Below are 72,089 nucleotides of genomic sequence, written 5' to 3'. Positions count from 1 at the left end.
TCTTTCTAGAAAAGAATGTTATTAATATATTATCCTCTCTAGAGCTAGGCATTTTGGATAACAGCCCTCAGAAATTCCCACCCTTCTCTTTGTTGTTAGAGCTCTGAATTTGTGGGTCCATCCTGATCCCAGATGTCAATCATGATGAATTTAAGTGACAGTCTCAATCACACTACTAGGGAATGGTTTAGGCTTGAATTCTGGCTAATGAGATCTGAGGTATCCTACATGGAGAGTCTGTGAAAGATTTTCCTCACTGAAGAAAACTGTGGAGGAAAAACACTTTTAGTCTTGACTAGATGTTGCTGTTGCTGGATTAGTGTGTGACATCTGGAACATCTGCAGCCATCTTGTGGCCCAGAGGAGAGACTTCACTCTCATGCCTGTGAAATGCAAGGCCCCTGACTTTTGAGGACATCATGGATTTACCTAGAAACATCTCCCCTCTCCCTCTCCAGACTTACTGTAAAATAGTAAATCCCTATTTTAACTTCTATCAGTTGGGTCTACTATTTCTTATAGTCCAAAATATCATAATTGACACAGCTCACAATCCAATTTTAGTATATGTGCTGCCGAAGCGAGCACTCACAATCCTTCTATAGTATTTTTCTTGTGGAATGTGCTGGATAGCTTCCCTTTGCCCTTTCAGGTAAACTTTCAACTCCTGCTTTCCATCCCGCTTTCTGCTCTGAAAGTGAAAGGAAAGTGAAGTCTCTCAGTCGTGTCCGACTCTTTGCGACCTCATGGACTGTAACCTACCAGGCTCCTGCGTCCATGGGATGTGCTGGATAGCTTCCCTTTGCCCTTCCAGGTACACTTTCAACTCTTTTCCATCCTGCTTTCTGCTCTGAAAGTGAAAGTGTTAGTCATTCAGTCATGTCCAACTCTTTATAACCTCATGGACTGTAGCCCATCAGGCTCTGCTGTCCATGGGATTTTCCAGGCAAGAATACTGGAGTGGGTTGCCATTTTCTTCTCCAGGGGATCTTCCCGACCCAGGGATCGAATCTGGGTTTCCTGTATTGCAGGCAGATTCTTACTGTCTGAGCCACCAGGGAAGCCCAGGCTGACCTCTATCTACTGTCTCTGTCCTCTCATCTTATCAACAAGGATAATAACCAGCATCTTTTTGAGTTTGCAAATTATATCAACATATTATTTCTTCCAAAAAACTTCTCATCAAATATCGTGTTACCTACAGTTTTCTTTTTAATTTTGTCCAAGGTTGAATCCGAACTCTGTGACTTATAATTTGATTCCATGTGCCAGTCAGGGTCCTAACAAGACACAGATGGTTTACTCAGATTTGGGTAATTTGGGGAAGTTTATTTTACAAAGGTGTGGGTGGGTGGTGGCAACCATAAGGCTAGTCAGAGTTAGTCAGCCACATTCTGTGCCTGAATCCACTCAAGCAGATTTAATCCAAAATCAGTTAGAAGCCTAATTCTTTGCAGAAGAACATTTGTTGGATCAAATGTTGCCTTCTCCATCAACACCTCCTCTCAGCCAAATTTTCTTTTTCTTCTAGAAGGATTTCAGGTTACACTTTTTTGGGAAAGCTTCCCTGTTCTTGACTAAGCAACACTTCCTGAGCCTTTACTTAGAATTACATCCCATTGTTATTAATGTTTAGAATATATATTGGAGTTCCTTGAGAACAGAGAACACACCTAATGCTTATAAAACCTATCTCTAAACTGAGTAATACCACTGTGACACATTTCACACTTTATGATTGCTTTTATTTTGGTAAAATACATGCAGCATAAAATTTACCATTTTTACCAGTTTTATGTGTGCATTAGGTGGCTCAAGTAGTTAAGAATCTGCCTGTCAATGCAGGAGGCTCAAGAGAGACAGGTTTGATCCCTGGGTTGGGAAGATCTCCTGAGAAGGACATAGCAGCCTGCTCCAGGATTCTTGGCTGAAGAACCCCATGGACAGAGGAGCCTGGCAGGCTAAAGTCCATGGAGTCACAAAGAGCTGGACGTGACTGAGCACGTGGGCATGCAGCAGCATTAAGTACATTCACTTCGTTGGGCCACTGTCACCACTGTTCATCTCAAGAACTTTTTATCATCCTCAACTGAAACTCTTTGCCCGTTAAACAATAACTCCCATCCCGCTCCAGCCTCAGCTGGAGCCTCAGCCTCCTGCTTTCTGTAGTCCATACTTTATTCACATTTCCTCAGTTTTTATCTAATGATATTTTTCCTGCTCTAGAATTACATCTAGGGTACCACAGTATATTTATTTGTCATGTCTCTTTAGGTGCCTCTTGGTTGTGATGTTTAGACTCTTCTTCTTTTTGATGACCTTGACAGTTTGGAAGAGTACTGGCATTTTGGAGGATGCCCTTTTATTGGAATTTGTGAAACACCAGTGTAATTTTTATAATTGTTTTTTGTTTTGATTTTTTTTGTCACAGACTTTAAGGAGTTAGTAGAGTTATAAGTTATAAAGACATTATTTATAAGTTACAAAAATAGGTCTTTTTTTTTTCCTCTAGTAAACTAAGAAAAGGGCTATGATGAAATGATTAGTCTATGCATGTAAATAGAACAAATGCATTTGTTAAAAAATGCAAAACTTATTTTTTTGTGTGTGATTATTCTCTTCTGATATTATTTCGATCTCCAAGGAATGTTTTTAGATAATTTTTGTTTGCCTTCCCAAAGATGGTCTTTAAGCTAGAGATATGAGGAAAACTGCTGTATGAAATTTTAAAACTTCAAGTATTCTTGCAATAGTGATGAAATGAGCACATCTTTTTAGCCTGGATGGAACAAAGCCACATGACCATTGATTTATACTACGCACTGCCATAACCATCGAGAGCTCTGGAAGCACTCCTGGTGTTGAAGGATGCGGCAGATGGGGTGTCCTAAAGAACAACTAGAGAGTTTATTTTGGCCTCAAAGCTGGTTACTATTATAAGAGACAGCAAACTGGGCAATAGCAAGCTGCAGCAGAAGGGCCTCAACAGATGAGCCTGATATATTATTTTAAGAACTTTCCTCCAAAGTCATAACACCTTATTGCTTTATTTGCAATAGAAAACATGTTTTTTATTATAGGACTTGCTTTCCTTGAAAATGGCAAAAGTAAATTGCAAAAACTTAGATCTTATATAAAAATGGTGGAGCTCTTGATTCAATGATATGATGAAACATTACATCTTCGTTGTGTACCCTGTTGGTACAGCCATCTCTCTACACAAGTGTCATTCCTTAACTGGTCCCTGGTTCATTTTATACATTCAGTTGTATGGCGAGCCAGCAGTATTCAACAGATAATTCCATGGCCACCGCTAATTCTCAACCCCCCTTATAACTGAGTTGGGACCAGGTGCCTAGATTAAGGCCAGTGGGTCATGAGCTAAAGGGACTTTGGTCACTTTTGGTCAAGGGAGTTAAAGAAGTCTAGGTTTTCATAATCTTCTTCCTTTTGGTGGTGAGTATTTTGACATGGAGGAGTCACAGAGGGAGGTGGTCTCTATTACTGAGTCACCATGTCAGGACAGCAGCTCTATTAGACATTTTGTAAATAGGAAAGAAACTTTGGATTTGAGAAGTCACTAAAATTTTGGCATCTGTTTGTTACTGTAGTTCAGTCTAGTGTGATGCTGATTCTTTTAAGTCCTGCAACCATGAGAGAATTGGGAACTACTAACCCATTCACTGGAGAAGGCGATGGCACCTCACTCCAGTACTCTTGCCTGGAAAATCCCATGGATGGAGGAGCCTGGTGGGTTGCAGTCCATGGGGTCGCTAAGAGTCGGACACGACTGGGTGACTTCATTTTCACTTTTCACTTTCATGCCTTGGAGAAGGAAATGGCAACCCACTCCAGTGTTCTTGCCTGGAGAATCCCAGGGACGGGGGAGCCTGGTGGGCTGCCGTCTATGGGGTCGCACAGAGTCGGACACGACTGAAGTGACTTAGCAGCACCAGCAGCAACCCATTCACCACTTGCAGTGTTGAGATAATCCCAGAGGTGGGAAGGTTGATATCTGACGTGGACCTGGGCACATGGTGGAGTTCCTGGGGGCCCTCTTTAGGGTTTGCTCATTTGCTGCCACACTCTTACTGCACGAGGAACTTTGACAACAGAAACAACAACAACATGATCTTAGCCATGAATCAGTTAAGTCCAAGGATGAGTAACACACACGTTTTCCCCCCAGTAAACTTGCAGCCTGGTAGGAGAGCTTTAGAACAGATACCAAGTAATTAAAATCCAAGGTAGAGTGATAACGTTTTCTAGACTTGGGGAGATTATAAATTGTACATTATAACTTAGCTAGTGAAGACATGTCACCCACCTTAACTCAATGGAAGAAAACAGCATGCAGTCCTATGTATTCATGCATGTGTTTGCATGTGCTAGGACATAGTCGCAGTATGGGAATTTGGAGAGTAAAGATAGTGTTATGGGGTTGAGTCTATTTGAAGGGTAATTTGTATTTTTTATGTACAGAAAAGTTCAGTTCAGTTCAGTCGCTCGGTCGTGTCCGACTCTTTGTGACCCCATGAATCGCAGCACGCCAGGTCTCCCTGTCCATCACCAACTCCCGGAGTTCACTCAGACTCACGTCCATCGAGTCAGTGATGCCATCCAGCCATCTCATCCTCCGTCGTCCCCTTCTCCTCCTGCCCCCAATCCCTGCTAGCATCAGAGTCTTCTCCAATGAGTCAACTCTTCGCATGAGGTGGCCAAAGTACTGGAGTTTCAGCTTTAGCATCATTCCTTCCAAAGAAATCCCAGGGCTGATCTCCTTTAGAATGGACTGGTTGGATCTCCTTGCAGTCCAAGGGACTCTCAAGAGTCTTCTCCAACACCACAGTTCAAAAGCATCAATTCTTCAGCGCTCAGCTTTATTCACAGAAAAGTTAACATTGTGCTTTTATCCCAGTTTGGTGGTAAAATCTTTAGCCCTTCCCTTTCCATCTTGGCAATGAGAGCCACAGATAATTTTTGGACCTGTGATATTGCCTCACAGTGATGGCAGATCTCCACGTATCCGTCATCATAACTGGTCCTGAAAGCTTCCACCAGCTTAGCCAGAGCTCCTCTGTCTTCTAGGTTAACCTGTGCAAAGTGTCTTTCTTTAGACGTGACATCCTAGTCTGGTTTATCCCTTGAGAATGAACTTGGGAACTCCTCTTTTAAGGCCCAAGGCAGGCAGGCCACTAAGGGTGGTGGCGTGCATCTGTGTGCCATTTCCACCAGCTGAGCCTTCTTGTTCTTCAGAAGGTGGGGACAGTGTTAACACCTGCTTGATGGACCGGCAGGCTCAGTGGGGTCTTCCCCTTTGTGCGCAGCTTTCTTCTCGCTGGGACAACAGCTTCTGCTTTTGTTTTGACTCTGGGCTGGGACTGTGGGTAGCTGAAGCAGTTGAATAGCTCTTTGGCTTCCCCAAGGCCTGGGTGAACTGGTGGGGAGCCTTTCAGATAATCACAGAGGCGAGCCTTTGCCCCTGACGATGCAGATGGCATGGGTGGTTAAGTGCCCTATTTTGCAGGAAATGATAATTGCCTTTTGATTTAGACACTTTAAGATTTTGATAGTGTTTAAAGATTCCGTCAACATAATACATGGACATGTTTTATTTTATTTTTATTGGAATATAGTTGCCCATGTACATGTTTTAAATCAGCAAGCCCTATGTCAGGCCTTTGGCCACCCTGAATCACATGATGGTTTACACTTGTACAGGGATTTTTCAGATTATTCCTAGAGCAATAAATCTGACCAGTCAAGGGCAGGCTAAGTCTGTACTTCTTGAATTCAACATTTGTAATAAATGACTGCAATATTGAGTGTTTCCGCCATAGTAAATTTTTTTCTTAGAAGGAATAGATCAATTTTTATCATTTTTTTTTGCTGAGAAAAAATGAATTTTTCATGTGCTCTAAAGACAGCACCAGCCCATTTGTCCCTTCTTGACTAAAGGTATGATGTTAGCTATATTATGAAATTTATCCTCAGGATTCTGTAAATAATTATAGTAAAAGACTGGTCTTTTGCCTCTGTTTCATTTAGCTCTATTGCTATCTCTTACCCCAAATTTTATTACTCTACTAATGAAGAGATAGAAAAGAATAAAAATTGGGTTACTAGACCGTATGTATGTAATATAAATATACATATATATAATCTACCTATCTATTTATATGTGTGTATATAAATATTTATCTACATAATATATATGTATATATAAAAATCTGTCTAATATGCTTTTCATAAAAATTGTTGTTATAGGATTGTTTTAAGTGTCCATTATATACCCTTTGAACCAAATTCTCTAGTTTTTATTATATTTTCTCCTGGAAAGATAGATGAGGCACTGCATAGTGGAATAAAAAACAGATTTGGCTTTTGGGAGTTGGGAAAGTTCTGGTGAAATGCCAAGTGCTGAGCTGCAGGTTTTCAAAATTGTTTATTTTCAAATCTACAGATGTAGGAAAATATCACATAGAGCCTCATGTCATTGCTGCTGACAGGGAAATAGGTCAGCTGCCCAGGTGGCATCTAAGGGAAAAAACCCATGGAAATAGGTAATGTGTAAATCTTGTTTTCAGCTCAGGCTCTTTTTGCTTTGTAAGAGGCTCTGTAGGATTGAAAATCATCCGTACCATTCCCTGTTTATTGTCTCTTAGTCTTGTGGTCTGACTTTTATGATTGTGGTCATAGTTCTTTGAAAGATTTTTTTTTTTTAACTTTGGACATTCTAAATTAATTTAGTCCTGATATATTCATGGAAGCCTGTAAAAGTAACTCTTGTTCCCAAGGGGCACAGGCCTAGATTCTTTCTAATAGGAAATCAGTGTGGAATTCTAAATGCCATTATTCCAGCTTCAGTTCATATGAATGAACTGAGTGCCCATCATGTGGGAAGCGGTAGCGGTACACCCATAGGGAGGGATGAAGATTTTTAGATCTAAAAGATGCTGAGTAGAAAAGCATGGGAGGAACTCTGGGAAGCATGAATCCCCCACACTTCCCCAGAGATGGAGGAAAAGCTACCTTGGTTGTTTTTTCCCCAGTAGGGAAAACGCATTTCATTAGCAGAACTGGTGGTAGCTAAATGTTCTTTTATCTTGTAGATGGATGATGTGCTGTGAGGTGAATTTGCTAGAGATGGGAAATGACACTGATTTTGGAACCACTCTAATTCATAATAAGTAGTCATGGGGGAAGTCACTGTAGTCAGGAGGTGCCCCAACCATCAGGTATCTGGAGGAGAACGAGGTCAGAGAGGCAGTGGGGGTAGATTCTAAAGGAGATTCTGGGGTCAAAGAACATCTAGGGTTGACCCTGAAAAGGTAAGTCCTCAGTACATAGGGAAAGGGTTTCTGCAGACAAGTCTCTTGCCCCATCTACAAAGCTACCTAAAGTGCCCTGATAAGCTACAGTTTGGAGTTCGATATGTCTGTTTGGAACTCCATTCAAACACACATTTTACTCCAGGGGAGGCAAAGCTTGAGAGCCTAGTATCTTAGTGATTTAAACTAAAGTGTCAGAAACTTCTTAGACTTTATGTTTCAGAATACAGTCTATATTCAAAATATAGAAGTTAAAAAAGGGGAAATGTTCACAATGAAAGAAATCTCATTAATTATAAAGGAATCTACCAACACAATTAGTGCATAGGCTAGCCTAGGCTAGAATGCTACATCACATATTCTAAATATTCCTCACAACATCCAAATGTTTTTGAATGCTAGCAGGATTTTGTTCACAAATTCTTATGGCTCAGATGAGGCACAGAAAATTCTCATTCTTTTTACAAGTCAACTAACTACAGCTCAGAAGGATCTGCAGAAGAAAAGACTGTCCCATGTTATAAGATAAAATGAAAAATAAAAGATTAAAAATAGATTTAACTGCATTATGCTTTGCATAACATTTAAAAATGGCCAACTGTTTTTGTTTTAGAAATGTGTCCCCATTGAGTATATCAGGTAATTCTCCAAACTAAAGATGCTTCAAGGGAAAAGAGATAAGAGAGAAAATCAAGCAGATTTTATCTTAAATTTTTGTCTGATTTCAATTTTTTTAAAAAGCTTACTGGTACTAATATTAATAATTTTTTGTTTTTTAAATTGAGGCGTAACTTATATAACACCAAAGAATACAAATCTTAAGTGATTAGCTCAGTGAATTTTATACACCTATGTAACCACCACCTAGATTAAGTTGGGACTATTTCCGGCATACTAGACAGCTTTCTGTCTTTGTGTCAGTCAGCTATCGCTGCCTAACAACCTCAAAATCTCAATGTCACACAGCGATAAACATTTATTTCTTGCTCATGAATTTGAGGCAGCTGAGTCAACTGTTTTATGTTCCAGCTCAGTGAGGATATCTCTGCACCAAATGGCTCTCATCCTTCTGAGATCAGCCAAGGCCCGTTACCTATCAGTGATGGAAGAATAGAGAACAGGCTTCAATAGGTAACCACATGTCTAGTTCCTACTAATATCTCTTTAGCTAAAGCAAGTCACATGGTCACATAGAATGTCAAGGGGTGGGGAAGTTCACACCACCTTTTGTGTAGCAGTAACTTCAAAATCACATGACAAAGGGCATAGATATAGGGATGAAGGAAGAGTTAGGACCAATAGTTTTATCCACTGCATTCTTGTACGCTAAGCCTTTTGGTTGTCATGCATATATGGTATGTACCAGAATCCATCTAGATTATATAAGGTTCCAGCAAAAGGTATAGTGTAGTCTTTTTCTGTTTCTTCAGAATAAATTACTTTTCATAAGTATAGTAGGGTCACAAATTCTGCTCACACTATTCTCAGATGTTTCTTAATTTTCTTCTATAGCTATCTAGTCTTTCTCATAAATATCACCACATTAAGGAGGAGAGGAAAAACATGGTCTAATCTAGTAAATGTAAACAGGTTCTTTAGTAAGTCAGTGTTTTAGAGTGTGTAGCAAGTTGGTGTTGCTTGTGTTTTTGCTGTTGTTTATTTCAGTGCTGTTCTCTGCCATCTAAGATGGCTTCTGGATACATGGAGCATGGATAGTGACTAATACAGCTTGCTCAGGTGTAAGTTTCCCTGGTGGCTCTGGTTGCCACACACCCTCCTGGCATCTGCATCTACAGTCTTGGTGGGAACTAATGTGTTAAGTTGTTCTCACAAATAACATAGAGCCTAGTAGCCCTCCCCTGTGACCTGGCCTTGGTTCTTACTGGTGTTCTAAGCTCTGCTTTATTGACTATGCCAAAGCCTTTGACTATGTGGATCACAATAAACTGTGGAAAATTCTGAAAGAGATGGGAATATCAGACCACCTGACCTGCCTCTTGAGAAACCTATATGCAGGTCAGGAAGCAACAGTTAGAACTGTATGTGGAACAACAGACTGGTTCCAAATAGGAAAAGGAGTATGTCAAGGCTATATATTGTCACCCTGCTTATTTAACTTATATGCAGAGTACATCATGAGAAACGCTGGGCTGGAAGAAGCACAAGCTGGAATCAAGATTGCCAGGAGAAATATCAATAACCTCAGATATGCAGATGACACCATCCTTATGGCAGGAAGTGAAGAGGAACTAAAAAGCCTCTTGATAAAAGTGAAAGAGGAGAATGAAAAAGTTGGCTTAAAGCTCAACATTCAGAAAACGAAGATCATGGCATCTGGTCCCATCACTTCATGGGAAATAGATGCGGAAACAGTGGAAACAGTGTCAGACTTTATTTTTGGGGGTCCAAAATCACTGCAGATGGTGATTGCAGCCATGAAATTAAAAGACGCTTACTCCTTGGAAGGAAAGTTATGTCCAACCTAGATAGCATATTCAAAAGCAGAGACATTACTTTGCCAACAAAGGTCCTTCTAGTCAAGGCTATGGTTTTTCCAGTGCTCATGTATGGCTGTGAGAGTTGGACTGTGAAGAAAGCTGAGTGCCGAAGAATTGATACTTTTGAACTGTGGTGTTGGAGAAGACCCTTGAGAGTCCCCTGGCCTGCAAGGAGATCCAACCAGTCCATTCTGAAGGAGATCAGCCCTGGGTGTTCTTTGGAAGGAATGATGCTAAAGCTGAAACTCCAGTACTTTGGCCACCTCATGCGAAGAGTTGACTCATTGGAAAAGATTCTGATGCTGGGAGGGATTGAGGGCAGGAGGAGAAGGGAATGACAGAGGATGAGACAGCTGGATGGCATCATCGACTCGATGGACATGAGTTTGAGTGAACTCTGGGAGTTGGTAATGGACAGGGTGGCCTGGCGTGCTGCAATTCACGGGGTCTCAAAGAGTCGGACACAACTGAGCGACTGAACTGAACTGAACTGAAGCACACTGCATCTCTGCATTGGCTCCCTGGTCGGGAGTCCACCCCAGGCCTCTGTTTCTCATTGTTCCTCTTCTTACCATGGCAGGCCCATGGCTGCTTTTAACTCAGCTGCCTTTTGAGTCCTCAACGTAGGGACTGTAGGAACTTCTTGGTTCTACCTACGCCCCTGGAAGCCACAAGAAGCTTGGGGAAGCAAAGTACCAGGGTGCTATTTTGGTGAACCATTCTATCAGCCAGGGTTCTCCAGAGAAACTGAACCAAGAGGAGACAATCCTCATGTACAAAGGGAGATTCATTACAAGGAACTGGCTCACAGGCTTGCTGCCGGCAAGCTGGAGGCTCAGGAAAGCTAGTGGTATAACTCAGCTAAGTCTGAAGATCTGAGAGCCATGGTGTAAACCCCAAGTCCAAGAGTGGAATAAGATTAGATGAAGGGTCCCAGTTCAAGCAGTGAGGCAGGAAAAAAAGCGGGGGGGGGGGGGGCTATTCTTCTTTTCCAACTTTTTGTTCTCTTCAGGACCTCAGTGGATTTGATGATGGCCACGTGCATTGGGAAGGATGATCTGTGTCACCGAGTCCACGGATTCAAACACTCATCTCATTTGGAGATAGCCCACAGACACATCAGAACTGCTTTTAATCTCCAGGGAAGATCCCCTGGAGCAGGGCATGGCAACCCACTCAGGAGCCTGGCGGGCTACAGTCCATGGGGTCGCAAAGAGTCAGACATGACTGAGTGACTAAGCACCCCATGACCAGTGAAGTTGACATTAACCATCGCAACCATGTTGTTCTTCCAGTTTCACTCTTGTGTCCACACCCCAGGCTAATGCAGGACAACTTGTTCAGTGGCCACTTTTCACTGTTCAGAATGAAGTAAAGGGGTAACCTTCGCCCTACCCTGCCTCCTGCGACCTCTACAGGAGACCTCAGTGAGTCATCCCCAGAATGGAGGGGGGACTCCCATTCTCCCCGTGCCCTGGGGGGACGTGTGTGGCAGCCCTGGTCAGCAGTTCTAGGCAAAGGCAACTGGAGACTCCATTCAGGCCTCTGGGATGTGCTTCAGCTAATTTAGTTTTCCCCAGAGAGCCTTGCCTTTGGGACGTTGCTGGGCATTGTCCAAGACATTCATAAAGCTGATATTTTGACGGTTGGTTCTTTCTGTGATTTAGGTTGGATCACTCAAATGCTGACATTCAACCATTTTTTTGAGCTAAGAATAACAGCAATTCCATATGGTTCAAGCCACGCGTCAACGGATGGAATCCCCTGAAGAGATGGAGAGTGACGCTTAGGGCCCCCAATGTCCCCTGACCCTGTCACATTTCACATTCAGAAGGTCTGGGAAATTGCTGGGAAAGGATGTTTTAACAGAGCCTGGAGGAAAATGGAACAAGCCGAATGCTGTCAGAATTGCTGATGCGAGCAGCGCAGGGTCTGTAAGAGAGTTGGTGCATTGACCCTCGGCTCCATGAGCCGCAAGACCTCCCTGCATGTGCCCCGTGGCCTGGGGGTATTCAGGTGGGAAGAAGGCCCTCCAGCGCCATCCAGGAGGCCTGGCTTCCCCTCGGGGTGGAGGTTGACACACTGCTTTTCAAGTTTGGAGGGTGCAGACCATGGCGTGTGGTGTGCCAGTGCGCATGCGCACGTAGGGTAGATGGTGGGCCGTCCTGAAAAGCAAAAGCCCCCTGCTCCCCGACTCCCTGCCCACAGACCTTAGTGCCTGCTTGATTCGCTCCAAGGTTTTGAGGACTCAAGGCCCCAGCGCAAACCCAGTTTCAAAGATAGCTCCGGGCGGTCAGGGGGAGGGAAGGTGGGTCAGGGCACGTCTGTCCTCCAAGGAGGAGCTGAAATATCTCCCATCCCTGCCCGGTGATGACGTAAGAGAGAGAAGCGGAGCAGACACGCTCCTTTTTTTAGTTCTTTCTCAGAGGGTTTTCAGGTCTGGGAATTACAGTTTCTAAGAGAAACAGTGCCGTGGCTTGTTGCCATCCAATACAGCTGCTGAGGTGTCTCTATGTAGTGTCCAACAGCGCTTGATCTGCAGCTCACAGTGACAGAGGGCAGGAACACCTAGCTCAGCGGGGGCGTGGAGAGGCCAGGGAGACCTTGTCTTCATTCTGAACAACAGACTGTCTTATAGGAGGTGCAGTGTGTAGTGGTTTGTTTTTCAGGGTTACAGAGAGACTTGGGCTGTGCCCAGAGCCACTGTGAGTAGAGGGCTTGTTGCACCTTCTCCCCACTTCCCTGCTGTGAAAACTGCTCTGGCACTGAGGGTGGGACGGTGGGCCACAGGTCCACCCTTCACCCATGGCACCACCTGGATTCCCTTGACTGGTGGCTGCTGGTGGAGGCCAGCAGGGAGAGAGGGAGGGAGAGAGCCATGGGGGAGGGAGAGGGGGAGGGGAGGGGAGATGGAGGGAGGGAAGGGGTAGAGAGGAGGGGAGGAGGAGGTGCAGGGAGGGGTGGAAGGGAGGGGAAATGGAGGGAGGGAAGGAGGGAGGGGGAGATGAAGAGAGTAGGGGAGGGAGGGAGGGATGGGGAGATGGAGGGAGGGGGAGGAAAGGGGGAAGAAGGAGGAGGTGCAGGGAGAGGTGGAGGGAGGGGGAGATGGAGAGAGGCCGGAGGGGAGAGGAAAAAGGAGGGAGGGAGAAGGCAATTGTACCCCACTCCAGTGCTCTTGCCTGGAAAATCCCTTGGGTGGAGGAGCCTGGTGGGCTGCAGTCCATGGGTCACTAAGAGTCAGACACAAGTGACTCCACTTTCACTTTTTACTTTCATGCATTGGAGAAGGAAATGGCAACCCACTCCAGTGTTCTTGCCTGGAGAGTCCCAGGGACAGGGGAGCCTGGTGGGCTGCCGTCTATGGGGTCACACAGAGTCGGACACGACTGAAGTGACTTAGCAGCAGCAGCATGCATACAGGGAAGGTGGAGAGAGATGGAGGTGGGGAGAGGGGAGTGGGGAGGTCCAGAGGCTGTGGGCAGAGGGAGGACGGACAGGGGAGAGTCAGCAGCAGTTCCGCCCCATCTGGCCGTCTCTGAAGGGCTGTGCCTTCTCTCCCAAGGCCCCACGTGGACGGGCCCCTCTTCCAGTCTTTGTCCCCGGGCCCTGGAGAACCTGATCCCCCTTTTCCAGTATGCCCAAGGGTGGTAGTGGCTTCCTGCTGTTTCAGTGCCAGGTTCTTCACCTTGGCCACTTTCCTGTAAGTCTGCCCCCAGCCTTCCACATAGTCTCTATGAAGCTCTCTTTGGATCTGCCATCCGTTTCTGCTGGAACCCTGACCCTGGAACCCAAGGGCCTCCTAATCTTCTAATCACCGGGACATATTTCCATTCTGATCTTCAGCACCAGGAGGTGGACATCTCTGCATGTCCTCTCACCAGGGCCCCACCTCCTGGCAGCTGGCGGTCCCCATGATGGGTGTCATCTGTGGGCACCACCTCATTCACCTGCCCATCCCTGCATGCCTGCACGGCTCTTTTTCTGTTTTTAGGCCACACCGAGCAGCTTGCAGGACTTCAGTGAAAGTGCCTAACCACTGGACCACCAGGGAATTCCCTCTTTTCACTGTCTGTTCTCCCCTTGGATGACCTCAATCACACCTATGCTTCAACTTAGAGGAGGAAATCAGCTTTACTGAGTAGTCTGTGCATGAATACCAGGTGCTTTATTGTCTCCAGTGTGGCAGGACTTGTCTGGGGTTCAGCTTGTGTTATCTCTGACTTTTCACAACCAAGTCGCTACTACTGTTTCTCTTCTATAGATGATGATTCTGAGCTGCAGGCAGGTTAAGTAACGCACCCACCTGAGACAGAGCTGGGACTAAAGTCTGCTCCCCTGCCTCCAAAGCTGGAGTTCTTCCTCCTGTATCGCAGTGACAATCGAACGCCTCTTCTTTATACCATTGAACTCGAGTTGAACTTAGCAGAACCCTTATAGATTCTAAAAACAGCAGAGTCTGACTTTGGGGTTTGAATTGAACTAGAACAAAATTTTTTTTGCTAACTCATTCATCAGAGACACATGCCTTACTCTGACTTTGAGGCTCTGCATGCTCTGTAATTCACTGTGATTCTAAAAATTACCTCTGGCTCCCCAGGGGCTCTATTTTAGAATCTGGTGTCCTGACAATACAGGATGACTTTAAAGTCAGAGCGGGAGGATTTATTTGAGAGATCTCTGCTCATAATAGAAATTAGAAATAGGCATAATTGTTGGCATTTTCTTCTGCCCTGAAAGATGACAGTTACAGCTCAATCTTTTCTGTGTTTAGGCTCTGGGACACTCTAGACTGCCGCTGTAACATGGGAATAATGGAGCTGAGAAAATAGAATGTGGACAGTTGGCAGTGCTTGGTGATTTGGGTCCTAAAACTTTGGCGAGCCTTTGGTAGAGACTGCAAATACTACTTTGCAGATCTGAATTACTGGGGCTGAGGGGGGAGCCCACAGGGAGAATGCCTCCATCAGTCTCCCATCACATACTCTGTTGGAAAGCAGAGTGCTCGATGGCTCTTCAACACCCGCATACAGAGCACTGGACCTTCTAAGAGAGCAGGGAACCAAGACCCTAACCTCTTGTCCCAAAGAATCGAGGTTCAGAACACTCTTCTGAAAGGTCCAGGGGGACTCCAAGCAGAGACAGGCTGATGAAGATGCTAAAGTAAAATTACCACTAAGGTAGAAAGACGTGTGACCCCGAGGGTGGTGGCCAGCCTGCAGCCCTGAGCTGGTGAACAGCACAGAGTCCAGGTGTCTCTTGGTCCCCCAAGAAGCCAACCTGCATGCTACCTTCCCCTACCTGGCCCTCCCGAGGGCAGAGTTAGACCTTAGAAAAAGCAGCTCAGAAGAATAATCTAAAAGGGAGTTCCGTCCAGTTTGGGGTAAAGTTTTTTACTGATGGTTTTAGCCTGAGAGGATGGAGTCAGTGGGACTACCTGGAAGCCCCCTGCACCCCCCCCCCCCGCAGAGTGGGGATCCGGTTGGGGAGCACTTTGCTGGTGGGAGGGGTTGGGGTGGGGCGCTGGACTTCCTGCTGGGCAGGGTAATTGGGCTGACAGCATTCCAATTCGGAATAACACTACTGTCACATCAGTAACCGGTTACAAATACGAAGCTCTAAGCACAGTGCCTGGCACATAGTAGGCTGTAAAGAAATGGTCGGTAGTTATGAGCATCATTATATTATTACTGGAGAGATCCTGATGAGGAAAAGAATGAGCCATCTGAGCTGAGGGGATGAGGGCGTCGGGGGTGGGAGGATGCTACTGCATCCCGTGACATAACCTTCTTGGTGTCCCGCCTCCAGTGGCTGTCACCCTGGGCAGGGGTGGAAGTGGCCTGTAGAGTTCCCTCTGTACTTTACCTCTAGGGGCTGTCACCCTGTTTCATCACCCAGAAGCGTGGCTGAGAGAGATTTAGGTATTGCTCAACTCTTGAAAGGAATATATATCTAAGAATCTTGGAAGGAACCCAGAAGCCACCTATTGGTGGTTATCAAACATTTGAAAGCAGTAAAGCCTGTTTTCCTTTTATATGACACACTGATCTACAAAACCAGTCAAATGAAATTTGGCTATTAAGACGCCTTTCTAAGTTGAAAGGTATTGTGTTGACTTATGTTAGCCTCAATCAACAAGAAGAGTAAAGCAATTCCTGTGTGCGTGTGTGCTCAGTTGTGTCGGACTCTTTGCAACCCTGTGGACTGTAGTCCGCCAGGCTCCTCTGTCCATGGGGTCTCCAGGCAAGAATACTGCAGTGGGTTACCATTTCCTCCTCCAGAGGATCTTCCCAACCCAGGGATTGAACCCACGTCTCTTGCACCTCCTGCACTGCAGGCAGATTCTTTCCCACTGAGCCACCACAGGAGCCCAAGCAATTTGGAAGAATCCAAAACTCATATTTGGTGATTTCTGGTTTTGCAGTCTTCTGTGAGATTTAGTTAACATGCATACAGTTCAAATCAAAATGCAAATGAAATCTTGGGAGTGTCCCATGATACTCAGTATACCTCTAATCTAGCATTTTATCAGCCACAGCCCCAACAGGAAGCAGTTGGCACTCTCAAATTAGGGTGCTTCCAGGAGACTTTGATTTTATTAAAGCATTTACGAGAGCGGAGGCAGGCTTAGGGAGCCACACAAGGTGGTGGGATGCCTCAGGGCTGCTGACAGTGGAGTTGTAAGCACCAGTAGACCTGAGGGTGAGCTGAGCGAGCGCTTGGAACCTGGAGGATGACTGTGTAGGTGGTGCTGTCTTGAGAGGGCAGAGACTTTCAGGAGAGGGGCTCCACCACTCCCAAGAGACCCTCCAGGAAAAAAACGAGTATATACCCAGTCTCACTCTCCTTTCTCCTACTGCCTTCCAGTGAGGCATGAGATAGATGGGCCCCAGACTAGGCATTTACAACTGGCCTCCTGTTTTTATTTATTGAGGCAAGAAAAAAATATGGGCTTCAGGTCTGACACTTAAAACTAGCCTCCTGTTTGCATTTCCTGAAACAGGAGATGGGTGGGCTCCAGGCTCCAGGTTAGATATTTACAACTGTGCAAGTAACAACTGAAACAGGAAATCGTCAGGCTTTGTCTCCTGTGGACGCTTTAAGATAACAACAGTCTTGGCAAGAACAGAGAAGGGCTAAACCTTTTCTGAGTAAGGGATCCGAAGGTCATATATTTCCCATCCTTGGGGCAAAGGGAGACAGTGCACAGAAAAGCTCCTTGGGGGTGAGAAGGGAGGGGGGCACCACCCCATTATATATGAGGCTAATATGTGATCCTGTACACCTCTGGGCTGGAGTCCATCTTGGAAAAAGTTGTGCATGCATGTTGGGGAGGGTCCTAGGATAGATCAGGTGTGGACAACAGATAATTGGCTGCTGCTGCTGCTGCTAACTCGCTTCAGTCGTGTCCAACTCTGTGCGACCCCATAGACACCAGCCCTCCAGGCTCCGCCGTCCCTGGGATTCTCCAGGCAAGAACACTGGAGTGGGTTGCCATTTCCTTCTCCAATGCATGAAAGTGAAAAGTGAAAGTGAAGTCGCTCAGTCGTGTCCGACTCTTAGCGACCCCATGGACTGCAGCCTACCAGGCTCCTCTGTCCATGGGATTTTCCAGGCAAGAGTACTGGAGTGGGTTGCCATTGCATTCTCCAGATAATTGGCTAAAGGTCAACAAAGACCCAGAAAAACTACCCTATATAATGACTTACCCGCTTCTTCACTGTGTTCCTCACTAGGGGGTGGACGCCCATGCCCTTCCTCTCTGGGTGTGCAGCTTTGCTTCTATCTTGTTAAGCTGTTTCTCTGTGTGCTCGCCCACTTATGGTTATCTCTAATAATAAGCTGGGTATGCGCATTTACAGTTTTGGCCTCCATGAGAAACACATTTTTCAGGGGGCAAAGATAAAAAGCTTCCAGCCTCTAGCCCTTGCTGGTCTGGTGGCTAGGATCCCAGGCTGCGCTGTGCTGTGCTTAGTCGCTCAGTCGTGTCCAATACCCCATTGACTGTATGTAGCCCGCCAGGCTCCTCTGTCCATGGGGATTCTCAAGGCAAGAATACTGGAGTGGGTTGCCATGCCCTCCTCCAGGGAGGATTCCAGGCTCCCCAGGTTCAATTCCTGGACAGGGAATTAAGATCTTGCTTCACATCGCCGCTCACTGCTGCCTCATTGAGATCACCAAGAGCACCCGTTGGCAAATTCCCAGCCAGAATCTAGAGAGTGAAAGACGCTTTGTTGTCATTCCTACAGGTCAGCCTCTCAAGGTAGACAGCAAGTTGGAGCAGGGTGCAGAGTGAAGCCAGAGGAGCCAGTGAACACCCCGTTCCTGTTTCTAAAGACAGCGAGAATGAAGGCTTCGAGTTCAATTGACTTGCCCAAGGTTAAGGACAATGATAAGAAACTAAGTCCTCCAGTCCCGCTTCAGCCCTCTTTCCATCGTGCTTTTTCATCGTTCTAGTCCGAGGACAGTTCTTGATTCAGAAATGCTAAGGTTTTTGTGTGTGGCTGAGTCCCTTCACCTGAAACTGTCACAACATGGTTAATTGGCTATATGCTCAGTTGCTTTAGCTGTGTCTGACTCATTGCGACCCTGTGGACTATAGCCCATCAGGATCCTTGTCCATTGGATTCTCCAGGCAAGAATACTAGAGTGGGTTGCCATGCCCTCCTCCAGGGGATCTTCCCGACCCAGGGGTCAAATCCATGTCTCTTAAATCTCCTGCATTGGCAGGCAGGTTCTTTACCACTAGTGACACCTGGGAAACCCCCAATACAAAATGCTTTTGGTGTTGAAAAAATTAAATGGTAAGGTCATCCATTGGACTTTGGATTCTGGTTAAAGGGGCAGGCTTAGCTTTGACCAGTAATTTCCTCTGTTAGGGTCATCTGTGATCCACTGTTGCTGTGTGGCTCTTCACAGGTCTAAAGACAGACCACAGCTATTTAGGGGAATAGGAGAGCGTGGAACTCTTTGGAACTTTTTACCCTACCGTCTCAGGTCAGCTACTTTCTCAGAAAGGGCAGGAAGAATGTCAGCCGAACGGCATAAGGGAGCTAGCTCACAGAACATGGGTGCTAATTCTGGCCCAGAAATATCCAAGAGGATTCATGTCTTTGAAAGCTGAACAGCTGCAAGCCAGCTCTTGGATCCCTGGATCCCTCTTGGATCACAAATATAGACATTTGTGCTATATTCGGCTGGCCTCCCAAAGGTTCCACGCTTGGCCTGCTTCTCATAGAACGTTCTCTTCAATGAGGTGGATAACAGTTGTTGCCTAGCACTCCTTGATATGGTTTGGGGGTAATGGTGAGTATCCCTTGACCCATTTGCAATTTAAAATAGGTCATGTGTGGTGGATATCTTGTAATTTCTTTCATTTATTTAGACACTGTGGATAAGCAAGTTTTATGATGAGGTGAGGGCTATTTACTTATTATTGGTTTAGAGTAGTGGTCCCCAACCTTTCTGGCACCAGGGACAAATTTCATGGAAGACAGTATTTTTTTTTCCCCAGGGGTTGGGGAGATGGTTTCAGGATGATTCAAGTGTATTACATTTATTGTGCACTTTATTTCAAACCTCATGCCACCACCGATTGGACAGAGATAATGGTCCACGGCCCAGAGGTTGGGCACCCCTCGTTTAGAGTGTAGCAGTCAGCTTACAAAGAAACCACGTGACCCTGAGCGTCTTGGGTATTCCTCACCACAGGTAACTCACGTGGCTGCTGCAGCCAGCTTTACTCGACTTGCCTGGGGTGTGTATGTTCTCATCTCGTCTGCCAATTACATCCCTCAGCATGGTTGTCACCCCTCTCATGTTGTTGGTTGACTCCTTCAGTTTATTGACGTCCTATCCATCTTTTAAAATGGTATTTGTGGGTGACCAAGGTATGTAGACATAAACTTTCATGGAGTTGGGTCCCAGTGCAGTGTTATATGGAAGCATTCTGATTCACCACCCTGGAAGCTCTCCAAACCCCCTCCTTTGGGGTTTTTACAAAGGCTTGGTTTCATAGGCACAGTTGATTAGGTCCATGGCCATTGGTGATTGATTCAACCTTCACCCCCTCTCACCTCCCCAGAAACCAGGGGGTATGACTGAAAGTTTCACCCTTCTATTCATGGTTGGTTCCCTTGCTGCTTTCCAAAAGTCACTTCGCAAAGATACGTGCACCCCTATGTTCATAGCAGTATTATTTACAATAGCTAAGACTTAGAAAAACCTATGTCCATCAACAGATGAATGAATAAAGAGGATGTGGTACATATATACAGTGGAATATTACTCAGCTGTAAAAAGAATGAAATAATGCCATTTGCAGCAACATAGATACAACTAGAGATTATCATACTAAGTGAAGTAAGTCAGAAGCAGAGAGACAAATACCGTATGATACCACTTCTATGTGGAATCTAAAATGTGGAAGAAATAAACCTGTCTACAAAACAGACTTGCAGACAGAGCACAGACTTGTGTCTCCCAAGGGATGGGCAGGGAGAGGGACAGACTTGGAGTTTAGGGTTGGGAGATGCAAACTGTTACATGTAGAATGGATAAACAATGAAGTCCTGCTGTATAGGGAACAACTCCCAATCTCCTGGAACTGTAATGGAAAAGAAATAGAAGGGAATGTGTATATATGTATTATGTATGTATGAATAACTGAGTCACTTTGTTTGCCCATCAGAAATTATCTGTACATTGTAAATCAACTATACTTCAACTAAAAAAACAGAGACTAAACAAAAGTCATCTCATTAACCTCAGTAAGCCCATCTCATTAAGCCCAGTTGTGGTGGAAAGGAGTTATCAGAAATAACAATATACCCAGTTCACCTTTTTGGCTCTGAAGCTTTTTAGGAGTTGGGAACTAGAGACCAAACATTGTAATAAGAGACACTACCGTTGTCTTTTCACTCAGAAAATTCCAAGGGTTTGAGGCGCTATGGGCCAGGAACCATAAATAAAGACCAAACACAAACAAGAAATATAGCTGGCTCATCTGAATGACCATATCTGTATTTCTTATAAATTACAATATTGTGGACTTACCTGGTGGTATAGTAGATCAGAATCTTGCCTTGCCAGTGCAGGGGTTCAATCCCTGGTCTGGGAAGATTTCACATGCTGTGAGGCAGCTAAGTCTGAGCACTGCAACTACTGAAGCCAGTGTGCCCTAGAGGCAGCAAGTCACAGTTCCTGAGCCTGCCTGCTGCAGCTGCTGAAGCCCGGGCATCGAGAGCCTGTGCTCTGCAGTAAGAAAGTCGCTTAGTCGTATCCGACTCTTTGCAACCCCCTGGACTATACAGTCCATGGAATTCTCCAGGCCAGAATACTGGAGTTGGGTAGCTTTCCCTTCTCCAGGGGATCTTCCCAACCCAGGGATCGAACCCAGGTCTCCCGCGTTGCAGGCGGATTCTTTACCAGCTGAGCGACGGGGGAAGCCCACTGCAATAAGCTCATGCGCTGCAACGAGGAGTAGCCCCCATTTGCCATAACTAGAGAAAGCCCGAGCACAGCAACAAAGACCCAGCACAGCTAAAAATAAATTTAAAAGATTACAAAATCATACCACTGTCCAACACTGTCCTCTTTCTTGCCCCTTTTCTTTTTATTTGATACTACACCACCATACTTCTCTTGTTAAACCTGCACTTCCTGCTCATGTTGGGAAAGTCAGACGACTGGCAAAGTTTTGCCACTACAAGTATATCATCTCCAACCACATCCGAACTTTTTTTTCTCTTTGTATATTTATTTTTATTTATTTGGCTGCACTGGGTCTTAATGCAACATGCAGGATCTTCAGTCTTCCTTGCGGGATGTGGAATCTTTCATTGGGGCAAGTGGAGTCTAATTTCCTGACCAGGGATTGAACCTGGCACCCCTGCATTGGGCGTGTGGGGTCTTAACCACTGGACCACTGGGGAAGTCCCCTGCGTCCATACTTTAACACGTGCTCAGCCACCCACCTGAACCACTGCACAGGTTTGTCTCTTCTTTTCTGCCACAAATGTTATCAAAACATCTTTACTCCCCTCAAGGCCCCGTGTGCCCTCCTGACTCCCAGCCATGCCCTTGCCCTCGGCATGTACCATGCACTGGTCAAGTCGGCTATGACACACCTCCAGAAATCTTCTGTATCTGTTCATGTCCAAGGCATTTGAGATAATGTAGCAACGTCTCGGAACAGTGATTTTTCAAAGCATGGTTCGCTGGACCCGCAGCATCAGGTGTCACCTCGTTGGAAATGCAGTTCTCATGGCCCACCCCAGATGCATGAAACCAGGAACTCTGGGAGTGGGCACGCTCCTCCTGTTTAACAAGCCCTCCACGTGGTTCTGCTGTCACTAAATGAGTGCGAGAACCATTGCCTTCAAATAAGACACAACTTCTGCTTCCTTTTTCAGCCTCGTGTCTTGCCAGTGTTGCCAACTTCTCCATTGTATTGTGCCCTCTGACCAAGGGGCACTGTGCTGCTGAGTTCCCTTACCCGAGCAAGGTTCCTCTTGGTTCTGAGGCTTGCAGAGCTGCTACCTCGGCTTGGCAGTCCCCCTGCTATTTATTCCCCATCACCCTTCATCTCTCAACCTTCCAAACTTTAGGGACTTCCCCCTATCCTGCAGCTAATGTCTGCGTAGACAGAATGGGACATGTCTCTCACATAATCAGCAGGGACCTTCCAAGATTTTCAGATTAGGCACCCCATATATATGTGGGGTGTCAGCTCTAGGTGTGCTGACTTACCTGTCTAACAGGTGACTGGAAGGTGAAGCCGCTATTAATATGAACTGTGTCTTTTCATTATCGTTTTGCAACCAAGGAAGGATAAGTTACAACCCAGTCTGTTTCCAGTGTCCTGTTCAACTTGCACATCTTGCTCTTGTTGTGTGAATGGGTTATCAGCTTGGTTCAGAGAGCTTCAGGCTTCCCTGGTGGCTCAGCTGGTAAAGAATCTGCCTGCAATGTGGGAGACCTGGGTTCGATCCCTGGGTTGGGAAGATCCTCTGGAGAAGGGAAAGGCTACCCACTCCAGTATACTGGCCTGGAGAATTCCACGGACTGTATAGTCCATGGAGTTGCAAAGAGTGGGAAACGACGGAGTGACTTGCACTCACTCACTCAGAGAACTTCAGATCGGGTTGGGGGAGGGGGCAGGGCAAGCTTTGTCTGGGTGACCTAGCTGCCCCTGTGTCCCCCCTTTGTAATTTCACAGAAACAGCTCTCCCCAGTGTACTGGGCCTTCCTGAGCTACAGGGCACCTTGTGTCATTAGAGTTAATTCTGATAGGAAGAGGTCTGAAGGTAGAAATTAATTTGAGGTGGCTCACCCCCATGGGGTAATTTATCCTTTTCATGTAGCCAAGCAATCAGCCAGAGCTAAGAAAATGACTTCCAAGTGTATGCTTGAATTTGAAATAATGACTCCGCTTATGTGGGGAATGTATTTAACTCAACCTGGCCATGCTGTAGAACCAGGCCCATCAACTTTCAATGGTCACTCACCGGGGATTTTCAATTTGATTCATTCCCAGTGGTTTCTACTCAACTCTAAGCAAGGCCAAGGTTTTGTTGTCTCTTGAACATTGTTTTTGGTTCTCTCTAAGTGTGAAACATACCTGTGTTAGAACCTGCCGCATTCCTCAGTATTTCCTGTACTGTTTTTAGATCTAGTGAGGAGGTAACCTGAGACCTGGCCGCCAAGAAGAACCAACATTCATCACAGCCACTCTGACCCATTACTTGGAGCTGAACTCATGATTTTTCAGTTGTTCTAGTTTCTGACATCACATGATCTTTCAACATTGATATTTCCTGTAATAGCATGAATATTTCAGAAGTTTTATGATAGCATTATCTATAAACTGTAGAAAAGGAACAATGGGATTTTATGTTTTGACTTCATAACTGGGTGCAGGCTTTCTCTAGTTGTGGTGAGCGAGAGCTATTCTCTAGTCACGGTGCGGGGGCTTCTCATTGCAATGGTTTCTCTTGCTGCAGAGCATGGTCTTTAGAGCACGTGGGTTCACTAGCTGCAAAGCCCAGCAGCATGTGAAATCTTCCTGGACCCATGATCGAACCCATGTCCCCTGCACTGTCAGGCAGGTTCTTAGCCACTGGACCAGGGAAGTCCTCCAATTTTCCTTAAAATGTTACTTTTGTATCATGATACTTCCTCGGATTACTTTAAGCCTAATCTTATAATTTTCTTCTGTTTAATGCTAAAGCAGAATAAAGTTCAATAGGTTCTGCCTTCACTGTGAAAGTTGGAATTACATGTTTAGATTTTCTGTTCCTTAACTACTCTTTCTTAATCTGTCAGTTATTGAGAAGTTATTTGTTAAGTTTAATTCCTCCTAGTAATTCCTACTTTTGCCATGCATATCTTAAGGCAATGTTATTCAAGCACATACAAATTCAGAATTGTTATAACTTTGGGATTAGGTGTTAACCAGTTTATCCTTTATTTAGTTGTTTAGTTGGGCTTTCCAGGTGGTACAGTGGTAAAGAATCTGCCTGCTAATTCAGGAGACACAGGAGATCGGGTTTGATCCCTGGATCGGGAATATCCCCTGGAGGAGGAAATGGCAACCCACTCCAGTATTCTTGCCTGAAAAGTTCCATGGACAGAGGGGCCTGGTGGCCTACAGTCCACGGGGTTGCAAAGAGTCAGACACGACTGAGTGACTGAGCATGCAGGCAGGTGTTTATTTTGTTCAGTTGGGTATAAAGTATTTTTAGAGTAATACAGTGGTATTAGATTTATGCTTCCCTTATAGCTCAGTTGGTAAAGAATCTGCCTGCAATGTAGGAGATGCCGGTTTGATTCCTGGGTTGGGAAGATCCCCTGGAGAAGGGATAGCCTACCCAGTCCACTTTCTTGGGCTTCCCTTGTGGCTTAGCTGGTAAAGAATCCACCTGCAATGCGGGAGACCTGGGTTGGGATTTGTAGTACTACTGCAACAAATTGTTACAAATTTAATGGTTTAAAACAACTTCTCTCACACTTCTGTGTATTATTAGAAATCTGACATGGGTCTCATGAGGCTAAAAGTCAGCTTTTATAGGACTGTGTCCCATTTTGGAGGCTCTGGAGGTGAGTCTCTTTTCTTGCCTCTTCTGGCTTCTAAAGGGCTTGCCAGGTGGCACTAGTGATAACCCTGTTGCAGTGCTAGAGACATAGAAGACCCAGATTTGATCTCTGGGTAGGGAAGATCCCCTGGAGCAGGAAATGGCAACCCACTCCAGTATTATTGCCTGGAGAATTCCATGGACAGAGGAGCCTGGCGGGCTACAGTCTACAGGGTCGCAAAGAGTCATGACTTAGTGACTAAAGGGAAAGTCGCTCAGTTGTGTCTGACTCTTTACGACCCCATGGACTGTATAGTCCGTGAAATTCTCCAGGCCAGAACACTGGAGTGGGAAGCCTTTCCCTTCTCCAGGGGGTCTTCCCAACCCAGGGATGGAACCCAGGTCTCCTGCAGGTGTTGTGTTCAGTGACTAAACAACAGCGCAGAAACCCTACACGAAGCCCCTCCCCGTGCAGATTTTGTAGACCTGAAAGATTTTGGTTCAAGGAATTTGCCCAATTTTTCCTTGGCTTGTCTTAGTAAGCCAGGTTGGAAACTCATTTGCAAAACTTAATGGTAAATTTTACGGTGAATCAATTGTAGTATCCCATAGTTCATCTATAGTAATATGAATTAATTATTAAAGGAAGACTACTGCTCCAAAATCTGTCAGATTAGAGTGTTGGGGAAAGGACCAGGGTACTTCCAATCCTTCCATTTAGTGTCTGTGTAACAGTTGAACTCTTTAAGCCTCAGTTTGGTGCAATGACTTCCCCTCTTGGGGTTGACATATGTGATTTCTAGAACATGCTATGACAGAACAAAACAAAAAATCAAGGCAAGTTAGAGTTCCCTCAAGACAAGATGAAGCATTATATGGTACTATGATACTTTTCTTTCATCTGCAGTTATGCTGTTGATTTAAATCAGATTGATTATGAAATCAGTCTTTAGCAAGAGCCACCAAGGATCTGGACCTTTTAGGAAACTCAACAAAGCTTTTTTGGATGGATTCGCTGTGGCTGTCATTTGCATGTGAAATTGCGGCACTGATACCCCCTCCCTTGGACTCTCTGGTAGCAGAAGCAGACTGCTGCAACTCTCAGCCAGCGTCTCTGTAACATACGACTTGTACAAACAGATGCTAAGACTTAGGGGCCCAGCCTGGGGTCACGGGCTGGAATAACTTCAGCGGGGAGTCAGCCGCCCACCTGCTGGCCTTTTCCTCATTAGCATTACTGCTCTCGTCTCATCTGGACTAAACAGTGCCCATGAGCTAGTTTTCATGCTAGAATCCATAGAGCTGCTGGACCCACCACAGGCGATTATAAACAAGGTTTATTTTTCTTTGGGTAGAATTCTAGCAAGACTGACCAATTAAAAAAACAAAAACAAAAAAACTCCCGCAGCTCAGTTAAATCAAACCAAGGATTAAGTGAAAATGCCAGCCAACAAAATCAATAAATCATCAACTGGAAGAGACCGGTAGAGGCCTGTTGCCTGGCCTGCTTTGCCACGTGACAGGAGGTTCAGTGACTTGTGATATAGGAGGAGAGTCGGTAGTGACTTCCCGGAGTGTGAACTCGTGTCTCTTCCTCGAGCTCTGAGAGCGAAGGGCTGGTAGCGATGCTCTGTCACCACCTAGTGATGCATTCACGCACATCACCTCCGAGGCTCAGCCAGCTCGAGACCGACCTGGCGTTTCCCGGAACAAAATCGGGTGCATTGTGGTGAAAACCAACTGCAACAAATCACACGTGACAGATACCTAACTACAGCGTTTCCCTGCCCTCTGATTTCCATGCCTTGATTGTGCTTATCTGGGGAAGGAAGTGAAGATATTTGGGAAATTTGTAATTTACTTGGGGAAGTTAGGATTTACCTGCTCAGGAGATCACAGGTGGCCTTCCCAGGTGGCGCTAGTGGTAAAGAACCCACCTGCCCATGCAGGAGGTATGAGTTGGCAAGATCCCCTGGAGGAGGGCGTGGCAACCCACTGCAATATTCTTGCCTGGAGAATCCCCATAAACTGAGGAGCCTGGCAACAGTTGGACACGACCACTCCAGTATTCTTGCCTGGAGAATCCCAGGGATGGAGGAGCCTGGTGGGCTGCCATCTATGGGGTAGCACAGAGTTGGACACGACGGAAGCTACTTAGCAGCAGCAGCAGCAGCAGAAGCAACTTAGCACTCACACACAAGGTGAAGGGAAGTGAGCCAGGGGAGGGAAGATCGGAGAAGCAGGGGGATGGTGCTCAGGAACCATTTCCGAAAGCCCTCTTGATGTTTGGTTTTTGGAGAGAGACAACAATGAGAGACTTAAGGGAGATGGGGGGGTTAATAGGCGTATTTAGAATACTTTGCTATTTTCTCATCGTGGCTTTTTGTTTTTCTACTTGTAATGGGTCTCAGACCTAGATCTCAACTCAGTAGCAAGCAGGTTACATTGCTTTTGGGTTACACACAAAAATACCACACCTCATATAATTATTTTGACATTTTAGGCAGTGACTCCGTGGACTGTAGCCCACCATGTTAAGGATTAGAGGGAATTAAGCTATTCTATGGAGAAGGCAATGGCACCCCACTCCAGTACTCTTGCCTGGAAAATCCCATGGATGGAGGAGCCTGGTAGGCTGCAGTCCATGGGGTCGCTAGGGGTCAGACACGACTGAGCGACTTTACTTTCACTTTTCATTTTCATGCATTGGAGAAGGAAATGGCAACCCACTCCAGTGTTCTTGCCTGGAGAATCCCAGGGACAGGGAGCCTGTTGGGCTGCTGTCTATGGGGTCGCACAGAGTCAGACACGACTGACGTGACTTAGCAGCAGCAAGCTATTCTAAGGATGCTGAGATGCTATTGATAAGTACTGACAAATATCTATCAGGCTTTCCTTATGTATCAGGCTCCCTTCTATTAATAAACTGCACTCTGATGGAAGAGAAAGGTGCGACATTGTGAAAGGCTGGGGAGAAGGGGGAGCGAAATGAGGTGGAAAGGGATAGGTTGAGGTCACAAAGCAGCTGAAGGAGACCCTGAAGGAAGTAGAAAGTTATGAGCCAGGAGCCCTTGTCATGGACCACTGGCCAGCATCTGCCTCCTCACTGCTCCCCTCGGCCCTGCTGGTATCACAGTCGGAAGGGTAGGAACACTTTCTGTAAAGCAGTATGAAGTTCTTTTCCTGGGACTTACAAATATATGTCCTGTGTAAGATGAATAAGCTGTTGTTTTTGTCTGTAGAATTATATTGCTATTAAATAGGCCCACCATCCTTCCCACCTATGGGCTCATTGTCCATCCATCCATCCATCTGTTCACCCATCCACTCATGTATTCATCGTTCATTCAAGTATTTAGGTCTGAGTCAGTCAGACAGTGTGTGAAGTATTAAATATTCACTGATGCTCAGTATTCCAGGGAGTTCTTCCCGTGCCAACCACACTCTTCTAAGCTCCAGAGAAGATGTTTCCATCTGTACTGGGAGGGGCCGTAGCCTTGCAGAGCATGGGGCCGCTGGTGGCCCATGTCACTCATAGAAAGAGCAGATGGCTCCTCTTTCATTATTTCTCACTCTCATGCCTTTTGCTCATTACCTCCGGGATTTCCTCATCATGGCTGAGGCAAAAAAACCTTCAGGACTTTGCATGGGCTTCCCCAGTGGCTCAGCGTTAAAGAATCCGCCTGCCAGTGCAGGAGACCTGGGTTCCCGATCCCTGGGTTGGGAAGATCCCCTGGAGAAGGGAATGGCTATCCACTCCAGTATTCTTGTCTGGAGAATTCCATGGACAGAGGAGCCTGGTGGGCTACAGTCCATGGGGTCGCAAAGAGTAGAACAAGACTGAGCCATTAACACACACATATTTTTGTATTATACATTTTTCTAAGGATAGAATTATACTGGGCCACTCGGATTATTATTCTGCCTATGCCCGTGCTCAGTTAAGAGGTCAAATGAGTGGACCCCAAGTGTATTAAGTCTGGAAAACCTTAAACTGAGGGGCTTTCAGCGGGAGCATCACTGTTGAAGCCTCTTATGTCCGATGCCTAGTCCAGGGAATTTTATGAAACGGCAAGGAAATGGGGCTAGAAGAGTCAGCCACTCTCTCAGTCGTTTCTGTAATTACTTAGGGAAGGAGAACCTGCATCCTCACGGAGAGCCACGTGTGCTTTCTGCTGTTGGGGGACTTCGCTGTGCTTTCTTTGGTACCAACTTGAGGGTCCCCGAAGGACGTGGGGTCTTCCTCGTCTGCCATCCATGGAGGACAGAGTGCATGGCTGTCATTCCAGCGGGCCCAGCCCTACTCCTCTGTCTCCTGGGCAGGCACACAGACCCTTCCTTTGGGGGAACAACCCTTCTTTTGTTCTCAGTTCGTAGTTCATGAGGGACTCACCCCACCTGCTGAAACTCACCTGTCCCTGGCCGGTAAGGGTGTCCTGTCCATCCCACGGGCGCTGTAATCAGTTCAAAGATGGACGTATGAAAGTCTTGCCCAGGAATCTGGAAAGAGACACTCTCTTTCTACCTGTGTGGCTAATGGGTGTGTGTAAGCCTCCTGTAGCTGGGACCCTACTGTGAATAAGTCCTGCCCTTGAATGAAGTCAGAGAAAGTCGGTGCTGGGACATTAGAGGGTGAGGCACCTGCCCTGACATTCTGTGTGGAGCCAGTGAATTCAGGCCCTCAGACTGAATAGCTATCCCAAGAGCTCGTCAGTTCTCTGTTTTGAACTGTTTAAAAAACAGTTCTCTCCGAGCCAGTTTAACTGGGTGTCTGTTGATGGCACCTGTGAGAAGAGTGTCCAAAATAGAAAGTGTCTTGATTTGGTAACTCAGGTTATTAGCATGGTACCAATGTGACCTCAGTGATGAATTTAGTTACTGCATTGTTCGGGTAGCATTGCTGAGAGAAAGCTACGCTCCCTGAACATCATTGGCAAAGACAAGATTTTGAGAGAGCAAAAATGCCTAATTACAGACCCTTCTTCACAGCGAGCAGAATAATTCAGTGCATTTCCTACTGATGATGGATCAGCATTGCCAACCGAATATACACAGAATTGAATGTTCTGGAAAGAATCTCAGGGGCACATCTGAAATGATAATAACGTATGTTTTCAAAGGAAAAAAAATTTTGACACTTTAGCCAACATCTGTCCTGAATTGTATTAGAATAATTGGTGTCACGAAACTGCTAAGAATACTTAAAAGTGATTGAATTGTAAATATCAAATTGATTATGGACTAAATATATTTTGCAAAATCATAATGAGCTTTTAAAGGGAGGAGGGATCCAAATCTTTCAAAAGGAAGTGAGATTAACACAGAAAAATCATACCTGATAGTAGTTTATTTTCCTGTAAAGTAATTGCAACAATAAATGGAAATCTTTCATCAACATCTTTTGGTATGAATAGTGCCCAGTACTAATCCAATTTTAGAATTTGTCATTTTTAAACAGTTTATAACAGAACCAATTTCAGTGATGCATTTTGATACAATATGTTGTAAGAAGAAGATGAAACTTACGACACAGAGGAGGTGTGAAATGTGCTGTATGAATAAACTGGAAGCGTATCTGCTTAATCCGAAGACAGATTGGGACATCCATCAATAACATGAGAGAAACGCTCCTCCCTGGCCTCATCTTCAAGCCAAATTGTCTAATTTATGTTTCCAGGATGTGAGGGCTGTCAATTCTGACAGATTTTTAAAAATCAGTATTTCACGTAGAGTTTGAATTGGGGTCCTGAAACAATTGTGTTTTTTGAGAACCATTAGGATTCTGATAGCATTAACAGTGGAATGCCACATAACTTAAACATGTGTTGAAGGGAGATTACATTTACATATAAAATATTCTCAAAGAGCCAAGCATCTCTTTGATCATGATACATAAATTGCTCATCTCACACCAACAACCTTTTTTATCCTTCAGCAACTGAAAAGTAACTCATTCCTTTCTTTAATATCATATAATCATTGTGTAGTGAAACGCATTTAAACTAGGAGCCCCTCAAGGACTTTGATGACAGGTATACATAAAGTTTATGATCCCAGAAGTTGCAATTCAAGTGGTGTTAATGACGTTGTTTGAATAAAACACCCAGGCAATTAAACATTATTTGGTCTGACTTTGCTTTGGAGTGCCTTAAGAGAAAACTTTTGTTGTAGTTTATCTCATTAATTATGCTTAATTTAGGCGGGCATAAACACCAAGATCATTTTCCTTCTTAAAATTTTTGTAGGGTGGACGCTGAGTTCCACATGGTCTTGGTGTTTTTGGGCACACTACCTACATTTTTCCAACTCTTGGGTAAATTGGGTACATTTCTTGTAGACCACTATTTCTATTACTGTTTCTCAGCTCACATAGTTACTAGGTACAATTTCATTTACTTACTTAATAAACACTTATTGGGCACCCATGGAGCATGACATTATTTGAGATCTCAAGGACCTCACAATCTAGTGGGCGTTTAGATAAATGAACTTCCAATGATAGCTCAGTTTCAACAGTGTTTCATTGCACAGGCAAGTCATATCTATTTAGAGGACAGAAGGAGGAGAAAAATAGAGACAAAGAGGGGGTGATAGGGAGGGAAAAAAAGGGGGAAAGAGATAGTAGAGAATGGAAAGGGAGGAAGAAAGGGAGAATGAAATTTATTAGAGACCACACCCTAGAAAAGACACATCTTTTACAGAAATGAGCTGATCTAGAGAAAACTTAGATCTAACTTCCTTTTGGCCAACACATATCTTGCAAAAAAAAAAAAAAAAAAAAGAATCCCTAAGACTTTCTATCTACAATGGCTCTTTTATACCTAAAATTCTTAGTAACATATTACAATATCATTGAGATATAGGAACACGAATCCCTAAGCCTGAAACCTTGCCAAGATGATGGGATTGGTGGATTTCCAATCTCTTTCTGTTCTGGGTGTTGGAGTCCAGGCAGATGGAAGAGTAGGAGTGGGTGTAAGGGATGATGAGACAGAGGAAGACTTCATATTTTCTGAGTCTTTTTGTAACATTTTATGCTTTATAGCCCAAAGAACTTAATACTTCCTAGTCAGACATGACTGAAGCGACCTAGCAGCAGCAGCAGCAGCAGTGAATAAACAATTGTGTGTATAGCACAATGTTTGGTAAAATTTCCTTTATTTTTAACTTTGCTTTATTTCTATTATAATATATATTTGGTTTGGTATATGAGAAATTAGCAGGCCTACATGATAGTGAAAATAAGAGCAGAAAAGTGAAAAAGGATACACATTCAACTATTTGTTTACCCCATGTGGTAACAGTAACGGTATGACTGCTCTTTGGAATCAGCTGATTTTTGAATGAACTATTATTAGTTATACCCATAATAAAGCCACAGTCTAACACTCTCCTCACCTTGACTAACTCTTGTGGTTTTTAAGTGCATAGATTCTTGCTCTAACTGTACTGTCTAGCATTTTAAATCTTGAGTCTGGTAGGAAAACTGATGAGAAGTCTCAAACCATTAGCCTTTGGCTAGGACTGCCTTCTCAAAAGTTAAAAATAGTCTTTTTTCGTCCTATTTATTTCTTGGTGTTGTGTTTACTCACCAAGAATTGTCAAGGTTTCCTCTTGTCCCCATTTTTCATAAAAACCTGTTCAGATGCTTCATTCACACCCCAGCAAACATGAACCCAGAAAGGTGTTTGAACAGTGACAAGAATTATAGCCTGTGTCTAAAGGAATGGAACAAATGTAAAGTAAGATGTGTGACAAAGATAGCAGAAAAGATGGGGGGGGGGGATGGAATTACACTGTCATAAGGTTGTTACACTTCAGGGGATGTGATATTATATTACTGGAAGGTAGGCTTTGTGTGGAAGGAAAGTTATGACCAACCTAGACAGCATATTCAAAAGCAGAGACATTACTTTGCCAACAAAGGTCCGTCTAGTCAAGGCTATGGTTTTTCCAGTGGTCATGTATGGATGTGAGAGTTGGACTGTGAAGAAGGCTGAGCGCCGAAGAATTGATGCTTTTGAACTGTGGTGTTGGAGAAGACTCTTGAGAGTCCCTTGGTCTGCAAGGAGATCCAACCAGTCCATCCTAAAGGAGATCAGTCCTGGGTGTTCATTGGAAGGACTGATGCTGAAGGTGAAACTCCAGTACTTTGGCCACCTCATGCGAAGAGTTGACTCATTGGAAAAGACTCTGATGCTGGGAGGGATTGGGGGCAGGAGGAGAAGGGGACGACAGAGGATGAGATGGTTGGATGGCATCACCGACTCGACGGACATGAGTTTGGGTAAACTCCGGGAGTTGGTGATAGACAAGGAGGCCTGCTGTGCTGCGATTCATGGGGTCGCAAAGAATCAGACACGATTGGGCGACTGAACTGAACTGAACTGAGGCTGTGTGTGGTAAGTTATAGATGCATAGTGTAAACCCTAAGTCAGTTACTAAGAAAATGAAATGAAGACATATAGCTAACAATAAATTAAAAAAATAAAGTCATAAAAATGCAGTTCATCCAAAAGAAGACAGAAAAAGAAAAAGGGAGCAAAGAACAGATATGACAAATAGAAACAAATATCAAGATAGTAGATTTAAAAACCACCACCACATCAATAATCACATTAAATATAAATTGTCTTACCATCCCATTTAAAAGGCAAGGATTGTCAACTGATAAAAAATAAAATATCAACACAAGATCCAATTATTTGCTATCTATTACACAGCTAGGTTTAAATAAAAAGGATAGAAAAATATATTCCAGGTAAACATTAATAAAAAGAAAGTTGAAGTGGCTGTTAATATCAGACAAAGATGATTTCAGAATCTTGACTATTTCAAGGGATAAAAAGATTCATTTCATTATGATAAAGGGGTCTGTTCATTAAGTGGATATAATAGTTAAAAGAGAGGTTATAATTGTTCTAAATGTTTAGGTACATAATAGCAGGGTTTCAAATATGTGAAGCAGAAATGGACAGAACTGAATAGATAAACAGACAACTCCACAATTATAGTTGGATATTCAACACCTCTCTGTCAATATAATTACTGAGACAAGTAGATACAAAATTAGTAAGGATATAGATACTTGAAAAACATCATCAGTCATCTAGATCAAATTAAAATTTTTCTAAATTATTTTGGCACTTTATCCACAGCAAGACAACACAATTCTTTCTGGGTGTGCACAGAACACTAAAAAAATAGATCACACTTTTTGCCATAAAATAGACTTTAACAAATTTAAAAGTGCTGAAGTTATATAGCATGTGTTCACAGACCATACTGGAACTCAGCTAGAAATCAGTTCCAGAAAGAGATCTTGGAACTGTCTAATACTGGAAACAACATCTTTGGAATAGATTTGGAAACTTTGGAATAGCCAATGGGTCAAAGAAGAGATCATAAGGGAAATAAGAAAATAGTCTGAACTGAATGAAGATGAAAGCATGACATTATTATTTGTGGAATTCTGTGAAATCAGAGTTAGAGATTTATAATATTAAATACTTATGCTAGAAAATAGAATAACATATGATTAATTTTCTAAGCTTCCACATCAAGAAAACAGAAAGAAAAGGAAATTTAATTGCAAAGTAAGTAAAAGAAAGGATATAAAAATCAGAGCAAATGTAAATGAGATATTTAAAAAAAGAATAGTGAAAATCAGTGAAACAAAGATTCGTTCTTTGAGATTACTAAAATGAAAAAATTTCTAGTAGAATAATCAGGAAGAGAGAGAACAGAAATTACTGATATCAAGAATGAGAGAGGGAACATTAAAGAAATTAAAATAACATTGAAAGGATGGTAAGAGAATATTATTAACAACTCTACTCCAATGAATTTGATAAGTTATATGAAATGGATAAATACTTTGAAAAACTGCTGCTGCTGCTGCTAAGTCGCTTTAGTCGTGTCCGACTCTGTGCGACCCCATGGACTGCAGCCTACCAGGCTTCTCCGTCCATGGGATTCTCCAGGCAAGGACACTGGAGTGGGTTGCCATTTCCTTCTCCAACTTTGAAAAACAACAGCTACCAAAGCTCACTCAAGAAGTAATAGATAAACTAAATAAACCCATATTTATTACGTAAGTTAAGTTGTAGCTAAAAACCTTTCTAAAAGAAAATTTCATGTCATGACAGAGTGGTTTTGTTAGTGATAAATACCAAACACCTAAGGAAAACGATAATGTATATTGTAAGCAAATTTTTCCAGAGAATAAGAAGGAAGAAATCTTTCCTGACTCATTCTATGGGTACAGAATTTTCTTGAAAGAAAGTCAGTACAAGAAAGAAAGCTATAAGCTAATATCCCTTAAAAATTTAGATAGAAAAATTCTAAAACAAATTTTAGCAAGTCAATTCACCAATATATTAAAGGGATTATACATCATGACCAAGTAGGGTAAGATTCGTTTAACATTTGAGAAGCAACTTATTAACAGAATAAAAAGATTATGGGAAACCTGTGTATCTTTCACACAGTTTTGCTGTGTGAAAGAAGAAAAGGAAAAAGAAATCATATGGTCATTTTAATAGGGAGAGAAAAAGCATGTGACAAAATCCAATATTTATTCATGATTAAAACTCCCAGGAGCTAAGAATTGAAGGCAACTTTTTCATTCTGATAAAGAAAATTGTGAAAAAACCATAGTTAACAAAATACTTAATGAATATTCTCCTCCTAAAATCAGGAAGAAAGCAAGGATGTCTCCTCTCACGACCTTTATTCAACCTTGTATTGGAGATTTTAGCCAGTACAAAAAGGCAAGAAAAAGAAATATTAATAAAAGGTAAACAGATTGTAAAGGAAGACATAAAATTTTATTTTATTCAAATAAAATATCAGTGTAGATGAGGATTTGAAATTCTAATACATTGCTGGTGGGATTAAGAACGATACCACCATTTGGAAACAGGCTATTTCTTGAATGTTATATGTATACCGATCACTCAACCTAACAGCTTCACTCCTGGGAATTTACCTAAGAGAAAAGTAAGTATCTATTTACAGTATCCAGGACGTGGAAGCAAACTATATGTCCATTGACAGATGAGTGGATAAAGAGGAATGTGGTACATATATACAGTGGAATATTACTCAGCCATAAAAAGGCATGAAATTGGGTCATTTTCAGTGATGTGGATGGACCTAGAGTCTGTCATACAGAGTGAAAGTCAGAAAGAGAAAAATAAATATCATATGTTAATGCATATATATGGAATCTAGAAAAAGGGTACTGCTGCTGCTGCTGCTAAGTCGCGTCAGTCGTGTCCGACTCTGTGCAACCCCATAGACGGCAGCCCACCAGGCTCTCCTGTCCCTGGGATTCTCAAGGCAAGAACACTGGAGTGGGTTGCCATGTCCTTCTCCAATGCATGAAAGTGAAAAGTGAAAGTGAAGTCACTCAGTCGTGTCTGACTCCTAGCAACCCCATGGACTGCAGCCCACCAGGCTCCTCCATCCATGGGATTTTCCAGGTACAGATGAACCTATTTGCAGGGCAGGAATAGAGATGCAGACGCAGAGAAGAAACTTGTGGGCATAGCAGGGGAAGGAAAGGGTGGCACAATTTGAGAGAGTAACACTGATATGTATACTATTTGTAAAACAGATAGCTGGTGGGAAGCTGCTGCATAAAAGAGAGAGCTCAGCTTGGGGCTCTGTGATGACCTAGAGCCGTGGGATGAGGGGGAGGGAGAAAGACTCAAAGAAGGAGGGGATATGTGTATACATAGAGCTGATTCATCTTATTATACAGCAGAAACACAACATTGTGAAGCAACTATACTCCACTAATGAAAAGACTTAAACATGCTTATTTGTACCAGCTATATTTGTAATACCCAAATACTTGAAATTCAAATATTTATCAAACGGTGACTGGATCAACAAACTGTGGCATATCCCTACAGTGCAGTGAATGTGAATGAAGTGCAGTGAAAGTCGCTCAGTCATGTCCGACTCTGTGATCCCATGGACTATATACAGTCCATGGAATTCTCCAGGCCAGAATACTGGAGTGGGTAGCCGTTCCCTTCTCCAGGGGGTCTTCCCAACCCAGGAATCGAACTGTGGTCTCCCGTGTTGCAGGTGGATTCTTTACAAGCTGAGCCACTAGGGAAGCCTAGTTTGTTGTTCCTTATCAATAAGGAGCTCCTTATCAATTAATAAGGAGCAACAAAATATTGATAAATATGACAACATGGAAGAATTTCAAAATCACTATGCTCTAGTCTGGGAAGGCTACATACTGTATGATTTCATTTTTATAGAATTCTAGAAAATGCAAACTGATCTCTATTGACAGAAAGCAGCATGGTGGTTACCTGGCGATGAGAGGGGGAGGAGAGGATGAAGCTGGCTTAGGTGTATGAGGAAACTTTTGGGGATAATAAGATTTCCTTATCTTAATTGTGGTGATGGTTTTTTTGGTGTGTGCATAAGCTGAAGCTCATGGAATGGCATTGCTTATTAAATATATGCAGCTTATGATACATCAACTGCACCTCAATAAAGCTGTTATGAAACCAGCATTCATAAAGCAGAAGGCAGAGCAGGATGTTCAGTGTTTCCTGATGCTCCTGGAAATTTCATCAAGTCGACTGTTACCTGGACTGCCTACATGCAAGTATGGCTCTATTTGGGTGTAGAAGAATAGCTAATTAGAGCCCAGGTTTCCTGTTTGGGAGACTTCTGAACATGCAATGTGTTTATTTCAGATGGGCTAAGTATTTCCACATCACCTTCCTGTACCCAGTCCTCAGGAGAAACTGACAGTAACTTTGGAGTTAAGTTCCTTATTCAAATACCAGGGGATCAGGTGTGAGGCAGCTTAGAGCTCTTAATTTTAATCTTATTTCTCCCCCAAATGAAATATATACCCTGTGTTGATGCTTTGGAACATTGAGAAGAACACAGATGGTAAATTGAATTTGGGGAGGAGGAATGTTCTATATAACTCCTAAATGCCAACTTCAAAACACTAGATGGCTCCTCTAATGTGTTTTAGATTGGAGTTAAAAATAAGGCTCCTCATCAGAATTATTGAGAAAGATGACAATCATTTTTCAAGCGATGGGTTCATCCATATGGGCTGTAGCTGATGCAGAAAAGGAAAATGCAGTGTAGACTGAATAAAACACTTTTAGAGATTTGCATTTTTGGCTCTTTCTTTCTCATGAAGGCTAATACACACCATGTAGAACCTAGTGGCTTTGTTGCTAATGAAAAATTTAGGAATATGTTTCAAAGAAATAAACATGTATTATTTCAGAAAAGAAACAAAGAATATAGAAAAAAATTAAAAACATGTATTGACAGCTGGTGTGGAGAGTTGCAGAATACACCACCCCCAAACATGACTGTAGGAGTTCAGGGTGTGCCTCCCCTAAATATACCACGCTGGTATACTGGTTAATTTGGGCCAGACTCACTAGAAAAACAGCACATGCAGGAAGAGGCGTTCTATAAACTCACCCACCTGCCTGAAGACCAGTCCTCCAAAAAGAACTCAACTGTCCTAGTTCAACTCTCTAGGAGTTTTATCAACTAGGGGAGACTGACTTTTGTTTCAGAAGGGGTTACCAGGAGTTGACCCCACACCCAGACCAACTTCTTCACAAACTATCATACCTCCTATCTGTTCTTCCAAGGGCTCATTCATCTTTCCTAAACATCATTCACTCTCTGCTTGAGAGACCTACATCCTGCCCTGCCTTCTCTATTAAGAGAAGGCGGTATTATTTAAGCCTGAATTCTAAACCACCTTGGAGAGTCACTCATTGTTTCCTGGATATTTTCTGTATATGCATGAGGAATCAGTTTAGTTCAGTTCAGTCACTCAGTCGTGTCCGACTCTTTGAGACCCCATGAATTGCAGCACGCCAGGCCACCCTGTCCATCACCAACTCCCAGAGTTCACTCAAACTCATGTCCATCGAGTCAGTGATGCCATCCAGCCATCTCATCCTCTGTCATTCCCTTCACCTCCTGCCCTCAATCCCTCCCAGCATCAGAGTCTTTTCCAATGAGTCAACTCTTCGCGTGAGGTGGCCAAAGTACTGGAGTTTCAGCTTTAGCATCATTCCTTCCAAAGAAATCCCAGGGCTGATCTCCTTCAGAATGGACTGGTTGGATCTCCTTGCAGTCCAAGGGACTCTCAAGAGTCTTCTCCAACACCACAGTTCAAAAGCATCAATTCTTCGGCGCTCAGCCTTCTTCACAGTCCAACTCTCACATCCATACATGACCACAGGAAAAACCATAGCCTTGACTAGACAGACCTTTGTTGGCAAAGTAATGTTTCTGCTTTTCAATATGCTATCTAGGTTGGTCATAACTTTCCTTCCAAGGAGTAAGTGTCTTTTAATTTCATGGCTGCAGTCACCATCTGAGTGATTTTGGAGCCCCAAAAAATAAAGTCTGACACTGTTTCCCCATCTATTTCCCATGAAGTGATGGGACAGGATGCCATGATCTTCGTTTTCTGAATGTTGAGCTTTAAGCCAACTTTTTCACTCTCCACTTTCACTTTCATCAAGAGGCTTTTGGGTTCCTCTTCACTTTCTGCCATAAAGGTGGTGTCATCTGCATATCTGAGGTTATTGATATTTCTCCTGGCAATCTTGATTCCTGCTTGTGCTTCTTCCAGCCCAGCGTTTCTCATGATGTACTCTGTATAGAAGTTAAATAAGCAGGGTGACAATATACAGCCTTGACATACTCCTTTTCCTATTTGGAAACAGTCTGTTGTTCTATGTCCAGTTCTAACTGTTGCTTCCTGACCTGCATACAGATTTCTCAGGAGGCAGGTCAGGTGGTCTGGTATTCCCATCTCTTTCAGAATTTTCCACAGTTTATGGTGATCCACAGAGTCAAAGGCTTTGGCATAGTCAATAAAGCAGAATACATGTTAATAAACTTCAGAGTGTTTTTCTTTTGATAATCTTTTATGATTATTATTTTCTTTTAAAAATTATTTTTATTTATTTTTAACTGGAGATTAACTGCTTTACAATATTGTGTTGGTTTCTTCTATACATCAACATGAATCAGCCATAGATATACATTTGTCCCCTCCCTTTTGAGCCTCCCTTCCATCTCCCACCTCATCCCAGCCCTCTAGATTATCATAGGGCACCAGGTTTGAGCTCCCTCGGTCATACAGCAAATTCCCACTGGCTATCTATTTTGCATATGGTCCAAAGTCACTGCAGATGGTGACTGCAAGGAGTGTACTGCCTATATTTTCCTCTAAGAGCTTTATTGTTTCTGGACTTACATTTGAGTCTTCAATCCATTTTAATGTATGGTGTTAGGAAGTGTTCTAGTTTCATTCTTTTACACATAGCTGTCCAGTTTTTCAGCACCACTTATTGAAGAGGAGGTCTTTTCTCCATTGAATATTCTTGCCTCCTTTGTCAAAGATAAGGTGCCCATGGGTGTGTGGGTTTATCTCTGGGCTTTCTGTCTTGTTCTGTTGGTCTATATTTCTGTTTTTATGCCAGTACCATACTGTCTTGATGACTGTAGCTTTGAAGTATAGTCTGAAGTCAGGAAGCTTGATTCTTTCAGCTCTGTTTTTCTTTCTCAAGATTACTTTGGCTATTCGAGGTCTTTTTGTTCCCATAACAAATCATGAAATTTTTTTGTCCTGGTTTTGTGAAAAATACCATTGGTAGTTTCATAGGGATTGCACTGAATTTGTAGATTCCTTTGGGTAGAATAGCCATTTTTACAATATTGATTCTTCCAATCCAAGAATTGTTATATTTCTTGTTATATAACAAGACATGTTATTTCTCTCTTTGTATTATTATTATTTTCATTTTTGGTCATGCTGTGTGGCCTGCAGGATCTTAGTTCCCCAGCAAGGGATTGAGCCAGGCAGTGAAAGTACTGCATCCTAACCACTGGAAAGCAGGGAATTCCCAATAATCTGTCTTTTATTATGGGGGTCTCAGAATGGTAGAAGGAAATTTATTCTTCCTCTCCTAAGTGTGAAACTAATAAATACTATTAACACTAAAAGCTGAAATGACCACTCTTTAACTTCTCCTGAAATACGGAGGGTGTTTTACAACCAAGATTGCTGAATTTTCTGAAGAGCCAGACACATGCATTGGCTTAAAGTTTAGAGAAACTGATAAAGAAGACAAAGCACAGACTTTGGAATTAGTCTTCTCAGATATTGTTAAATGTGTGAATTTACCTCTTTTTTCCTCATCTGTAAAATGGACATTCAATAAAGGTTTGCTTATCCCCACTAATGAGCGGACTTCACGCTCTTTGTGTGTATGTAGTAGAAAAATCTATACCGAATCTACATTTGCATGGTGCCTTACAGTTCATAAAACATTTTCATATTTATGAGTAATCTGTACTTTTTTCTTTTTAAAAAAAGGAATGTACATTTTCTTGAAATACCACACAAACACACAATATGTAAGCAGATATAAAAGTGGGTTTGTTCTGGTTGAACAAGGGGTGGATTTTTAACACTTCCAATGCCCACACCCACATCTACACCTTTTTCTCCCCTCATGTGGTCCCTGCCTGTGTAGCACAGTTGAAAACCTCACTGTTGCATCATTTCATTTGATCAAATTTAGGACTCAGATAGACATTATATGTAATAGAGAATCTTAGAAGCCAAAGAACTGTGTTTTCACTAAGATCACACACACACATATATATATATACTTCTTAAGGGGCTTTATTCTAAGAGAATAAGGTCTGAATTCAGGACATAAGCTATGGTGATGAGCAAAGGGATTTTTTTCCCAGCTGGTCTACTGATTCATTCTCTCTCTCCATTTCCCTGTCTCCAAAATGCTTATATTAACTAATAGCAACCTCCCTTCTGTTTTCAATGATACCAGCAAAGGGATTCAAGTTCACTGTGAATCATTATGCAAAGCCAGAGAGAAATAACGAACCTAATTTGAAAATGGATATGGGTAGAGAAATTTTCTTCTATCTTAGACAAGCCAACACTTTCCTTGATGCCAATTTTTATATAAATCTTGGCTTAATGACTAATAATGGAGTTATCTAACTTTGGGGGTTGGATAAAAAGAAATTGTTAGTGGGATGGCTCCCAGGGGCTTCTTCTAAAGCCACTGAACCCCCTTTTTCCAGTAGAAGCAGTGTTGTCCCCTGCTTCAAGCACTGTGGGATGCTCTTCCTGGAAAATGGTTTTGGTGCAAGCTTCTTAAAACTCCACAGGGACAGGCAGATTGCATACAAACTTATGATCTTTAGAGCCACGCTAAGCCTGCAGGTGGCTATGCTCCGAGAAATAAGTTATTCATACAGGAGACCTTCGGTGCTTTCACTCCTGACACCTGCTCCTGTTCATTAGAAAATTCAATTCAGGATTTTGGGTCTGGTGTGTGAGGTTCTGACTGGACACCAAGTCTCACTATGGGTTGGGCTACAGAGAAGTCTTGTTTTCAAGGCTCTTGTTTTCCAGGAGATGGATGAATCAGTCTTGGGTCTTTATCTCCTCCCTTCTGTTGCCTAAACTTAGTAACTCATCAAGGAGAGGAAGGGAAGGTGCACAGAAAAGCCTGTCTGTGTTGGCAGCTCCAGCAGGAGATTTGGTGTAAGATGGACGTGGTGGGACCTTTTGGTTGTGACAGTTTCTGGGTGAGGAGGTGATTTCAGGTATCCAGTTTTTTTTTTCCCCTATATATTTCAGACTCTGGGAGGAAGTTGTCAGTATATTCATCTAGGATAGTGAATTCCAGACTTTTGAATTTTTATGGACCAGAAAAATTTCTAAACAACTTTAGGGATCAACAGAAGTTGCTGGCTTTCTGTATTTAGCTGAATAAGGCCTTTTAAAAAACTTCTTTTGCCATGTAGATATTAATGTTAATCTCCCGATGTTGATGGTTGCAGTTTGGTTATATAGGAAGATTTCTTTGTCTTAATACTAAAGTACTTAGGCCTTCAGGTCAGCAACTTAGTCTCAAATGGTCCGGGGGTGGGGGGAAATTGCTTATCGTATCCTTGTAATATCAATAACCTCAGATACGCAGATGACATCACCCTTATGGCAGAAAGTGAAGAACTAAAGGGCCTCTTGATGAAAGTGAAAGTGGAGAGTGAAAAAGTTGACTTAAAGCTCAACATTCAGAAAACAAAGATCATGGCATCTGGTCCCATCACTTCATGGCAAATAGATGGGGAAACAGTGGCAGCAGTGACAGACTTTATTTTTGGGGGGCTCCAAAATCACTGCAGATGGTGACTGTAGCTATGAAATTAAGAGACGCTTACTCCTTGGTAGAAAAGTTATGACCAACCTACACAGCGTATTCAAAAGCAGAGACATTACTTTGCCAGCAAAGGTCCATCTAGTCAAGGCTATGGTTTTTTCAGTAGTCATGTATGGATGTGAGAGTTGGACTGTAAAGAAAGCTGAGCGCCAAAGAATTGATGCTTTTGAACTGTGGTGTTGGAGAAGACTCTTGAGAGTCCCTTGGACTACAAGGATATCAAACCAGTCAATCCTAAAGCAAATCAGACCTGAGTGTTCATTGGAAGGACTGATGCTGAAGCTGAAACTCCAATACTTTGGCTACCTGATGCAAAGAACTGACTCACTTGAAAAGACCCGAATGCTGGGAAAGATTGAAGACAGGAGGAGAAGGGGACGACAGAGAATGAGATGGTTGGATGGCATCACCAACTCAATGGACATGAGTTTGAGCCAGCTCCGGGAGTTGGTGATGGACAGGGCAGCCTGGCGTGCTGCAGTCCATGGGGTCACAAAGAGTCGGACATGACTGAGCGAGTAAACTGAACTAATACTTGTAACTTTTCTATAAGCTTCTGAGTTTTAAAATTTATTGAATTGAAAGATAATTATCTACCTGAAAAAAAGACTTTTGCATCACCATTTCATTAAGAAACTGACATTTAAATAGCCCTACTTTTTCCTATGATAGAAGGATTTAATTTATGACAAAAAGGCAAACTTTTAAGTTTAGTTAAGTTTGACTCTGTGCAACCCCACAGACGGCAGCCCACTAGGCTGCCCCATCCTTGGGATTCTCCAGGCAAGAGTACTGGAGTGGGGTGCCATCGCCTTCTCCATCAGAAACTATAGAGTTCCTATATAAACTCATCACCCCAACCAACGATTTCCCCTGTTATTAACATCTCGCATTGCTGTGCTGTGGTCTAAAAGTTTGTGTCTCCCCAGAATTTATGTGTTTAAAATCTAATGCTCCAGGTGATAATTTTAGGGGGTGATTAGGTCATGAAGAGCTGAATGGAATTAGTGCCCTCATATAAAACAGGCCCCAGAAAGATTCTTTGCCTCTTTAACTGTGAAAGAGAGCATCACCGATTGAATGGACATGAATTTGAACAAACTCTGGGAGATAGAGAAGGACAGTGAAGGAAAGGAAAGCCTGGCGTGCTGCAGTCCATGGGGTCACAAGGAGACAGACACAACTGAGTGATTGAACAAGAACAACAAAGAGAAACAGTAAGTCTGCAACCGAAAAGAGGGCCCTCTCCTGACCATGCTCGCTCCCTGATTTTGCACTTCCAGCTTCCAGAACTGTGAGAAATAAATTTCTGATGTTTATAAGTCCCCCAGTATCTGTGATACTTTCTTATAACAACTGAGTTGACTGAAACAGAATGGTTTATTTGTTCAAATGAATGAACGAATATTCATATATTACTAACTAAAGTCTGTGGTTTATATTAGGGTTCACTTTTTGTGTTGTTCAGCTCTACGAGTTTTTGCAGTTGTATAGTGACATGTATCCACCATCACAGGAGCACACAGAATAATTTCATTGCCCTTAAATTCTCCCCTGCCACACCTGTATGTCCCTCCCTCCTTCCCCCCTGAACTCCTGGTAACCACTGATCTTTTCATTATCGCTGTAGTTTTGCCTTTTCCAGAATTCCATGTAGCTACACTTATAGAGAATGTAGTCTTTTTGGAATGACTTCTTTCACTTAGCAATATGCATTTAACTTCCTCCCTGCCCGTGGCCTTTCTTTGTTCGCTAGATCATTTCACTCTTTCGATAGCTTCCTTTCCTCCTTCACTCTTTCTTCCTCTCAGTTGTTTTCAATTGTGGTAACATGTCTAGTGGGTTCCCTAGTGGCTCAGCGGTGAAGAACACGCCTGCCAATGCAGGAGATGCAGGTTTGATCCCTGAGTCGGGAAGCTCCCCTGGAGAAGGAAATGGCAACCCACTCCAGTGTCCTTGCCTGGAGAATCCCATGGACAGAGGAGACTGGTGGGCTACGGTCCCTGTGGTCACAAACTAAACAACAACAATAACATATCTGTACCAGAAAAGTTTCTGTCATGACCATCTTGAAGTGGACAGTTTAGTGGTATTAAGAACTTTGACATTGTTGTGCAACCATCCCCACCGTCCCTTTCCAGTAGTACCTTTGTCTTGTAAAACTGAAAATCTGTAGCCGTTGAAGTCCAGCTCCCCATATCCGCCTTCTTCTCGGCCCCTGGCGACCGCCATTCTTCCTTCTGTCTCTGTGCGTTTGACTACTCCAGGTACTGCACATGGGTGGAGTCATATAGTATTTGCCTTTTGTCTGGCTCATTTCACTTAGAATAGGGACTTCCCTGGTGGCTCAGACAGTAAAGAATCTGCCTGCAATGCAAGAGACCTGGGTTCAATCCCTGGGTTGGGAAGACCCCCTGGAGAAAGGAATAACATCCCACTCTAGTATTCTTACCTGGAGAATCTCATGGACAGAGGAACCTGGTGGACTACAGTCCACGGGGTCTCAGAGAGTTGGACACAACTGAGCAGCTAACACTTGTTTGACTTATTGCACTTAGCATAAAGTCTTCAGTGTTCATCCGTAAACATTGTATGGATAATACCATGCTTTGTTTATCCATTCCTCTGAATGGACACTTGGGTTGCTTCCATCTTTTGGCTATGGAAAATAATGCTTCTGTGAACATGACTGTGGACTTATCTCTTTGAGACCCTCATGCCGAGTCACACAGTAATTCTGAATATATATATGAGTGTGTGTGTATATGTGTGCTTAGTCACTCAGTCGCGTCTGACTCTTCATGACCCCATGGACTGTAGCCCACCAGACTCCTCTGTCCGTGGGATTCTTCAGCCAAGAATACTGGAGTGGGTTGCGATTTCCTTCACCAGGGGATCTTCCTGACCCAGGGATTGAACCTGGGTCTCCTGCATCTCCTGCACTGGCAGGCAGATTCTTACCACTGTGCCACCTGGGAAGCCCATGCGTATGTATGTGTGTGTGTGTGTGTGTGTGTGTGTGTGTGTGTGTGTGTGTGTGTGTGTGTGTGTGAAACTGAAAGTGAAAGTTGCCTAGTTGTCTCTGACTCTTTGCAACTCCATAGACTACAGTCCATAGAATTCTGCAGGCCAGAATACTGGATGGGTAGCCTTTCCCTTCTCCAGGGGATCTTCCCAACCCAGGGATCATACTCAGGTCTCCCACATTACAGGCAGATTCTTTGCCAGCTGAGCCACAAGGGAAGCCCAAGAATACTGGAGTGGGTAGCCCATCCCTTCTCCAGCGTATCTTCCTGACCTAGGAATTGAACCGGGGTCTCCTGCATTGCATGCAGATTGTTTACCAACTGAGCTACGAGGGAAGCCCTGTGTGTGTGTGTGTGTGTGTGTGTGTGTGTATATGTGTGTGTGTGTGTGTGTCTGTGTGTGTCTGTGTGTGTATTACATAGTGTGGAGAAAAGGTAATTATTTATTTTTGAATCTAAAAAAATTGTAATTCTATTTTTTTTGAGGAATCATCATACTGTTTTAGTGACTATCTCACTTTATACTCCTAACAAAAGTGCATAACGTTTCTGATTTCTCCACATTCTTACAAATAGCTGTTATTTTCTTTTATCGTTTATTTGTTTGTTTATTTAACAGTAGCCATCCTCGTGAATGAGAGGTTGTATCTCATTGTGGTCGACAGCTCATTCTTTTTGTTTATTTTTCCTGAATAATACCCCGTTGTGTAGGTGTCTCACAGTTTGTGTATCCGTTCATCTATTGAGGGACATCTTGGCTGCTTCCAGGTTTTGGCTCTTAACGAACGAGGCTGCTGCAAATGTTTGTGTGCAGGTTTTAGTGTGGACAAACATCGTCAGCTCATTTGGGTTAATACCAAGGAGCGCCATTACTGGAGCATATGGTGAGATTCTGTTTAGCTCTGTAAGAAACCACCAAAGTACCTTCCAGAGTGGCTGTCCCATTTTGCACTTTGCACGATTATTTTTGAATGCATTATTCTTGTTACCCACGTCCCTTGACTGTCCTTGCTCTTAGTTGCTGTGTCCTGGGGAGACAAAGCTGCAGATGGATCACTGACAACTGGCAGGATCTTATTTTTATGCTCCTTTAGTACAGCCTTCAGTCAGCCAGCCCTCTGGAGAGTGAGGCTGGACTGAACGGAGGCAAAACCTGCTTGGCTTTGGGTTCTGGCTGCCAGAATTCATTTTCCTTAGAGATTAAAGCATATTAGGGAAATTAAAATTTTGAATGCTCCCCAAAATGAAACTCAAAATGCTGAACCTAAGGTATAAATTACTTAAGTGTTAATATTCTTCTCAACTACATTTCTTATGTAATTAATACTTGGATACATTTCAGTGTTGGGGGCGCTTTCTTCCACAGAGATCTGTTTCCTTTCCAGATAAGAAAATATGTGAAGGACCTTTCCTAGGGGTTTAGATCTGGAACACAGAATGTAAAAGTACTAGTCTCTTCAAGAATATTCAGAGTGATTTTATAGGTAGAATCTCCAAATTAAAATGATTTTTACTAGGTATAATCCCAACAGAAACATACATGTTTGTCAAATATATGTTCATATTGTTGTTGTTTAGTCATTAAGTCGTGTCCAGCTCTTTTGCAACCCCATAGACTGTAGCCTGCCAGGCTCCTCTGTTCATGGGATTCTCCAGGCAAGAATATTGGAGTGGGTTGCCATGCCTTCCTCCAGGAGATCTTCCTGTTCCAGGGTTCAAACCCACATCTGCTGCATTGCAGGTGGGGTCTTTACCCACTGAACTCCATATATGTCCATGTATGCTCATCAAATGATATATCAAAGAGTGTTTTCATATCACTGTGTGTAATAGCCCAAAAGCAATCCCAATGTCCATCAACAGTAGAACGGATAAAACAAATGTATTCTTCTACAATGGAACCCCATATGGCAATGAGAATGATTGAACTGTGACTACATAATGCAAATGAATAAAGATGATATAATCTTGAATGGAGGAAGACAGATGCAAAAGCTTACATGCTATATGACTGCAATTTATGTGAAGTTCAAAGCCAGGTAAAACTAAGTCATGGTGTTAGAAGTCAAGATGGTGGTTTCCCTTTGGGTGTGTGAGGGAGCGTGGGTAATAGGTGTTTCTAGGAGGCTGGTAAGGTCTGGTGTTTTGATCTAAGTCCTGAACACATTGGTGTATTTACTTTGTCAAAAGCCTTCAAGATATTTGATTAGTGCCTTTTTAGGGATGTATGCTGCACTTCAGTGCCAAGTTTTAAAAAAATGGTCCCTCTTCATGTGTCAACACACACATGAAGAAAGTGCCCACAAATTATTATCATTAGAGAAAGAAAGAAGATGACTCAGGATAAAATGCATCCAATAGTTTGGATTTATCATCAAGAAGGTTGACCCTGTACCTTACTGTGAATTGATTTGGTGAACCAGTGAAGGAAATGGACTTCACTGATAAATACCATCCAGAGGAAGACCATCAGAAAAGGGGAAGAACCGCTGATGGCTTGAGAATTGTCTCCAAAAGCTCTGTCCTTTTGAAGCCAAGTAATCAGCATTTATACAAATGAATTCAAAAGAAGAAATTTCTGTGGTTATGAAAACTTCACACTAGGGAGATTTTAGTTGACGCCAAAGCCATGCCTCGGCATTTGCATGGCAGGGGCATTGAAGATGAAAGTGGATTGTTTTTGTTAAGAGTCCCATAGCAGCAGCACGGGAAGGTCATCTTTTCTGGAGGATGTTTTCCGTTTAGTGAGGTGACCTCTTTCATCTGATGGACTTTGGAGAAAGTGTGATGATTTCTCAAGGTAGTAGACAAGGGCCTCTTGGGAGGCCTTTGAGAAGAGAACGCAAAGAAAAAATGTGAAATAAATTCTACCTCCTGCTGGGTGAAAATGCCAGACTCATTGAGAGCTGGATTTCTGCAGAAATCACTGTACATATGTGGCTGGGTTTTTCAGACGATTATTGGAAGTTTGTTTTCTCTACATACTCTACATTTCTTTCCCCTCTTAACTATGCTGCCCAGTGTCCTATTCCCTCTTATTCAAGTTTATCTGCTCTTTACCTCTTTGGACAGACCTGCTGTTACTTAGGGTTGGGCAATGGTCTGTGGCAGAGTTTAAACATGGTAGGAGGCCATGCCGGGTTAGTCAGGGTCAAACTTTGGGAACAAGATGATGAGTGAGATATGTGTGTGTAGTAGTCAGAGGCCAAGTAGGTAAGTTCATTCCACTAGACACAAAGCAAAGAGCAGAAACCAAACGTGCAGTCAAGAGTCAGGAGCAGCAAATACTGAACATTGATACACTCAGTAATGTTCCTGAAGCTCTGAACATTGATGCAGGAGGTCAGACATCAGATATGACAGACAGTTGATATAACTTCTTCTCACTTGATATTTGAAAACTTTCTATAAATACTTTATTTATAGTAGCATGATGTGGCAGGTGCTGTATTAGTCAGCATTTGCTGCATAACAAATAACCACAAAATTTCTGTGGCATGTAATAATCATTTATTCTTTGTTCCTGGGTTTAGGCCTGTGGGTCATGTTCAGGTTAGTTCTGTCTATCTCACTCTGAGGCTCAGACTGGATGATCAGTGGCTACCTGGAGTGTGTTCTCACAAGGGATTTTGGAAGCACAAGAAGGTCAAGGCAATCTGCGCACACACATTTTAAACCTCCGCTTATATTATGCCTGCTAATCTCTCACTGGCCAAAGCAAGTTACATAGCCAAGTCCAAAGTCAATGAATGGGGAAATATACTCCATTTGCTTCTCCCATGACAAGAGTAAGAATATGTAATTTTACTATGGGAGAGTGAATAATCAATATACTATAGGTTTTATGCTAGGTGTAAGAGATAACTGTATGATTAAGACACGGTTCTTGTCTTGAAGATACTGTGTATGTGAGGAGAGTAATGTTACTGAAGCTCTGTCTGTTGATTTTTTTCCCCACTCTTCTTCCCCGTCCCCCCTCCTTCTTCTATGTGTAACAGTTTTTCTGTTTTTACTGCCAAGAATCTCCTGAAAGTGCTAAGAATTTGTACTACGTAATAATGGCCTTCCCCCCATCCATTCAACAATTATTAAAAGACAGTGAAAAGTAGGTAATAACATAATAAGTAAATTATTTGATAGGTTTTAAAGATGATAAAGACTATGACAAAAAGAAAAAGGTAAGGCAGAGGAAAGGGGTGTGCCAATTTTGGGAAGTTGCAGCTTTGCTTTTATTTATTTATTTAAGGTTTTCTTTCTTGGATGTGCTGCACGCAACAATGTTAGTTCTCCTCACTGGGGATTGAACCCTAACCCATGCCTGGGCCCCTTGCACTGGGAGTGTGGGGTTAACCACTGGACCACCATGGAAGCCCCCAGAAGTTGCAGCTTTAAATGAGAGGAGAGTGAAGTCTCACGGGGAAGGTGAGTTTTAAGCAGTGTTGAAGAAGCTAAAGGAGTCCGCCAGGAGGATAACTAGGGCGAGAGTGTTCCAGACAAAGAGAGGAGCCAGCGGTAGGGCCCTGAGGTGAGAGCGCTGGGGGGTTTGTAAGGAACAGGGACATGGTTGGGCCGAATGTGTGGGGACAGAGCTGGGCGAAAGGAGGTCGTGGAAAGGATGGGGATCAAGCAGAGTGCCCGTTGGACTGTTTTAAAGACTTTGTCCCCTACTCTGGCTCAGGCACGAATCACTCTGAGAGAGGGTTTCCAGAGAGGAGTGATGTGATCTGACTTCTGTTTTATAGGGTTTACTTGAACTCTGTTGTGAATGGACCAAGGAGGAGTCTTACGTAGAAGCAGGTACACCACTTAGGGGGCCGATGCCTTTCTGTAAGATGACACTGTGCAATTAAAACAGGGTGTGAGCTATAAATTGATCCATATAAGCAATTCAGAATTTTCTGGTAGTCCCATTAGAATAAATAAAAAGAAATAAGTAAATTTATTTTTTAAGAAAATATTTATTTATTTGGCTGTGCTGAGTCTTACTGGCAGCTCCCAGTATCTCCCTTGCCCATGCTGGATCCTTAGTTTGGTGTGTGGGATTTTTTTAGTTGCGGCATGTGAAATCTAGTTCCTCAACCAGGGATGGAACCCAGGCCCCCTGCATTGGGAACGTGGAGTCTTAGCCACTGGACTGCCAGGGAAGTCCCAGGTAAAATGATCTTTAATTATTTTGGTTAACCCAATATTTCAAAATACCATCATTTCTATATGTAATCAACAGAAAGTGATTACTATTGAGATATTTTACATTGCTTTTTCGTACTAAGTTTTCAAAATCCAATGCACATTGTATACCTAGCGTGCATGCTAAGTTGCTTCAGTCAAGTCCAACTCTTCGCGACCCCATGGACTGTAGCCCGCCAGGCTCCTCTGTCTAGGATTCTGCCAGCAAGAATACTGGAATGGGTTGCCAGGCCCTCCTCCAGGATTTATACCTAGAGTGTGTCCCAATTCACATGAGCTACATTTCAAGCACTCGGTAGCCAAACGGGGCTAGTGGCTACTACGCTGGGCAGTGCAGACTAAAGAGATCATTACTTATGTTGAAATCACTGAATCCAGCCTGCTTTGAGCAAACTCCGGGAGATGATGAAGGACAGGGAAGCCTGGCGTGCTGCAGTCCATGGGGTTGCAAAGAGACAGACATGACTTAGCAATTGAACAACATCAAGCCTGCTTTCCATATCCTTCCAAATGTTTTGTTAAATAACACTAGATTATGAAGCAGTTGGGAAAAAAATAAAGGTGGTTTCTTCTAAGTTCTTCTTATCCATAAAAGAAGAATCTGAAATTGAGTTATAAAAATTAAGAAATCCAGTGCATTGTAAAAAGGTCTCTCGTTTGGCAGTAAAATACTGCTTTGTCACATAAAACAAATAGGAGGCTTTAGTGTGTGCTGAGAGTTATTTTTTATTAAAAGAAACAGCTTTGTTATTAAACAAAAAATTTATTATACAGTATTTAGACAGATATTGTTTTATTGGGAAATCTACGTGCAGAAATAATCCCCAGCAAGTGGCCCATTGTGGAAATTCCTAAGTGTTCTCTACTGTTGAAATCTGACATTTGAATAGGGGAAAACTGTTGTTACTCCCCAGGTACAAACATCTGGAATTGAGAATAATTTTTTGCACTGTGCACATATCATGATGCTTTTGTGTGTGTGTGTCTCATGCAGTATGCAGAATTGTTAGGATTTAGACAGAAGCAGACAGAATTTGGTAATAATGTGTAGTTTATGTCATCATGCCTTTGACTTGTGGGTTCTTTGGGAAGATAGGAGGGGTGGAAAACACACAGAACTGGAGGGCAGAGAACCTGTTAGATTTCCGACTCTACCTGCATTTGCTGTGCAATCATAAAACACATTAAGTCTCTCTAAGCCTCAATTTTTCATCTGACAAAAGGAGATAAAAGCATTCTTCACAGATTTCTTGTGAATATTGAATTAAATAGTATATATCAAGAACCTAATGCAATGCTTAATATTGGTGGTACCAATAAAAGGTGCCATTCTCATAAACGAGATTCGCATTCCTGAAGAAAATGGCAAATAGATTCCACAGTGCAGCAGACTCACCTTAAATCAGGGTGGTGTGTTTGCAGCACTGCAGTTGCCCAGAGAGCTTTGTTCTCAATTATTTTAAATGCTAATGAGAGGGTGCTCCAAGATCACTTTATGGTGAGGAATACTGAACTTTCTGAATCTTTCCCTTTCCCTTTAAGGGAGATAGAGACATATTGGAACAGAAAATATAGGCTGAAGGCAAAGATCTATAGAATAACTTGAGAGACAGCCTTCATTTTTGCTTCCACTGTTTCTAAAGACGTCCTCTGTCAGACTCACGATGGTTTTTTGTGATGGTAGGAAATGTACCTCTGATTTTTTTTTTCTTCAGCTGTTTTTAAGGTTTTTCTGTGTGCTTGGTCTTCTGCAGTTTCACAATGATATATCTAATTAAAAAAATTTTTTTTTTTGAAATTTACTTCAACTTGGAGTTCTGTTGGTTGGTGGTGTAGTCACATCTGAAAATGTCTCAATCTTTATAATTTCAAATAGTTCCTCTATTCCACTCTCTCCCTGAGTCTACTTAAACAAAAGTTCAAGTTTGCCTGGATTGGCAAGTAATTTTAGAGCATAAGTGGCTTCCATGTCAGTTTAGCTCTCCGGATATGCAATTTTATTTGCTTTTAACTCAGTAATTCCATTCTATCTGTTGCTCCTTGATGGAGTTAATATCTTAAAATATTTTACCTGGCATATTTAGCTGTTTCCTGTGGGAGAATTTGAATAACCTAACTCACCATTACCAGAATATAAAAATTTACAGCCATTTAAATCTTACTCTATTTGGAATCAATTTGGGGCTGCCGAGTGAAGAAGCAGGAATCTAACTTTTCTTCTAAATACATGGTCAATTTCCTGATCATTATATTTTGAGAGGTACCCAGTTTCCAAGTCCATCTAACATGCCACCTTTTTCAGATAACAAAATCCCATTTGTACTTTGTAGTTTCTGAGCCCTTATATCTGTTTGATTGATTTAAGTAATTAAAACCAATACCACCGTGTTTTAATTACTGAAGCTTCATATCATATTTATGTGTCTTCTAGAAAAAACTACGTGCATTAACTTCCTTTAAGTCTAGGAGTATATAATAAATAGTTACAATCTTAGTATTCTTTATTCTAGTTGTGACATTGCCATTGCCATTCATTCTAGGCATGTCTGTATGTGTTATGTATGACTTATTTTTCCGGGTGCTGGGGATATAGAGACGTTTAAAACAAAATGCCAGCTATGGCAAACTTTACATTACTAAGCAGAACAGGTATATTGTGAGAAAATTAGGGAACTACACGCATTCAATAATAAAGCCAAACAATAATAGGAAAAGTGTTTCATAAGACAGTGACAAAGCAAAGCAAAGCAAGGCACATTTGGAGATGAGGGGCAATAAGTTAGAAACTGGCACAATTTGTTTTTTTTTTGGCACAACTTTCATTGTATAAAGCCTTGCTGGGAAAATATAGCCAGCCCTCTGTATCTGCCAATTAGGCAACCATAGATCAAAACTATTAAAGAAAAATTCCAGAAAGTTCCCAAAAAGCAAAACTTGAATTTGCTGTAGTACACTGGCAACTGTAAACATAACATTTATATTGTATTTACAACTATTTACATAGCATTTACCTTGTGTTAAGTATTATAATGATGTGAAGTATATGGGAAAATGTGTGTAGCTTATGGGCAAATACTGGAAGAAAGTGAAAGTAGAAAGTGAAGGTTGCTCAGTTGTGTCTGACTCTTTGTGACCCCATGGACTATACAGTCCATGGAATTCTCCAGGCCAGAATATTGGAGTTGGGTAGCCTTTCCCTTCTGCAGGGGATCTTTCCAACCCAGGGATCGAACCCAGGTCTCCTGCATTGCAGGTGGATTCTTTACCAGCTGAGCCACAAGGGAAGCCCAAGAATACTGGAGTGGGTAGCCTATCCCTTCTCCAGAGGATCTTCCTGACCCAGGAATCAAGCTGGGGTCTCCTGCATTGCAAGCAGATTCTTTACCAACTGAACTATGCCATTTTATTCAGGCCTACTTTGGAGATATTATGGGTTTGGTTGCAGACCACCCAAGTAAAATGAATTTAGCAATAAAGTGAGCCACGTGAATTTTTTTGGTTTCCTGGCACATGTAAAAGCGACCATTACACTATTCTGCAGTCTATTAAGTATGCAATGGCATTTATGTCTCAAAAAACAAGTGTACATACCTCAATTTAAAAATAATGCTGCTGGGGGCTTCTCTCTTCCCTGGTGGCTCGGTGGTCAAGAATCCGCCTGCCAATGCAGGGAACACGTGTTCCATCCCTGAGCAGGGATGATCCCACATGCCGTGGGGCAACTAAGCCTGTGCACCACAACTATTGAGCCTGTGCTCTAGAGCCTGGAAGCTGCAGCTCTGGGAGCTCTTGGACCCTGGAGCCCATGCCCGGCAGCAAGAGAAGCCACTGCAATGAGAAGTGGGAGCACCGCTCACTACAACTAGAGAAAAGCCACGCGACAATAAAGACCCAGCACAGCCAAGAATAAATAAACAAATAAAGTTATGTATATATAAAATGATGCTGTTGGAAAAATGGCATGAATAGACTAGCTTGATGTGGGCTTGCCCCTTGCTTCAATTTGTAAAAAAAACAAACAACGCAGTGTCTGCACAATGCAATAAAGCAAAGGGCCAAAAAAATGAGGTCTGTCTGCCTTAAAGGATTGAGCATCTACAGATTTTGGTATTCACAGGCTGGGCCGGGGGGCGGGTGTCCTGGAAGCAGTTCCCTATGGACACTGAGGGATGAATGGAGTAGACAGTGGAGAATGCACACAGTGTTTCTTTGTCCATATGTCCTGCTTTTCATTAAAAAGAAGTGATAATACTGCACCAAGATAAAATCTTAATTTAACATACCTTCAGAGGCAGTGTAGGTAGCTCAAACAGTAAAGAATCAGCCTGCAATGCGGGAGACCTGGGTTCGATCCCTGGGTGGGGAAGATCCCCTGGAGAAGGGAATGAGCACCTGCTCCAGTGTTCTTGCCTGGAGATTCCCCATGGACAGAGGAGCCTGGGGGGCTGCAGTTCAAGGGGTCGCAAAGAGTCAGAAATGACTAAGTACAGTACAGCATGAAGTTTAATAAATACATTTTAACATGATAAAATTCAATTATTTCTGATATACACATCACATCTACAATAATATTTATGTTGTGGTATATTTATGTGCTTAAGTTGTATAATCTATTTTGTTATATACACCCTTTTGAAATGTTATTTTGTATATAATGCTTAATATATAGGAAACTGCTAATCATGCACAAGTTGAAGGCTGTTTCTCACAATAGAAAGGGAGTGAGCCAGATTCAGGAGGGAGAAAGAAGTCCAGTCATTCAGATAAAAGGAAATATACACCATATATAAAATGAAGAGACAGAGATTAACTGCCATGTTCTGAAAGCAATAATAGCATAGCACTCAGTAAAGGCTTGGTGAAAAATTTCATTTTGTCTCCTGAATAAGCATCAGATCCACCAGATGGGGCTCTAATATTCTTTTGGTTCTGTGGCTGAAAATTCCAAACATTGACTGTTTCCTTTAGAGAAAGAAAATATATTTCCAATATTAACATCCAAGAGAATTTGCCTGAGATAGGGTTATGCCTCCATAAACATCATCACTATTTAATGTCTTTTAATACTCTAAGGTGACTTTTAAAGAAAGTGGCCAGTTAGCTAAAAACTGAAGCATCTAAGTAGCTGAATTAAATCAGTTCAAGGAGTTCTGAATTAAATCCTTTCTCGAGTCTTCTTTTAAGGAAGCATGACATATTGATACACAAATGGGTGCATATCAGAACAGTGCTGTTCTGTCTTCAGAGTTACTGACAAACGTAAGATCTGCATTGTTTAAACTGATGGTAAATCATGAAATTTATCACAGCTTCAATATACTCAGCCCAACCTAGCTATTTTGATAGGTTCTGCTTTCAGTGCTGGCAATTGAGATTTTTGCTTTTTCAGGGCAGGGATTTGGGTTCTCCAAAGAAAACATGTTGCTGCTGTTTTTCTGAGGTTTAGAGCTGGAAATCTGAGCCTCTTCTTGGCCTCCTTTCTCCATGACTCATAACTTTTGTTCAACCTGGAAAGAATGCCAACTTGGGGAGATAGGTCTGAATTTTGATTTAGAGAGTGGGTGGATCAAAACCATAGATGTGAGAGTGAGCTGGATTCTGTAGAGGATGTCACCCGGTGGAAGAGGCCCGAGTTAGGATGAGGAGTCGTGGTTTACCATCCCGGGTCAGCCAGTCATGAAACACCTCTGCCACCAGGAACAGAGAGAACAGGCAACACTTGCAAAATTTTCTGCACGTTAACTGTTTCACCCTCCCATTGGCCTCGTGGGCCTGGCGGAGGCTCCCTTTGGCGAGGACAGTTCTCCAGAGAAGGTGACAGCTAGCACCCACCAGTGACACAGCAGCTGTGGGTTGACCCACAGCCAGGCCTTCTGTGCACCTAGGGTCACCCAGTTCTGAGGGCCACATACAGTAACACATGAGCATTACCTCCTGGTGCTGTGCAGGACTACAGCCCTGTTTATATTAATCTTTCTAAATAGGGAACATGTTCTAAATTGTAATAATTAGCAGACTTTTATTTCCAGCATATGAATTCTAGGAAAATTCTAAGTACATATACAGGATAAATTGGCCCCCTTGGAGTTAGTTGTCCTTCCCGCCCCCCATCCTCCAATCTGTATCTAAAACATTAAAAGTATTAGAATCTACATGCTTGCTCAAAAAATCAGATGTATTTGTCATATCCGGTGCCAGGGCCAATGATGCGAGGGCTTTCTGAGCAGACCACAAGGGGTGAGAATACACAATCCTGTCCACCTTTGAAGTGGGGCGGGCCAATCAATGGCTGGTGAGAGACCAGCCCGGAAGGTCAAAAGCAAGTCCCAGAAGACATGATGATAATGACGACTAGCGGTGGGCGCCTCTCAGAGGTTGGAAGCCTCGGTGAGACATGCCTTCTGGGGATTCCCTCTTGTGTGTTCACCATCAGAGCAAGCATCATCAAACCCCGTTTACTAGAGAGGATGTACGTTTATATGGCCAGGATACTGGACAGGCATTTAGCATTGTGGGTAGAGTTTGTGTTGGGAAACAAGAGGGTCCTCATGTGAAAATGAGGATCCTAGGAGCTGACAGCACCCAGAGGTGCTGCACCCTTCCAAGAAGGCAGACAACCTCAGGGAATCACTTCAAGGTCATGACAGAGAAACTAATTACATTTATTGGGCACGTGATGTACCTGATGGGCTTCCCAGGTGGCGCTAGTGGTAATAACCTGTCTGCCAGTAGGAGACATAAGAAATGTGGGTTTGATCCCTTGGGTTGGGAAGATCTCCTGGAGGAGGGCATGGCAACCCACTCCAGTCTTCTTGCCGAGAGAAGCCCATGGACAGAGGAGCCTGGTGGGCTGCAGTCTATGGGGTCACAGACACGACTGAAGCAACTGAGCACACGCACACACGTCCCTGACACACACAGCACAGCATGTGTGTGCCAGGAGGGACACACGCTCGGTGTGGATCTGATCGCTGGAATTCGCGTCTTGTTTCTGTCATTTCTCAGGCTGACAATTCCGAGTAAATTATTGAATCCTCTCTAAAGCCTCTAACTCCCAGGGAGCACTTCAAAGGATTAATTGAGAGGATTGGCAAAAAGTGCTTATTTTACAGGTCAGACGGACCCACTTCCCCAAGTTCGAGAGCTGGCGAAAGGTGAAGAAGGAATTCCCACGTGGGCCTTTCAGAGTCTAAAGCCCTGGTTCTTCCAATCGCTATACCCTGTAGAGAAGAACCCAGGATGAGCTAGGCTGAAGGGTGGGCCTGTGTCATGCCCGGCTTCCACCTCTCTTCTGACACCTCTCCCACTGTTCTCCTCCTGCTTGACTTGGCTTCAGCCTCACCAGGCTCCCTCTAGCCTTCAAAGGTTGGCATAGCTGGAGTGCAGATTGGGATTCCATTGCTACGTGGAATTCCATTGCTCCAGCTACTGCTTAACTCATTCCCTTCTTAATTCACTGGAATGCCATCTCCTTATTGAGATCCCCCTTCACCACCTGATATAAAGCTGTATTCTCACCACCACCACATCCTCAACACAATTTTTTCTTTCAAAAGCTCCATGACACAGATATAGAGAACAAACGAATGGATACCGAGAAGGGAAAGAGGATTGCTGATGTTGTTGTTTAGTCCCTAAATTGTGTCTGACTCCTTTGCAACCTCATGGACTGTAGCCCTCCAGACTCTTCTGTCCATGAGATTTCCCAGGCAAGAATACTGGAGTGGGTCACCATTTCCTTCTCCAGGGGATCTTCCTGACCCAGAGGTTGCACCTGTGTTTCTTGCTTGGCAGGCAGATTCTTTATCAGCTGAGCCACAAGGGAAGCCCAAGAATACTGGAGTGGGTAGCCTATCCCTTCTCCAGGGGATCTTCCTGACCCAGAGGTTACACCTGTGTTTCTTGCTTGGCAGGCAGATTCTTTATCTGCCTGATAAACTGAACTGAGGTCTCCTGCACTGCAGGTGGATTCTTTACTAACTAAGCTATGAGGGAAGCCCATAGCTATGAGGGAAGAGTTATGAGGGAAGCCCATAATACATAAAGGTGTTCAGTTCAGTTCAGTTCAGTTCAGTTGCTCAGTTGTGTCTGACTCTTTGTGACCCCATGAATCGCAGCACGCCAGGCCTCCCTGTCTATCACCAACTCCCAGAGTTCATTCAAACTCACATCCATTGAGTTGGTGATGCCATCCAGCCATCTCATCCTCTATTGTCCCCTTCTCCTCCTGTCCCCAATCCCTCCCAGCATCAGAGTCTTCTCCAATGAGTCAACTCTTCGCATGAAGTGGCCAAAATACTGGAGTTTCAGCTTTAGCATCATTCTTTCCAAAGAAATCCCAGGGCTGATCTCCTTCAGAATGGACTGGTTGGATCTCCTTGCAGTCCAAGGGACTCTCAAGAGTCTTCTCCAACACCACAGTTCAAAAGCATCAATTCTTCGGCACTCAGCTTTCTTCACAGTCCAACTCTCGCATCCATACATGACCACAGGAAAAACCATAGCCTTGACTAGACGGACCTTTGTTGGCAAAGTAATGTCTCTGCTTTTCAATGTGCTATCTAGGTTGGTCATAACTTTCCTTCCAAGGACTAAGTGTCTTTAAATCTCAGTTAATTAAACTGCCTCATGAGATCGGATTCCACTGTCGGCGAACTCCAATTTCTGCTGAGTTGCTTAGCATTGAACTAGACTTTATAGTGTTCCCAAGCGAACTAGGACTTTATAGTCTTCCCAAGTGAATGAGGGTTAGCCACAGGTTTCAAACACTGACTTGCATTTTTTTTTAATGTATTCAGTTGTTTTATGAACATGCATGCTCAGTCGTGTCCAACTCTTTGTGACCCCATGGACTGTAGCCTACCAGGCTCATCTATCCATGGGATTCTCCAGACAAGATTACTGGAGTGAGTTGCCATTTTCTTCTTCAGGGCACCTTCCCAATTCAGGGAACAAACCTGAGTCTCCTGTGCCTCCTGCATTGGCAGGTGGGTTCTTCACCACTGAGCCATACGGGAAGCCCCGTTCAGTTCTTAATAAATATTTATGGGCACTCCTGTTCTTCAGGCACTGGGCTGGTTACTGAGACCCAGGGATGCAAAGATGATAACTGTACCCCCTTCATGGAGCTCAGTTTAGTGGAGGAAATACGTAATTACAGGTCATTACCTTAAAAATTAAAGGTAAGTGTGGTGACAGAGGTGCATAAGGATTGAGAGTGTCCTGTGACCAAGGGTTGATAGCCGAAGGCGGCAGAAGTTGGTGCTCTGAAGAAGTCAAAAGTTGTCTTTATTTCACACTGATATCTTTTAAGAATTTACTCAAGCATGTCTCAGTGAAGCCCCAGAGACACAGATGTCGTCTTAATGAAGTTATTTACAAAACTAGATTGATGGACTGGTTCATTTCCATTGGCCCAAGTGGAGAAAATGTTTCACACTTTTTCTGTATTTTTTTTTTAATCTCGTTTGAATATCTTCTGCAATTTTCTAAACAAAACACCTTTCTGAAAGGTAGGTAAAAGCATTTAGACTTTAGATAATAAAATATGTGACTAATTCTCAACAGGACTTCCTTGGCAGCTCAGCTGGTAAGGAATCCGCCTGCAATGCAGGAGACCCTGGTTGGATTCCTGGGTCGGGAAGATCCCCTGGAGAAGGGATAGGCTATCCGCTCCAGTCTTCATGGGCTTCCCTGGTGCCTCAGATGGTAAAGAATCCACCTACCATGTGGGAGACCTGGGTTTGATTCTTGGGTTGGGAAGATCCCCTGGAGGAGGGCATGGCAACCCATTCTAGTATTCCGGCCTGGAGAATCCCCGTGGACAGAGGAGCCAGGTGGGCCACAGTCCACAGGGTCGCAAAGGATCAGACGTGACTGAGCGACTAAACAACAACAAATCAGTAAGGCCTAGGCAACTTGGCTGATGCGCCCTAGTTGGAATCTTTCCATGTTTTCTTTGAGCCTCAGCTTTGTTGCCTGTAAAATGGGCTTAATAGTTGAAAAGATTGTTATGAGTACAAAGTACAGTTTGTGCCCGTTTTTAAGTTTTGTTTGTTTTTAATTGTAAAAACTACGTGGTCAAACATTTACCATTTTAACAATTTTAAGTGTACAGCTCAGTAGTGGTAAGAATATTTACATTGTTGTGAAACATCTTTGGGACTTTTTCATCTTGCCAAACTGAAACTCTGTTAGACAACCCCTCCCCTTTCATCTTTCCCCCAGCTCTAGAAATCACCATTCTTCTTTCTGTTTCTATGAATTTTATTTCTTTAGATATTTCATATTAGTGGAATCATACATATTTGCCTTTTCATGACTGGCTCATTTCACTTAACGTAATATCCTCAAGGTTCATCCATATTGTAGTATGTAATAGGATTTCCTTCCTAAAAGGCTGAAGAATATTCTACTATATATGTTCTACCACATTTTGTTCATCTATTCATCTCTTGATGGACACTGGGGTTACTTCCACCTCTTGGCTATTGTAAATAGTGTCACTATGAACATGAGTATACAAATATCTCGTTGAGACTCTGTTTTCAATCCCTTGGGTATATTCCCAGAAGTGGGATTAGTGGATCATATGGTAATTCTATTTTTGATATTCTATCAATATTTTAAATTTCTTGAGGAATTCCATACTGTTTTCCACAATGACTGCATCATTTTACGTACCCACCAACAGTATACAGTGTTCCAATTTCCCCACATACTTGCCAACACTTGTTATTTTCTGTTTTTTTAGAAAAGTTTGTGCCAGTTTTAGAAATCATGCCAATAAGAGTTATTAGTATGAGACACAGAATTCTAAAAGGAGTGTAAATATTTACATACATTTATTTTGTGGGAAATATAAGTGTATATTTAAATAAATATGAATATGTGGATAAAATAGCATAGGAGTTAAGACAAATCTGGCATGGGTGGCCACTGGAAGCATATTTTCAACATCATCAACCACGATCATTGAGTACTTGTTATATATAGGGTAAAGAATTATGCTATATTGTAATTATAACACATTTAAAAATTAGAAAAATCCTATGTTTATGTAAAAAAAAACCCAACAATTTAGAATCATCTGAAACAGCAAAAATCTTCAGTATACTCTTCACTTATTCTTGTCTTCTGCTGTCCTTCCAGATCTCCACTTCCTAACAGTAGGTTCTGAACAAAACTTTGCTGCATCCTTTTAGATGTCTTCTTGGTGAAAGTGAAAGTGGAGAATGAAAAAGTTGGCTTAAAGCTCAACATTCAGAAAATGAAGATCATGGCATCCGGTCCCATCACTTCATGGAAAATAGATGGGGAAACAGTGGAAACAGTGTCAGACTTTATTTTTCTGGGCTCCAAAATCAGTGCAGATGGTGACTGCAGCCACGAAATTACAAGACGCTTACTCCTTGGAAGGAAAGTTATGACCAACCTAGATAGCATATTCAAAAGCAGAGACATTACTTTGCCAACAAAGGTCCGTCTAGTCAAGGCTATGGTTTTTCCTGTGGTCGTGTATGGATGTGAGAGTTGGACTGTGAAGAAGGCTGAGCACTGAAGAATTGATGCTTTTGAACTGTAGTGTTGGAGAAGACTCTTGAAAGTCCCTTGGACTACAAGGAGATCCAACCAGTCCATTCTAAAGGAGATCAGCCCTGGGATTTCTTTGGAAGGAATGATGCTAAAGCTGAAACTCCAGTACTTTGGCCACCTCATGTGAAGAGTTGACTTATTGGAAAAGACTCTGATGCTGGGAGGGATTGGGGGCAAGAGGAGAAGGGGACGATAGAGGATGAGATGGCTGGATGGCATCACTGACTCGATGGACGTGAGTCTGAGTGAACTCCGGGAGTTGGTGATGGACAGGGAGGTCTGGCGTGCTGCGATTCATGGGGTCGCAAAGAGTCGGACACGACTGAGCAACTGATCTGATCTGATCTGATCTGATACATATATCAATATATTCCTTTTTTAAGTTAGATTGTACTATACATAGTTTTCATGAACAATTTATTAGTTAATTAAAAATATTTTCCCCAGATTTCTTCTTAGCTTATAACTGACACATAACATTGTGTAAGTTGAAGGTGTACAATATGATAATTTGGTCTGTGTTTAAACTGTGAAATGACCACCACATAAGGTAGGTTAATATATCCACCACCTCACACAGTTACCGTTTTATGTGTGTGTGTATACTGAGAACATTTAAGATCGACTTTCTCAGCAAATATCACGTATACAACACAGTATTATTAACTTTAATCGTGCTGTTCAATAGATGCCCAGAATTTACTCATCTTTTTTTTCAATGACAAAAAAATTAAATTGGAATATAACTGCTTTACAATGTTGTGTTAGTTTCTACTGTACAGCAATATGAATCTGCCATATATATATATATTTCCTCTTTCTTGAGCCTCTCTCCCACCCCCCCGACCCCCGCATTCCACCCATTTAGGTCATCACAGAGCACCAGGCTGAGCTCCTTGTGCTATATACATCAGCTTCTTGCTAGCTATCTATTTTACATATTACTCATCTTACGACTGAAACTCTATACCCTTTGACCATCATCTACCCACTTCCCCTATCCTTCAGTCTCCACTTGATTTCTATCAGTTTGGCTTTTTTAGATTCCATGTGTAAGTTAGAAGATACAGTATTTATCTTAGTCTGACTTACTCATTAAGAATTTAAAAATGTGAATATTTAATCCAGTTGAACTGATTTTCTGATTAGAGAAGTGGTTATCCATGTTGCATTCGACTGTTATTGCACCTGTGTTTATTCCTGGTAGCATTTGACTCTGCCTGGCGGCTGAAACCTTGTACAGCAATCACTGCTGATCCCTTGACAAGAAGCCATAAGTCATGGCTGCTTGCCCCTGATCACGTGGAACAGTCAAACAGATAATCACAGAGTCATTCTAACCATTTTTTTATGATGTGCCATGGTTGGGATAGGTCCTTTTCTGGCCAAGGGTTCTGCTCTTGTTTTAATGAGTGTACTGGTGAAAATTTTATGTTTTAATATAAGGAGGAGATGTGGGTTTAAGTTCTGGTTCTTTGTAATCTCTTTGGATTACCCATTCATTCATTCATGAGTGCCTGCTACGTGCCAGATTCTGTTACTCTGAAGATAGCGTAGAGGGGGAAGCAGAAGTAAAGTCTGTTCTCATAGACCTTATATTCTAATGTGGGGAGACAGACAATAAACAAAATGCAAATCAGATTTTAAGCTATAAAGCACAATTCAGATGTTGAGTGTAATGTTTGATTATGGCTTTGATGGTGGCTGTTTTCCTAGTACAGCATAAAAATAATATCCCCCACATATTCTTTTTTTTTAATTTTATTTTATTTTTAAACTTTACAATATTGTATTGGTTTTGCCAAACATCAGAATGAATCCACCACAGGTATACATGTGTTCCCCATCCTGAACCCTCCTCCCTCCTCCCTCCCCATACCATCCCTCTGGGTCGTCCCAGTGCACCAGCCCCAAGCATCCAGTATCGTGCATTGAACCTGGACTGGCGACTCGTTGCATATATGATATTATACGTATTTCAATGCCATTCTCCCAAATCATCCCACCCTCTCCCTCTCCCACAGAGTCCATAAGACTGTTCTATACATCACTGTCTCTTTTGCTGTCTCGTATACAGGGTTATTGTTATCATCTTTCTAAATTCCATATATATGCGTTAGTATACTGTATTGGTGTTTTTCTTTCTGGCTTACTTCACTCTGTATAATAGGCTCCACTTTCATCCACCTCATTAGAACTGATTCAAATGTATTCTTTTTAATGGCTGAGTAATACTCCATTGTGTATATGTACCACAGCTTTCTTATCCATTCATCTGCTAATGGACATCTAGGTTGCTTCCATGTCCTAGCTATCATAAACAATGCTGCGATGAACATTGGGGTACACGTGTCTCTTTCAATTCTGGTTTCCTCAGTGTGTATGCCCAGCAGTGGGATTGCTGGATCATAAGGCAGTTCTATTTCCAGTTTTTAAAGGAATCTCCACACTGTTCTCCATAGTGGCTGTACTAGTTAGCATTCCCACCAACAGTGTAAGAGGGTTCCCTTTTCTCCACACCCTCTCCAGCATTTATTGCTTGTAGACTTTTGGATCACAGCCATTCTAACTGGCGTGAAATGGTACCTCATAGTGATTTTGATTTGCATTTCTCTGATAATGAGTGATGTTGAGCATCTTTTCATGTGTTTGTTAGCCATCTGTATGTCTTCTTTGGAGAAATGTCTATTTAGTTCTTTGGCCCATTTTTTGATTGGGTCATTTATTTTTCTGGAGTTGAGCTGTAGGAGTTGCTTGTATATTTTTGAGATTAGTTGTTTGTCGGTTGCTTCATTTGCTATTATTTTCTCCCATTCTGAAGGCTGTCTTTTCACCTTGCTTATAGTTTCCTTTGTTGTGCAGAAGCTTTTAAGTTTAATTAGGTCCCATTTGTTTATTTTTGCTTTTATTTCCAATATTCTGGGAGGTGGGTCATAGAGGATCCTGCTGTGATGTATGTCAGAGAGTGTTTTGCCTATGTTCTCCTCTAGGAGTTTTATAGTTTCTGGTCTTACATTTAGATCTTTAATCCATTTTGAGTTTATTTTTGTGTATGGTGTTAGAAAGTGGTCTAGTTTCATTCTTTTACAAGTGGTTGACCAGTTTTCCCAGCACCACTTGTTAAAGAGATTGTCTTTAATCCATTGTATATTCTTGCCTCCTTTGTCAAAGATAAGGTGTCCATATGTGCGTGGATTTATCTCTGGGCTTTCTATTTTGTTCCATTGATCTATGTTTCTGTCTTTGTGCCAGTACCATACTGTCTTGATGACTGTGGGATTGTAGTAGAGCCTGAGGTCAGGTAGATTGATTCCTCCAGTTCCATTCTTCTTTCTCAAGATAGCTTTGGCTATTCGAGGTTTTTTGTTTTTCCATACAAATTGTGAAATTATTTGTTCTAGCTCTGTGAAGAATGCTGTTGGTAGCTTGATAGGGATTGCATTGAATCTATAAATTGCTTTGGGTAGTATACTCATTTTCACTATATTGATTCTTCCAATCCATGAACATGGTATATTTCTCCATCTCTTAGTGTCCTCTTTGATTTCTTTCACCAGTGTTTTATAGTTTTCTATATATAGGTCTTTAGTTTCTTTAGGTAGATATATTCCTAAGTATTTTATTCTTTCCATTGCAATGGTGAATGGAATTGTTTCCTTAATTTCTCTTTCTGTTTTCTCATTACTAGTGTATAGGAATGCAAGGGATTTATGTGTGTTGATTTTATATCCTGCAACTTTACTATAATCATTGATTAGTTCTAGTAATTTTCTGGTAGAATCTTTAGGGTTTTCTATGTAGAGGATCATGTCATCTGCAAACAGTGAGAGTTTTACTTCTTCTTTTCCAATTTGGATTCCTTTTATTTCTTTTTCTGCTCTGATTGCTGTGGCCAAAACTTCCAAAACTATGTTGAATAGTAATGGTGAAAGTGGGCACCCTTGTCTTGTTCCTGACTTTAGAGGAAATGCTTTCAATTTTTCACCATTGAGGATAATGTTTGCTGTGGGTTTGTCATATATAGCTTTTATTATGCTGAGGTATGTTCCTTCTATTCCTGCTTTCTGGAGAGTTTTTATCATAAATGGATGTTGAATTTTGTCAAAGCCTTTCTCTGCATCTATTGAGATAATCATATGGTTTTTATTTTTCAATTTGTTAATGTGGTGTATTACATTGATTGATTTGCGGATATTGAAGAATTCTTGCATCCCTGGGATAAAGCCCACTTGGTCATGGTGTATGATCTTTTTAATGTGTTGTTTTATTCTGATTGCTAAAATTTTGTTAAGGATTTTTGCATCTATGTTCATCAGTGATATTGGCCTGTAGTTTTCTTTTTTTGTCAGGTTTTGGTATTAGGGTGATGGTGGCCTCATAGAATGAGTTTGGAAGTTTACCTTCCTCTGCAATTTTCTGGAAGAGTTTGAGTAGGATAGGTGTTAGCTCTTCTCTAAATTTTTGGTAGAATTCAGCTGTGAAGCCGTCTGGACCTGGGCTTTTGTTTGCTGGAAGATTTTTGATTATAGTTTCAATTTCTGTGCTTGTGATGGGTCTGTTAAGATTTTCTATTTCTTCCTGGTCCAGTTTTGGAAAGTTGTACTTTTCTAAGAATTTGTCCATTTCTTCCACGTTGTCCATTTTATTGGCATATAATTGTTGATAGTAGTCTCTTATGATCCTTTGCATTTCTGTGTTGTTTGTTGTGATCTCTCCATTTTCATTTCTAATTTTATTGATTTGATTTTTCTCCCTTTGTTTCTTGATGAGTCTGGCTAATGGTTTGTCAATTTTATTTATCCTTTCAAAGAACCAGCTTTTGGCTTTGTTGATTTTTGCTATGGTCTCTTTTGTTTCTTTTGCATTTATTTCTGCCCTAATTTTTAAGTTTTCTTTCCTTCTACTAACCCTGGGGTTCTTCATTTCTTCCTTTTCTAGTTGCTTTAGGTGTAGAGTTAGGTTATTTATTTGACTTTTTTCTTGTTTCTTGAGGTATGCCTGTATTGCTATGAACTTTCCCCTTAGGACTTCTTTTACAGTGTCCCACAGGTTTTGGGTTGTTGTGTTTTCATTTTCTTTTGTTTCTATGCAAATTTTGATTTCTTTTTTGACTTCTTCTGTGATTTGTTGGTTATTCAGCAGCGTGTTGTTCAGCCTCCAGATGTTGGAATTTTTAATAGTTTTTCTCCTGTAATTGAGATCTAATCTTACTGCATTGTGGTCAGAAAAGATGCTTGGAATGATTTCAGTTTTTTTGAATTTACCAAGGCTAGATATATGGCCCAGGATGTGATCTATCCTGGAGAAGTTTCCATGTGCACTTGAGAAAAAGGTAAAATTCATTGTTTTGGGATGAAATGTCCTATAGATATCAATTAGGTCTAACTGGTCTATTGTATCATTTAAAGTTTGTGTTTCCTTGTTAATTTTCTGTTTAGTTGATCTATCCATAGATATGAGTGGGGTATTAAAGTCTCCCACTATTATTGTGTTATTGTTAATTTCTCCTTTCATACTTGTTAGCATTTTTTTTACATATTGTGGTGCTCCCGTGTTGGGTGCATATATATTTATAATTGTTATATCTTCTTCTTGGATTGATCCTTTGATCATTATGTAGTGACCATCTTTGTCTCTTTTCACAGCCTTTGTTTTAAAGTCTATTTTATCTGATATGAGTATTGCTACTCTTGCTTTCTTTTGGTCCCTATTTGCATGGAAAATCTTTTTCCAGCCCTTCACTTTCAGTCTGTATGTGTCCCCTGTTTTGAGGTGGGTCTCTTGTAGACAGCATATGTAGGGGTCTTGTTTTTGTATCCATTCAGCCAGTCTTTGTCTTTTGGTTGGGGCATTCAACCCATTTACATTTAAGGTAATTACTGATAAGTATGATCCCGTTGCCATGTACTTTATTGTTTTGGGTTCAAATTTATACACCGTTTTTGTGTTTCCTGTCTAGAGAATATCCTTTAGTATTTGTTGGAGAGCTGGTTTGGTGGTGCTGAATTCTCTCAGCTTTTGCTTGTCTGTAAAGCTTTTGATTTCTCCTTCATATTTGAATGAGATCCTTGCTGGGTACAATAATCTGGGCTGTAGGTTATTTTCTTTCATCACTTTAAGTATGTCTTGCCATTCCCTCCTGGCTTGAAGAGTTTCTATTGAAAGATCAGCTGTTATCCTTATGGGAATTCCCTTGTGTATTATTTGTTGTTTTTCTCTTGCTGCTTTTAATATTTGTTCTTTGTGTTTGATCTTTGTTAATTTGATTAATATGTGTCTTGGGGTGTTTCGCCTTGGGTTTATCCTGTTTGGGACTCTCTGGGTTTCTTGGACTTGAGTGATTATTTCCTTCCCCATTTTAGGGAAGTTTTCAACTATTATCTCCTCAAGTATTTTCTCATGGTCTTTCTTTTTGTCTTCTTCTTCTGGGACCCCTATGATTCGAATGTTGTAGCGTTTAATATTGTCCTGGAGGTCTCTGAGATTGTCCTCATTTCTTTTAATTCGTTTTTCTTTTATCCTCTCTGATTCATTTATTTATATCTTCTAATTCACTAATCCTATCTTCTGCCTCTGTTGTTCTACTATTTGTTGCCTCCAGAGTGTTTTTGATTTCATTTATTGCATTATTCATTATATATTGACTCTTTTTTATTTCTTCTAGGTCCTTGTTAAACCTTTCTTGCATCTTCTTAATCCTTGTATCCAGGCTATTTATCTGTGATTCCATTTTGATTTCAAGATTTTGGATCAATTTCACTATCATTATTCGGAATTCTTTATCAGGTAGATTCCCTATCTCTTCCTCTTTTGTTTGGTTTGGTGGGCATTTATCCTGTTCCTTTATCTGCTGGGTATTCCTCTGTCTCTTCATCTTGTTTAAATTGCTGAGTTTGGGGTGTCCTTTCTGTATTCTGGCAGTTTGTGGAGTTCTCTTTATTGTTGCATTTCCTCACTGTGTGTGGGTTTGTACAGGTGGCTTGTCAAGGTTTCTTGGTTAGAGAAGCTTGTGTCGGTGTTCTGGTGGGTGGAGCTGGATTTCTTCTCTCTGGAGTGCAATGAAGTGTCCAGTAATGAGTTATGAGATGTCTATGGTTTTGGGGTGACTTTGGGCAGCCTGTATCTTGGAGCTCAGGGCTGTGTTCCTGTGTTGCTGGAGAATTTGCTTGGTATGTCTTGCCCTCGAACTTGTTGGCCCTTGTGTGGTGCTTGGTTTCAGTGTAGGTATAGAGGCGTTTGATGAGCTCCTGTCAATTAATGATCCCTGGAGTCAGGAGTTTCCTGGAGTCAGGGTTTGGACTTAAGCCTCCTGCTTCCAGTTATCGGTCTTATTTTTACAGTAGTTTCAAAACTTCTTCTATACAGCACCATTGATAAAACATCTGTGTTAAAGATGAAAAGTTTCTCCACCATGAGGGTCACCCAGAGGTTCACAGCGTTACATGGAGAAGAGAAGAGGGAGGAGGGAATTAGAGGTGACCCAAATGAGATGAGGTGGAATCAATAGAGGAGAGAGTGGGTTAGCCAGTAATCACTTCCTTATGTGCACTCCACAACTGGACCACTCAGAGATGTTCACGGAGTTATACAGAGAAGAGAAGAACGAGGAAGGAGACAGAGGTGGCCAGGAGGATAAAAGGGGGAAATGAAAAGGAGGGAGACAGATCCAGCCAGTAATCAATTCCTTAAGTGTTCTCCACCGTCTGGAACACACAGAAATTCACAGAGTTGGGTAGAGTAGAGAGGGGTTAGGGAGGAGACGTAGGCGACCCAGTGGAGAAAAAGGAGAGTCCAAAGGGAGAGAGAGCAGTCAAGCCAGTAATCTCGTTCCCTAGTGAAAAATGGGTACTGAAGATTGGGTTCTTAAAGGTACAAAATTGGTAACAAATACATAAAAGCAAAAATTAAAAATCTAGAGTAGAGTTTGGAATTTCAGAAATACTATGTTAAAGAAAAGAAGAAGGAAAAGAAAGAGAAAAACAAACAAACAAAAACAAACAAAGTTGCAAAAATTATAAAGAAAATATAGGTACAAAATTGATAACAAATACCAAAAAGCAAAAGTTAAAAATCTAGAGTAGAGTTTGGAATTTCAAAAATATAATGTTAAAAAAAAAGAATAAGAAAAAGAAAGAGAGAAAAAACAAACAAACAAAAACAAACAAAGTTGCAAAAATTATAAAGAAAATATAGGTACAAAATTGATAAAAAATACCGAAAAGCATAAATTAAAAATCTAGAGTAGAGTTTGGAATTTCAATAATACAATGTTCAAGAAAAGAAAAAAAAAAAAACAAGGTCACAAAAATTATAAAAAATATATATATGAAGTTTGCTTTAAAAAAAATAGGGTCTTTTTTTTTGCAAAGTAATAGTAGGTTATAAAAGTGAAAATTAAAGGAATAATAGAGGGCTTAAAATTTTTTTTAAAAATTAAAAAAAAAAAAGAAAGAATGATCGTAAAAATAGTAAAAATATATCTAGGACTTTCTCTGGTTTTGTTGTGAGTATTGTGGGGTCAGTTCATTTTCAGCTAGTTCCTTGGTCCGACTTATATTTCTCAAGATCTATAGGCCCCTTCCTATGTAGTCGGTACTAACCACAGGGTTTTAATCTATTGCCTGTAGCTTCCAAGGCGGTTCCCTCTGTTATAGCTTCTTCTGTTTGCTGGTCTCTTCAGTATCTGGTTTCCACCCTGACACAAAGGGGACGGTGGAGGAAACTTTTTTTTTTTTTAGGCTCACTTGTTCAGTCGCGCTGTGGGGAGGGAGGGATGCTGCAAACAAATAACACTGGTGTGTGCTCGCAGTGCCTCAGCCACACTGGGTCTGCCCCCGCTCACGGTGCACGTAGCCTCCCTGCCCACACTGCTCAGGCTCTAGGTTGCTCCGCCGGGAACCATCCGTGGTCGGCCCTGGCCTGCCTGCACCTCCCGGGTCCAAGCCACTCAGGTTCAGGCACTTGGGTAGTCCTCAGAGGTGCAGACTCGGTTGGGCCTGCGTTTTGTGCCCTTCCCAGGTCCAGCAGCTCAGGTGATGAGGTGTTTGGTGAGCGCGATTGCTGCGACTTATCGCCTCCCTGCTGCTCG

This window comes from Bos indicus, chromosome 12 (assembly GCF_029378745.1).
Source record: "Bos indicus isolate NIAB-ARS_2022 breed Sahiwal x Tharparkar chromosome 12, NIAB-ARS_B.indTharparkar_mat_pri_1.0, whole genome shotgun sequence".
In the NCBI taxonomy this organism is placed as follows: Eukaryota; Metazoa; Chordata; class Mammalia; order Artiodactyla; family Bovidae; genus Bos; species Bos indicus.
Note: the sequence above shows the minus strand (reverse complement) of the source record.